At 47.7% G+C, this 70139-nt stretch overlaps 3 protein-coding genes across 9 annotated transcripts in view; 1 reads left to right on the top strand and 2 right to left on the bottom strand.

The window, feature by feature from the left end:
* Window positions 1-12388: 12388 nt before the first annotated feature.
* atp11a (ATPase phospholipid transporting 11A) lies at window positions 12389-39677 on the bottom strand. Of its 6 annotated transcripts, XM_030086248.1 has the most exons (31): window positions 39510-39674; window positions 25158-25280; window positions 24700-24789; window positions 24532-24612; window positions 24331-24438; window positions 24056-24184; window positions 23836-23939; window positions 23685-23732; window positions 23514-23578; window positions 23319-23400; window positions 22633-22783; window positions 22344-22541; window positions 22151-22264; window positions 21973-22032; window positions 21712-21878; window positions 21524-21595; window positions 21348-21421; window positions 21144-21247; window positions 20723-20904; window positions 20346-20597; window positions 20087-20264; window positions 19896-19998; window positions 19668-19813; window positions 19515-19574; window positions 19279-19406; window positions 19034-19169; window positions 18370-18393; window positions 17437-17502; window positions 17248-17351; window positions 16952-17117; window positions 12389-15009 (listed from the first exon to the last, which is right to left on the bottom strand). In XM_030086248.1, exons 1-31 carry the CDS (start codon window positions 39552-39554, stop codon window positions 14734-14736), a joined length of 3636 nt encoding a protein of 1211 aa, XP_029942108.1. In that variant the 5' UTR covers window positions 39555-39674; the 3' UTR covers window positions 12389-14733. The 6 variants fall into 6 exon arrangements, with proteins under 6 accessions (XP_029942108.1, XP_029942111.1, XP_029942110.1 ...); XM_030086251.1 differs by lacking the exon at window positions 18370-18393 and having other exon boundaries at window positions 12389-14323; window positions 14897-15009; window positions 20087-20597; window positions 39510-39677; XM_030086250.1 differs by lacking the exon at window positions 18370-18393 and having other exon boundaries at window positions 39510-39673.
* A 2116-nt stretch (window positions 39678-41793) lies between these two features.
* Window positions 41794-51120, top strand: tubgcp3 (tubulin gamma complex component 3). Its single transcript, XM_030086114.1, has 23 exons — window positions 41794-41971; window positions 42822-42929; window positions 43582-43649; window positions 43787-43864; window positions 43961-44163; window positions 44529-44707; window positions 44796-44908; window positions 45542-45667; window positions 45768-45836; window positions 45928-46060; window positions 46149-46315; window positions 46783-46893; window positions 46985-47093; window positions 47451-47640; window positions 47735-47870; window positions 47961-48029; window positions 48113-48248; window positions 48364-48452; window positions 48559-48690; window positions 48775-48915; window positions 49004-49120; window positions 49212-49306; window positions 49393-51120. The coding sequence occupies exons 1-23, from the start codon at window positions 41896-41898 to the stop codon at window positions 49457-49459; spliced, it is 2712 nt and encodes a 903-aa protein (XP_029941974.1). The 5' UTR covers window positions 41794-41895; the 3' UTR covers window positions 49460-51120.
* A 14217-nt stretch (window positions 51121-65337) lies between these two features.
* LOC115383913 (fibroblast growth factor 14-like) overlaps window positions 65338-70139 on the bottom strand; it is a 35321-nt gene continuing 30519 nt past the window's right edge. The window contains exons 4-5 of one of the 2 annotated variants that reach the window (XM_030086116.1): window positions 65809-66007; window positions 65338-65693 (exon numbers count right to left, since the gene is read on the bottom strand). In XM_030086116.1, coding sequence (XP_029941976.1) covers window positions 65542-65693; window positions 65809-66007 — 351 coding nt within the window. In that variant the 3' untranslated portion in view covers window positions 65338-65541. The remainder of the gene's footprint in view (window positions 65694-65808; window positions 66008-70139) is intronic. The other variant, XM_030086115.1, reaches the window with a different exon arrangement.

Genomic DNA, 70139 nt, shown 5'->3' with positions numbered 1-70139 from the left:
AGAACTCGAAAACAGCGCCACAAAACAAAACAAAAAAAGCTGTGGTCTTCTTCTGTGGTGTCAAATGGCGCGTGTCATGCTGCATTACGGGGAAATTAGCGCCATCTTTTGGGTCTCGACCCACCGGTTGAGAAACACTGAGGTGCGCTTCCTATAAAACATTTATCAGCTTAATAAATGCCTAAAGGTTATGTTCTGTGTGTTTTATTTTAAAGATCATTGCCAGAGCTTTCTCTGACTGCACTCGTCACTTTTGCTCCCTCATCCTCCTCCTCCTCCTCCTCCTCATCATCATCATCATCATGATCACGCTGTTGTCGTCACTTTCCACTTCAGGGCCCTTGATTGTTCTGGACCTCTTGTATCTCTTTATCCCGTGTCTGCAGAGGGCCTTTAGCTTTTAGGCTGAGCAGCTGATGGTTGGAGAGAAAAGGGGAAAAGAAGAGAGAGAGAGAAAAAAAAAAAAAGAAGGGCGGAAGAAAGAGGGGAATCAGGATGGAGGCTGTAATGGGAGCCGCTCGGCAGGGGGGCTGTTTACTGTCACTGGAGGAGGAGGGAAGAGGAGTGGAGGGGCGAGACATGGCGAGACGGACAATGCGAGGAGAACGAGGGAAGATTAGAGGAAGGTGAACAGATGAGGGCAATGTTCAGGGAAGTGACGGCGAGCGCGGGTTCTATACGGCGAAGCCAGGCGTTTACGGTCAACCTGTAACTCCACACAATCCTACACACATCTCCCACTGTACGGCAACAAATCACCTCCACGCAACGTCTCCGAAAAGGTCTCCTTTTCTCAAGAGGAGTGTAAAATTCACCGACGACATCCTATGTACGGTACTTATCTGAACGATACACAGACATCAAATTCCACACAGTCATTTGAAGACACGTTGACAGAAAGAAAAAAAAACACAACAATTCCACCTGAGCAAGCAGAGAGGACGATGGAAAGGAAAAACAAGGAAGAGATCCGCTGTATTTTAACCTAACCTGTATGCTTCCCTTAACAAGCACTTTGAAACACACATCGCGAGAGAGACAATCCGTCCGATCACTTCTTTTATACGCAGCTGATTTTACGCGTCAGTGTGTCTTCTACACCCATAAAAAGTTGTATTTCTACCATATTCAAACTTCTTGTGTTGTAACTTCGGGATTAAATTCACACTTTTGTCCCGGCTCCTTCGCTCTTCTTCCTCCGTCAACGCCGGCAAGTAAACATCTATCAGCCAAAAAAAAAAAATTTTTAAAAAAGAGAGAGAAAAGCATTTCTTTCCTCTGCACGGTTGAGGATTTGGTGCATCAACCGGCACCTGGCTTGTTCAAAAACGGGATATCAGAGGACTCTCAGGGTTGCGTAAAGAGCCATGACTAACCACAATCAAAAGTCTTGCTTTTTGAGAGTCTCTGACTCCGACACACACTGTCAAAATTTCCATGACAGTACACCGAGGTGCACATGTGTACTTTGCACTCGGAGGAGCCGTGGCCGCGATCCATCTGGAGGGCACGGCGCCAGCGTGTTCCACATGAGAGGAAGGGGCACAAAGCCGAGCTTACTGTAATCATGTTTAGGTGTTTTCAGGTTCACCCAAAACCGGAGTGAATACCTGTCACCTGTACCTCTTTCCCTCAGCCTGCCTCCTGTTTTGCGCTCCTCTGATAGGTGAAGTTTGGAAAAGTTGACCGGTTTTCCCACCAGGAAACCGTCACCGGTCCGCCGAGTTCAACTTTCGCCAAGTTTCACTTTCTCGCTTTCAACAACAACAAAGTACTCGATGTTTCTGCTTCTACATCTGTTACGACGTCACTGGAGCGCCAGGAAACTGCCTTCACGCATCACACCAACAAACACACACACACACACACACCCCGTTTCATCCCGTCGTCGGGAACATTCGCTGCTGCTTTGAAGATAGCCGAGTCGGCGACTGCGCTGCGGAGCAGCCAATAACGACAAGCCGACCGACGGGTAACGGGACGTGCTTTACAGAGCCGCCACTGACTCGGAGGAAATTACCTCAGCCTGGAAATGCACTGAATCAGGCTGAATCCTGCTCAGTCAGGGTGTCAGATGCTGCATTTTGGACCTCAGATTCCAAACTGCTTTCCCACAGTTTCAAGAGTGAGGTTCATATTGAGTACACAAGCATATTTCATAAAAAAACAAACTTTTTACACATTTTCCGGGTTGGAGGTAACGCATTATAAACATTAAGTTTTGGACTTTGAAGAGTATTTAAGCAATTTTCATTGTATAATATCTAATAATCTGCAATTTGACTATTTGAATTTAAAATCAAACCCCTTGATCTGCGTCACTGAAGACAGTGTGTTTGTTCTATCAGAGAAATCTGCTTCAAATCTACATGTTTGCAAAAAGTGTTGATTTGAATGACCTCAAACATAAAAAAAAATTAATAAATAAAAGGGAATTAAATCTGACTACAATTTTAAATTACTTCCAAATAACTGCTTTCAGATTAAAGAAGAGCTTCCCACGCTTACAACACTCTTAACCTCTTGGATCTATCAGATAACGCAGCCCTGCACTGTACCTGGACCTTACTTGTCCCCACACACACACACACACTCAGGCTCTCACCTGTCGAGCCCTTCCAGCCTCCTTTACCTGCGGCTGGGACCAGCTCCAGCGGCCGTCAATTATCCGAAACGCAAAACCACGAGCGATTGACAAGCCAGTCGAGCCGGGGATCGAGTTTGGTCTCTCGGGGGACTTCTGTGTGTGTGTGTGTGTGTGTGTGTGTGTGGGGAATCAACCAGTGACACGGCTAAGCTCTGACTTCAAGCAGCTCAGGTTGGCAAGAAGTTGATGGGCTGATAAACCACTAAGTGTGTGTGTGTGTGTGTGTGTGTGTGTGTGTGTGTGTGTGTAGACAGAGACCATGGGAACACATGGACACCGCTAATCCTTCAACCACCATTGAGGGAAACCCACACAAACCCACACACAGACGCTGTTGCAGCACATTTAGCATCTGTCTGTCGGAGCTTCTGAGGCCGAGCCACTGAGCTGCTCAGCGAAAGCAGCAACTCCAGCTCCAGCTCGACTGCAGTCACTTCATAAACAACCATTTGAGATCAAGTGGATAGTGATTCACGATCATACACACCTGCATAGACTTCAAGTTCAATGATAAAGTTGTAGTCAGGGTCCCCAAAGACCCCTTTCAGTCCTTCAGCTTGACTGAACGTCGTCAATAAGAGGACATTATGATCATTTCAACCCTGTAGAAATACAGAAATCTGATCACACCCGTCTGAAAATAAACAGTAATTCACATCAATATTCTGCCTGAAACCCTCTTTCAGTATCTTCTAAATATTCACAGTGAATCCAAGTCAAACAATAAGAACCAGAACAAATGCCCAAGGACGAGCATATAAACTTCATCTTTAATCCAGTGTGTGTTTGTGTCTGTGTGTGTGTGTGTGGTATTATTGTCCCAAGTTCAACGCTGTAATTATTCCCCTTTATTGTCCTCATTATGACTCGGGGCCAAACGTCAGAGGCTGACGGCGCGTTCGAGTGTCTCCAACAGTGAAACTGACTGAAAAGCCGAATCAAAGGGGCAACTTTCAACTCCGATCAAGTATCTGCTGGAAGGAAAAGGAGGGAGTCAAGGTGGAGGGTTATTCCTTTGTTTCTTTTAACCTTTTAAATGCATTGTTTTTGCACTGGCAAAGGGAAGTGATTTTTTTTTTTCCCCCTCGCAATTGAAATAAGATGGGTGATAAAAGAGGAGAACCTGAGTTGAAAAAGGTTTCATTTGTAAAAGTGTAATTCTTTATGCATCTTACAGTGTCAAAGAAGAAGAAGAAAAAAACAAAACAAAACAATCTATTTGGCAAAAATTTCCCACAATCCTTCAAAGATTTAGATTACATTTGTCAAACCTCAAATGCTTTTTTTACCAAGTGGAGGATATTTTTAAAGATAATCATCCTTTTAAATAGATCTTGGACTGGGGCTTTCATTTAAATTCTTTATTTACAGGGAAAAAAAATTATGCAGAGTAGAATTAAGAACTATAAAGCCACAGTTTCTTGAAAAATGAAGAAACATTTACATGTCAGCCAACCAGAATCAGCTTGAACTGAAAAATGTTGCTTCTTGGATCGAAAACTGTCCGACCACGAACAATCAATCAATAACACGGTGTCGAGAAAGGTTTTCGTCAGAGTTTGTTGACATTTGACAACTCCACAAATCTGAGACCAGAGTCAGAGGCGGTCACCTCAGTCACCTCATGGTTTGGAGAACACTTTCTCCTGCTGTGGTCAGAGAAGACGAATAATGAAAAAGTGGATGACACCAATTGGCTGGAAGCACGGGTATAACCTGAGTTGATGTCGCATTCAGCTCGGCAATCCTTGAAAACTCCCTGAAGGTTAGAAAACTTCACCAAGTACCACAGCTTCCCATACATGCCCCCATTGTCAACAGCTCTGCCTTGAGAACAGCGGCTCTCGGAGGCATCCAAGGCTGGAGGCAGAAAAATAGAATAAAAAACAGAGCTGGAGAGGCAGAGAGTGGAGAAAGAGAAAGAGGTGAGGAAGAAAGAGCGGAATGAATGCTAACTAAACTGAATACGGTTTTCCAAGGCTGCTCAGATTGGATCAATTCAGCACTGACTGATGACTGTGGAAAGAGGTAAACATGTTCCTTGGTGCTTGTGCATGTGCGTGTGTGTGTGTGTGTGTGTGTGTGTGCGTGCGTGTAGTTCAGTTGTTAGTGTAGGAGTTTGAATTCAACCAGACGGCTCTTTGTCTTCAGGCAGAGCCAGTTAAACATAAGGACGAGGACGAAATGACAATCCAAACTAATGGGGGACTTGCAAGGTCCGCGACTGTATCAGGGAGATGTTTGGAAAGTTGGACGACAGCGGCGTCAACATCCTCTGTTCTCTGCATCCTTGATCAGCCCCATCCTCTCTGTATTGTATTTAAATTTTCTGCTCGGGGATTGTGAATGAGATTAAAGGAATATTCCGGCAGGATCGTCTTCATAAATCTGACTTTATTTGAAGATATTCTTGTTGAACCAGACTCTAAACTACAAATTTATCATTAATTAAAAAATATGAGGCTATAGACAAACTACATCATAGAAAACAGTTTCTGCTAAGTTTTGGTACGACAATAACGTCACAATTTGACTTTCACGATAACGCACACTGCTCCAACAAGTGTCTTTCTCAAGGCCGGACAAAGAAACATCCCCGCCTTTATTAGGAAGCAGAAAGTTTTTCAACACGCAGCGGCTCTCTTCAGCGGAAGTTTGGCTGCTCAGGAACCAGAAGTCAGTCGTTTCTCTAAAACCTTTCAGATTGCGCCGTCTAAGTCTTCAAATGTCCTTCAGCGAGAAGTCAAACCCCAAACTGTTGCTAATAGAGAATTTACAGCCGTCAGCGTTCGTGCGCGAGTTTGAGTCGATGAAGTTGAAGCAGTGAAAAAAAAAAAAAAAAAAACAAACACCGCATGAATGAAATTAATTCGGCATTTACAGAAAGCGATGAAAAAAAAAAGCACAAATATGAAATCACAGGTCAATCCCATCACCTTCTAATTGCCGAGAGTTTCTTTTTTATGATACAAGTGTAAACAGACAATTACACTACGATTTGCGTCCTTGACACGAACTCTTTGTTTGCTCGTTTTCTGTCAATTAAATCAGCTATTTTTTTTTCCTGACGCTGCACGATAAATAAAAACTACTTCAAGGTATTTAGGCAGAAATGTCCTCCTGTGTAGTTTTAAAGAATTTTATATTAAGTGAACCGACAATAAACTGACAACACAATCAGTTGACACAGTTACATTTGTATTTTGGAGACCGTGAAAAGAGTTATAGAGCTGCTGTCTCTTCATCCAGACCGCCGCTCTGGCCAAATCTGGTGTATTCAGTGAAGCGCAGCTGTTATTATTTCACTAAACTCCTGTTTACTCGAGGAGGAGAGCTTGACTGGTCTCTGCAGCATCAGGAATTTGCCTGTAACCACCGCAGCTAAAGAAATGTTAGCGACCCCTTCTGCAAATGCATGTATCCGGATTATAGAGCATCTTCATCCCGCTAACAATAACTGCAGACTTAAAAAAAAAAAAAATATATATATATATATATATATATATAAAAAGATTGTAATCACAGTTATCTTAAGTTGTGAAAATAGAGAGGCACAGAATATAATCCTAAACAGGACGAAAAGGAACATCCACACATTTTGTAGAGATATTGAAAGCCTGTATACTTCACACAGAGATCCTCGACAATATTCTGGAATTGCGGCCTTGCCCCGTTCTTTCTGTGGCTGACCTGGCCTAATTATCCGTGTAATGATATAACCCTGGGGGGAAAGAGGATCTGCCCCTGCTCTCCCACACACACACACACACACACACACACACAAATAAACTGCCCTCCTCCATATTCCCACAGAAGACCAGAGAGCCTCCTGCTGAAAGAAGCAGCGACAGGCAATGAATTTCCCCGGCTAATTAGACTCGACTCTGCCTCGCATTCACAGCAGCCCGCGAGAACAAAGCAGAGGAAGGCAGGGAAGAAAAGGCTCACTCCTACAACTGGAATTCAAGTCTAAATGACAGATTTCTAGATCTAACACACCGTTTCAAGAGCTGGCGCAGACTTATCAAACACATCACAGACGAACAGGGGTCAGGCACTGTTGAATCCCTGTGACACACACTGTTATCTGTTCAATCAATCAGAAAAGAAAGAGAGTGGCTCTTGTCTTGTTTCTAACTTTCTAAAAAGCAAAGGGCACTGAACATGATCACGGAGCACTGAGCATACTGTATGAACTTTTCTTTTTCTGACAGAGCTCACGATTAAAATGCTGCCACAAACAAAACACTGCTGTGACACACCAAGGCTGGCTCATCAAGGTCTCTGCCTTTTATTTCAGAAATCGCACAATTTCTCAGAAACTGTACAGTCTTCCATTTGAATAAAAGTGAACTGAGACAATCTAAACAATGACAGTAAAACCACAAAAATTGCCAGTTTATACCCACAGAACTGAAATGAGAAACACTCACGAGCTTTTCACTTCTGTTCAAAGTTCAAATTCAGTGGGCAAGGAAAAATATGGTTCCCTAGAAGGGTCAACAGCACAACACAAGTGTGAAAAGTCACAAAAAAAAAATCACAACGAAACACCAAAAATTCTACATAGCAACAGTAAAATGTCACAACGAAAGAGAAGTCTTTGTTTCTGAGGGACAACATTTTCCGACGCAACCAGAGTGGAATCAAATGACTGACAGCAGAGCACAAACAACAGCACGACAATTTCAACACAGTGAATAATAGTGCTTATCTCTGAAAACACATTCATCCCAATATTCAAGCAACAACGTTTTACTCACGTATTAATAAAATTCTCCCCTTGAATCAAAACAGTCCGTCAGAAAATATTGCCCCCTAGAAACAAAGCCTGCCTCCGACCACTACACATTTCCGTTCTGACTGTTGTTATTATTGTTGTGTTGTGCCATATAGGCCCTTCTGGACCACCTTAGAAAAAAAAAGCAAACCCCATAGAGAAAAAAAGGGCTGCAACAATATGCAAAGCAATGTAAACATGACAAACATGGCGGCAGACATGGAGACAGAGGCCTCTGTTGACTCACCCGCATGACAAAGTTCAGTCTTCTGGCTTTCCGTACGTCTTCTTTGTAGAAAGTTCTGTCGTCTCTCAACTCAAGTATGAAGTCAAATTTGATTTTCTGTTCCTTTTTGTGTTCGAAGCGTCGCGTCCATCATTGTCTGACGTGTTTAATCACGAAGTCCGACTTTCAGCTGAAGCGTTTTTTTTTCTCTAAGGCTGCAATACCCCGTTTGACCACTGCCGTTACATAAAACGAAGATCCCGTTGAAACCGAGGGCGGCGCTGTTGTAAGGGTCAGCAGCAGGATTCAGCAGAAAGTTGTTCTAATTTTTTTCAAATTTACGTGTTTGTTCATTTAACCACAGAAGAGGGGGTGCAGGCCCCCATCTCTGGCGTCTTATGTGCAATATGAAGCCAGATACGGGGATGTACACCCACTCTCTCCAACATAAGAAATAAGTCTTCAAAATAACAACAACAGAAAATGTCTCATGACTGCTCCGGATTTTAAAAAGTCTAGTTTTCTTTGCAAATATCATATAATTGACCTCTGCCCTCCACTTCAAGGGATTTCAAGATCCCTGATATCACCAGTGACCGTGACGTTTTAGTCCATTTTAAAGATTTTTTTTTTTAGTGCATTTTATGTCAAAATCTTGGTAAAATTGTAAATTACTGCACATATACTGTTTTCGTGTGCCTCACATCCAGTAAAAATCAAGCATTAAACAGATTTCCACTGAACATAGACTATGATGAGCAAAGAAACAGCGATCAGAATTAGATTTACTTCAAGCATTCATTTTCATAATATCCAGCCTATGAAATCATGTGCAGCTCAGACGAGAGAGGGATTCGACAGTGACCTTGAGAGAAAAATGTGTATTCATACACTTTATTGTTCAACTGTGCTCCAGCTGACGCCCACAGCCTCTCAGCCTTCAACTAACTAGAAGTCTTTAAGGCTCAGATTGTGCTGTGTTTTATTTGATCTGTATTGTGTGACAGAACATTGTCGAGAGTGACAAAGACCAGACGAGACGAGGGGACAGATGGAATAAAGTTTCTGCACAATTGCCTCGCTCAGACGAGACGCCGAGGCTGAAGATGATGGAAAGTGTGAGAGAAGGAGACGAAGAAGAGGTTGTGACAAAAAAAAAGAGGTAATCATGGTTGATATTGTCAGACAATACAGAAAATACCGTTAAAATACTTAAAACCTTCCTTTCTTCTTAGTGTGTGAGTGCATTCCCCCTTCGAACATGACTTTTTTCGAGGACAGGTCCTAATCATAAGAAAGGTCTTTGTGGGGGCAGGAGAAGAAGGAAAAAAAAAAAGTGGAGTGAGTCATAAACAATCAGTCCCAAATAACAGCAATTTCACAGCTAATTCGTAGATTTCACGTGTGGATGGCTGCCATCGCCTCCCTCCATTTAATGCTGTGAATAGAGACTGACATTACAGCCGCAGGACCGAGCTCTGCGCGCTGGGCGGGGAGCTGAGGCCGAACGATCGAGAGCCAGACCCACCGCTGGGTGCAGAGATGTGGAGCAACACACACATTTCTTGCTACAGGTCTCAGAATAAAAATGCCATCTCTTGTTTCAGTTGTGTTCTATTAGATTAATCCATTTCTGCAATTAGAGGGGATCATTTAAAGCACCGAAGAAAGGAAGTAAGTTCAAAGATACCAAGGTCTTTGAGGTTTGAGATGTGAATCTGAGACATTTTTAAGTGCAGCAGTGTCGCCCGCAAGGCCTCCTGAAGCCTCTCAGCTTCATCTGATTCTGTTCAAACCATACGCAGAAGAACATAATGATAATAATAAAAAAAATAAATAAATCTGCTCCACAATATCTCCACAAGTAAATAATTAGCATGGAATATCTCATTAAGTTAATGCCTGCAAAATCCGGAGTGTGAAAAGGACAATTCGGGAATGTACGGAAGGTGAGAGGGTTTCCTGACTGGGAGCAGTAACTTCCTCACCTGGCAGACGTGGGGGGGGGTTTTCAGGGATTAAGCAAATGAGATGAAACTTGTTCATTAATGAGCATTAAGCAGCAGCGGTGGGATTTGTTGGATGTTTGTTTCCACCCATTCCCACTTTTTTTTTTTCTTTTTTTTTTTTTTGTGCTCAGTCAAAGTTAACTCTGGGCCAGAGAATGCTTACATGTATTTCCAAACGCGTCAAACTTTCGCTTTAACCCTCATTTCAGAACCGAAGCGGGACTTTGTGCGCCGCACCTGACAGGATTACCGACTCCTGAAAAGCTTCCATTTTTAACAGTCACCTGTTGCTGCGGAGTTGCAGGTTCAGACTGATAAGCGTGGCTGTATACATGATGGAAAAATCAACCAATGCGGCTTCTTTTGATTGAAGTTGCAGGAGTTGCAGCCAGATGTCTGTGCCAGTCCCATTTCTGTCTCAATGCGCGAATCAACTCGACGTTACTTTCTCGTACATTTTTATCGCCCGGGGGTGTAAAAAAATCCATCCTCCCTTTGTGGCAGTCTGCGCAAGCTACACACCAATGTGCTCCAAGCCATCCAACCTCAAGCAGTTTAAAGGGGAGGGAGACCTAAACAGGTGATGGAGAGGTTTTAAAGGACTCGGTTACACCTGGAATTATGCCTCCCACCTGTTTGAGTATTTTCGAATGTGTTACTAAGTCACGCACTATGCAGGACGAATTTTAAAGGTAGACGCACTGAATATTTATAATTGAAGTTTTCAAGTGGGTTTAAACGTTGTTGAAATCAGTGGTGAAGTCTGCCGCTTCCCTCCTGCAATGACTGTGTGACTCATTTCAGTCTCAAACTTGGGATAAAAACGTCAAGAAGCACGCCAGTTCCTAGGAAACAATGGAACGGCACCCTCCACTTCCCGCCATGCACTTTGAGTTTCCCCCCCCCCTCCCCTCAAGTTCCCCCTTCCTAAGATTTCACCTCTGACAGTCTTGCCCTAGATATTTCTCCATCCTTGTCAGACACACTCGCAGGCCTCGGCGGCTGCCAGCTGTGGAGGAGAGGAACGTGGAGATCAGCGCAGATTTGAAGTGAAAAGGATGAAGGGAAACCAATCGATCCGAAACCTCCATCCTAATCTTGTTGACGTCTTCAGATGGTGCAGACAGCAGCCCTCAAGCAACTTTTAGGAACATATTAAATCTAAAAATTCTCATTCCCCCCCCCCCCCCCCCCCCCCCCCCCCAACCTTCCGGTTTTAACCATTTCTTAAGTGTCATCACAAACAGCTGGTAGCTTCGTCTGACTGGAAGCACAAACTCCGCTCATTAATGCTCCTTGGACTGAATTTCATCAGATTCACATCTTCAGGATCCTTTTGGTGTGTGCTGTTTGATTCATCGGCCCTGATCTTCGCAGGCTTCACACGGCTCCCCGTCACATCGCTCTACTGCGACCGTGTGGCTGACGCCACCAAGTGCATGCACGCAAACAGACCACACCACGCTGCTTTTTTTTTTTTTTTTTTTTCCTCCGTATTTCCGCGTCCGCCTTTTTATTTCAAAGCAAATGTACAGGTTTTTATTTCTGCCATCAGTTAGCTACATAAAGGTTGGCAAAAAATCCATCCACAGATATGATGACTCTGTTAAAAACTGTATACAAAAACCCCCAAAAACTGTACAATAATTAAAATAACTACATGTATATATATTTATATGGTGATCTTTTATATTGTCATCGGTTATGAGACGCATAGGTGTCTGTACAATAATACATTTTAAGGGGAAGGGATAACATTCGGCTGAAGGCTGTCAGTTCAGGTGAAAGGTCAGCTGTGAAGGACGGGAGCGAGCGGCACGGCGAGCGCCTCCGATCCACTTTGAATGGCTTTTACAGGTTCTACAGCAAGAGTGTCAGAAACAGGCAGGTCAGTGTGTGTGTGTGTGTGTGTGTGTGTGTGTGTGTGAGTGTGTGTGTGTGTGTGTGTGTGTTTTCCTCTTCGAGTTTGGGCCTCAAAATACATGCCTGTATTAAAAAAAGACATTAAATTTCGTCTCACGACAAAAAGAGAGAAGTGACTTTGTGATTGTGACGGAGAAAATAAAACATAAAAAGAGTGAAATTCTGGGGAAAGTGTTTCTCAGTTTTTCAGATATGGAGCCACTTTTTGGCTCTCTGGTTTTTGCACCGTTCCAGTTGACTTTATGTCGTGGCTCCTCAGAGGTTTTTTTAAAAACACCCGCTATCCCTTGGTTTGTTCTCGGAGGCCACATTCAGGGCAGTAAGTCCTTTAAACGCCAAGGCAATATATATCCCAGCTTGAGTTTGGCTGCGCTCACTGCTGATCCTCCAAGGCCCGTTGTGTCATTTCTTTTACTTCTTTCCTAATTATTAATTTGAGATTTGAAGAAGCCAACCATCGCAGTGCAAGAACCCCTGTGCTTTGCTCGAGAGATTAAACGACTGTTAAAGACGTGGAGGGGTCGAAGTAACAGAAAACAAGCGTACATTTTCAAAAAACATCAACATTTTGTAACATCGTGACCCCAGTTGATCGAGCTTCAAGTGTCTTAAAAAAAAAAAAAAAGAACAGTATGTAAACGGGAAACTCTATTCAGTGTAATGTAACCAAAAAACAGTAAAAAAAAAAAAAAAAGAAAAAAAAAGAAAAGACAATTCACAACATTTCCCTTGTAGGGAGATATAAAACATCTGAAATACAATCAAAAAGAAATCAAAACAAACAGAAATGGTTTCATGTTTCGGTGCAAATGCTTTACAATTAGTTTGTTGATTGTGTGTGTTTTTTTTTTCTTTTTACATTCATTTTTCCCCCCCCCTCGGTAACTTCTCCGTTCTCTCAGTCTCTCCTCAGCTGCAGGGACTTTGTACCTATATCGAACGAAAGCGAGCAGAGACGGACCGACGGGCGACTGCGGACTACAGCGGAAAGGCACCTAATAATGTAAAAGCAGCTAAAAGTTCCTCTACGGCGGCAAAAGGCTTTGGTTTTTCCTGGAAGGGTTAATAAGAGAGTACAAAAAAAACAAACAAAAAAAAAACAACCTCATTTCTATCGTTGCACACAACAGATGGAGCGACGGACGGATGGCCGAGAAGATGCAGTGAGGAGGACTGACGAGGAGGTGATGGTGATGAGACGACTGTCACAGAGGTAGGAAAACTTCCTTCAGCAGAGAGAGAGAGAGAGAGAGAGAGAGAGAGAAGAAAAAGAGAGAGAAAGAGCTACAAAGAAAGAGAAGAAAAGGGGTTGAATGCAGTATTCAACATCTCTCGTCTGAGGACTCTGCGCTGAGGAGAAGGTTGTGTGAAGTGAATACATTCAAACCCTTCAACAAAAAGTTGTTTTAAAAGACGTGAACGAGCTTTGTTAGAATCTCGGCTTCGCAGGTTCTCAGCACAAAAAACCGGAATGAATACGCCTGAAAATGATAAAAATGCTTCAACCTGAACTTATTTTTTTTTTCCATAAACGTGCAGGACTTCACACGGAATCCATTCTTCCTTCCTTCTCCTCGTCTTTGTTCCTTCCAGCAGTGAAGCTGCAAGCACCTGATCTGTGGTTACTCCTCTTTTTTTCTCTCCGCACAATAACCAAACCACAGTTTAAAACTACTTCACTTGTGCGTTCGCATTCCTTAAACTTTCCATCAATAGTTTCAAAGTTTTGGGTTTGTTTTTTTTTTTTTTTTCAGGCAGATTCAGTCTGATTAAAAAAAAAAAAAAAAGAAAACTCACACATTTTAAAACAAACTGTTGAAGGTTGTAGTAATATCTAAAAAAAAAAAAAAAAAAAGAAATATTTTCCACATTGTAAGGCTTTTGAACGATGATGAAGCAAATACGAGAAACTCTAAATATCTCATTTCATTTTCAAATTCTTACCAATTCCAAAAACTTACGTTCATGAATCTGGTTCTCATAAATCCTGCAGTACGTCTGGTTTGGATGTTTATGTATATTTAAGACAGAAATCGACCTTTAAAGTGTATCAGTGCTTTTTTTTCTTAACGTGAAAACGTGTGTGTGTGCGTTCTCATCTTGGGCATCTAAGGCATCGAGTATCAGTGGGCACTTCAATCAAGACCAGAGCCGGTTTTTTCCGGGGTTATTTTCGGGATGGTTCGTTCAGGATGGTCGTAGCTGCACAGTTTTAAAAACGAAAGCTTTTCAAGCTGTTTGCTTAAAACACTCGACGTCCTCTGTGCTGCTTCTCTTCTCATCGGATAAACCCCACAGTGAAGGTTTCGCTTATCTTTCTTTGGTACGAGGAAACGTTGTGGTATTTACAGAGTGGCATTAAGGCAATCAGAAAAACAGCCATTTTCTACTGGATTCTATGAAGCTTGGAGCCACATATCGATATACTGATTATATCTATATAGGACTGAGTTAGACGAGAGATTCTAGAGTTGATTACGCACACGCACGCACGCACATCTACAAAGCACTCTAAACAAACATTTGAAAGCTGAAGTGTTGCCTGCAAACCAGGAATTAGTCTTTTTTTTTGTTTTAATGTTACAAAAACAAAAAGTAAAAACTCCCGAGTCGCTTGGCGACACTCAGCTTTCCTGGTCTAACACACACGCCTCCCGACACCGATGTAGGATCTGACCTCAGAGTCCTACGGAGTGTTTCTGGACAACATGTTTGCACACAGGCAACACCAGTTAGTCCTATGGAGAGTGGAGAGTGGAGAGTGGGGGGGGGGGGGGGGGGGGGGCAGACGGAGAGAGGAGCGGGAGGAGAGATGGGAGGAGTTAAAAGACAAGAAACACCTTTAGGTCACAGAGAAGACTTAAAGCGGGTTACAGTCTTCTTCTTTCTTCTTCCTCATCATCATCACATTCACCGTTCTAGGTCATATGAGTAAAGCACACTTCATGTAAAGGGCCACAGCGCAGGTTTCAGGAGTGTCCCTTCCTCCTGGCGGCGGCGGTGGCAGCCTGCGGACGGCGTCCTGCCCGCCGCCGTCCACGCCACAGCGGCTACGAAGGCCACTTTCACTCTAAACTCCTCCGAGCGCCGTCTTCCACTCTCAGCAGATGCAAATCGGAGCGAAAGGAACAGGGCGGGAAGGGATGCGTTAGACCGAGGTCTCGGGGCCCGCCCCGCCGCGGGGGGCGTGGCCCCGCCTCGGAGGATGGCGAGAGCCATCTGCGAATCGGAGGAGCGGGGCGAAGGTGCAGTAGTCTGGCGGCGCTCTCTGCCAGCGCGTGAACATGATTTTCTTGGCGAGGCGTTCAGACCTTCGAGGGTTCCTTTGGTTGTCCGGGCCTCCGCGGCGGCGGCTGGGCGGGGCGTGGAGGGACGCCAGGGGGGTGAACTCCGACAGCTGGCCCTTGTAGAGCTTATCAGCGTTCTGCGCCGGCGTGGAGAGAGGGAGAAAGACAGTGAGCCAACCGGAAGGAGGGCCGACAGGACATCAGCACTGGAGGAGGACAGTGAGGAGCTGGTAGAGAGAGGTTGGAGGAAACACTGCTGCCCCATGTGGCCAAAACGAACCATATTCCCCCTTTTCTCATTAAAACTTGAAGCTTTACCATTTAATTTTTATCATCTGAATGTGAACCGTGGCCAAGATTTCACAGAAATAAATGGTGAAGTAATTCCAGAGTGAATGTTCTGGACGCTTCCTTGTGCTAAAAAAGCTGTTTAATTAAGTCTTATAACATATTAAATTGGTGATACGTTTTGGGCAACAGTGACAAAAAAAATGTCCCCTCCACATGAAAAAGCACCACGATACAAGCACAAGAAAAAAAAAAGAAAAACATAAATAAATAAAATCACCCTTGACACTCCACAAAATTCATGCAAATGCCAATAAAAATGAAAATGAATCATGCAAACGTCCAGTCCCCCCACTGAGTCGCAACGTTGTGTTTCTGCAGCAGTGAGATTCGCCACTAGATGGCGGCAGCGCCCCACGCGATGCAACCGCAACCTCCTGAGCTCTTCACACACATTATGCAACAAGCTGCAACCCATTTGTTAGTCTGGTAAAAAGAAGAAGAAGAAAAAAAAAAAAAATATATATATATATCCAAAAAGTCCAGTGGGGAAAACCGCGCACCAGAGGAAGGCCGTCAAGGCACACAGGAGCCGGCTTTACCGTGCTGAAGCCCTCTAGCCTTCTCTGACGGCTATGCCATCAAGTAAGGAGTCAGAGCTGTAGGAGGTCAGCTCCATGGCAAACCTGTCATCCCTAACACGCTGTGGACACACACACACACACACACACACACATTTTGAAGACAAACACGTTGCAGGTCTGGTCATCGCACAAAATCAGGCGTGAATGCAGAAGCGTGCGCTCAGACGGGAGAGCAAAGACGTGCAAAACAGAGAAAAAGGGGGAGTGGAAAAAGAGGCGAGGAGGAGGGGAGGAGGAAGGGCAGAGGGTCACCTCTGGGAGGGCTCAGCTAGAAACTCATTCTGCTGGAGGTCTGAGACAGCATAAAGATGGTGGAGGGCTCGGAGGCAAGGCACCGGCGCTTAGTCTGCCCCGGGAGGAGCAACAGGAGCGAAGAGGGAAGAGGAAGAGGAGGAGGAAGAGGAGAGGGGAAAAGTTACAGCTCTGGAAAGAAGACAGTTATGCAGCAAGTCTTTACAGGACAGGATTTTTTTTTCTCTCAGAGGAACAGAAGCATTTCATGAGGTTGATTATTATTGTTATTATTATTATTAATATTATTATTAGCACTCCACAATCGCAGCTGTTAGTTCAAACACAGAGGAGGAGGAAGAAGGGCTGTTTTGGGGCTGCAGAGATTTCCAACTTCACTGCAAACAGATAACACACACAGTCAAGCAAATCTTCTCAATCAATCCCCAAACTGGCGACGCCCTCATCCACTGCATTTGTATTATTAACAGCTTCGTCTCAACAACTCGGGCCTTTGTTTGTTTGTTTGTTTTTTCTTAGGAGGATGCAGTGTAATTTGTTCATCTTCTGATGCTAAATTTCAATCCGACTGTGATGATTTGTTCAGTTTTCTCCTGACTCAGATTGAGGAACGACAGGAAAAAAAAAAAAAAATGAACGCGTAAATCCGTTCTCGTTGGAAATGCAGAAGCACCGCACGCAGATGAGAAGGCTGGCCGACTTACATCCAGCAGGGCAGGAATGTAGCCGAACCCGGCGTACGCCTGCTGACCCACAGCTACCAGTTAGACGCCACATTTTTCTGGTTTCTTCCAATTCAATGCTATTTAATCATTGTTTCTTTTTTTTTCTTTTTTTTAGCAATATCCACAACATATTTGCAGAAAAGCCCGCCGTGACCGAGTACTGAACCCACCTGTATGCGCTCAGTGGTGGACGGCCACAGCGCCCTCCAGATGACCTTTTTGACCACGTCCGGCAGCAGGCTGGCCGTGACGAGGAGGATGATGCTGAGCCAGGCCGGGCCGCTGGACAGCATCTGCATGAACACGTAGTACATCCTCTGGTAGTTGAGGAAGGGCCTGGAGAGGGAAGAGAAGAACGGACCGGGTGGATGGAGAGGAGAGGAGAGGAGAGGAGAGGAAGCGGCTCCACGACTGTCTTGATTCAGCCTTTTTCATCTGCTTGATGGATTTGTGTTTTGAAGCGTACCAGATGATTCCTCCCCACAGCAGAGAGAAGACCACGAAGAAGATCAGCGAGCCCCAGATGACAAAGTGGTTGATCCACGTCCAGTAGTGAGTGTCCAGAGCCAGCTGGACAATCGCAAAGCTTGCTTTAGTGACATCAATTGGTATAAACTGTATGTATATGTGTGTGTGTGTGTGTGTGTGTGTTTACCTTGAATGTGACTGTGAAGACGAGCACGGTGAAGACCAGAGTCCCGAACGTCCAATTTCCAAACATCTGCAGGGCAAAAGTGGCAACAGCTGCAGTTAAGCTCAAGAAGTTGGACTTTTAATAAACACGTCATGTTTTTTTAATTTATCGTAGAAGACATCGCAAACCTGCAGTTTTTTTTATTATTTTTTTTTTTTATTTTATTTTCTAATGAAACAGAAAGATAAACTAAGGAATCAATCAATCAAACAGATGGCAGGGAGCTCGGGTGAAAACATTCAGGTGAGGCGTCGATGCTCAGCTGACTCATGGATGAGACGCGGCGACGGTGAGACGTTTTACAAAAAAGAAAAAGACAAACAACCTATTTCACTAAACACACACTAAACATCCTGAAAGCCAGCGCGAAACAAGTTTACCTCGTCTACTCAGAATTTGCACGGGGCTTGCTCGTGCGGTTTTACGGCGAGGAGGACGTTTACAGTCGTTGCAACAAGCCTCGTCTACCTGTCGTGGCGTTGCATTTCGATTTTACTGATCTGTTGGTAACCATACTTTCGCTGCGTGGTTTCAAAAGCACCCAATATCCAACATAAATAGGCCCGACGTTGTCAAAGAGTCGTCGGGCTGCAGAAGAATTAGATTACAAAGACAGAAATGGCTCAAATGTCCTGTAATGGAAGCGGGCAAAACAAAACGTTTTCTCTACGCTCATTCATCCGCCGCTTTTACACACACACACACACACACACACAAAGCGTGTTACTGAGGTGCGTGATCACCGGGAGCATGAATGCAGGACAGCGAGGTTCACTACAACAAAAAAAGGCTACAGGTGACGTTCCGACAGGCAGGCATTAAGAGATGTGTGATGGACGGTGGGAAAGTGGGGCGAGCGAGGCCGAGATGACAGAGAGAGAGGGACAGGCTTACCATCTGTGTGTTGGTTGTCATTAGCTGGGAGAAGGAGCGAGAAGCAACAAAAAAAAAAAAAAGAAACAGCAACACAAAGGTAAGAGGACAGTGAGACGGAGGAGAAAGATATGGCCGGAAGAAAATCATTAACAAAAATGAACAGTTTTTCGGAGCTGAGGAGGAAGAAAACGTGAAAAAAAAAAAAGAGAAAAAAATAAATCAAGGAAAACCAGGCAACTTAAAAAGGTCTGAAACTTTTAAGAGAGAGCAAAAATTAGAGAGGAGACTACAGTTGTGTATTGGAAGAATGGAGGGAACTTTATGAGCTTTTATATGTATTTGGATGTATTTATAGAGAATCCACAAAGACTGAAACAACATGTGGCAAGAGAAAAAAACACGTGAAAAAAAAGTCTTTTCATGGGGAAACTGCTTGAAAACCAGAACGATTTTCTGTGAACGACTGGACATTCGGTATGTGAGGCATGTGCGACGGTGGCAAATGGATTGCAATAAAAAGTCCGTTTCTTTGAAGAGAGGTTTGATGTGTTTTTATACGCTGGAGTCCGGATTCGTGACGGGCAGTCAGATGAAAAATTAACATTTAGATATGCGCTTCGTAATAAGTTGAGCTCCTGCAGAGAAACGAAAGAGAAAGAGAGAGAGGGGCTGCTGCTGTTACCTGTCCGTTGCTGGTGAAGGTGGTGTTGTCGAACAGGAAGTAAGCGCCGAAGAACATCACGACGGCGTCATACACGCCCAGCACTGTCCAGTATATGAAGGTGGACCACTGCAGCATGGAGTTCTTTGCAATATCTCTGCATGGGAGCGAGAATAACGACAGTTAGCGCCATAAAACTGATGGGAACATCTGCTGCTTGGATTTCCGTGGTGATCTCGGCGAAGAGCCGCTTTAAATTCGCGGACCTGTAGAGCGAGGGGTCCTTCTTCAGGATGTCCATGTTGATGTGCTGCTCGATGAGGCTGTAGAGCAGGATGGGCAGCGACGTGAAGCTGATGTTGTAGAGCGTCAGGTACGCCGTGTCGTACAGCGGCTGGGGATTTAAAAAAAGGGGCGGCGGCGTTGGATCGTATTTCACCTGCGGCTCACGGCTTAAATCGTGATTCGCTGTTTATTTGCGTGTGTGTGTGTGTGTGTCTACCTGTTGAGAGAAGCCACAGAAGAACTGGTAGAGGAACTGGGGGAAGATGAAACACACATTCTGGGGGGAAAAAAGAAAAAAAGGAATGAAAGTTGGTGAGAAAAAGGCAAGATGACTGGACGGGCTTCAACTGAACACTGAGGAAGAGACTACCTTGTAGAAGAAGTATTGCACCAGCTCGGAGATGCGGATGTAGTAGTAGTGTCCGTGAACCAGCAGCATCTTCTTCAGGTGTTTGAACTTCGGGATGGCGTAGTCGCTGTTCCTCACGGCTTGGCGCCCCTCCTTACCCATGATGCCTGTAGGTGTTCGACAACATCAACAGCGTGTTTCCCCATTTTTTAACCCCCCCGAACCCAATATGACCCCGCGGACACTCACCGATGCCGACATGAGCCTCCAGGATCATGCTGACGTCGTTGGCTCCGTCCCCGATGGCGAGCGTGATGGGATGCTCCTTGGAGGCTTTTATTAACTTGACGATCTGGAGGAGCGAAAAGAAGGGATGTAGCGCAACTCAGAGCAACCTCGGCATCCACGTGCTGTGTTTTTTTTTTGTTTTTCTTCATTACGTGAGCTTTCTGAAGCGGCGCCATTCGACAGCAGAGCACCGCGCTGCAGTTTCTACAGATTTCCAGGAAGATCTCTTTGTAATTCCCTGAGTTGGAATCCTCCTGGCCGGGCCTCATGACCGCGGACAGGGTGGCTCCGTCGATGATCAGGCCGTAGTCGGTGCAGTCGCCTGATAATCTGGACACACACACACACACACCAGGCCCGGTAAGTGCCGGGACGTCGACACGAGGCGTCGGCGGTTCGTGCGAGACGCACCCGGAGAAGGCGTCCCGCGTCATTCCGCCGTGCTGCCTCAGGACCGTCCTGCTCAGGTCGAACAGGACGTCGTGGAGGCTCTGCTCCTCCGTGCGCTTGGTGGTCAGCTCCAGGATCTGCGTGTTGCGTCGAAACAGCTTGCTGGCGTAGCACGTCGCGGCCGCCGTCTCCATCTTGTCCCCGGTGAGCACCCACACCTTCATGCCGGCTTTGTGGAGCGACTCGATGGTGTCTGCGGCTTTTTCTTGCAGCCTGCGGTTTCGGAAAGCGGAACGAACGCAAATAAAGTGCATTAATTTGCTGACGCTGCGTATTCAAGTCCTCACAAGTGCAATTAAAGAGTTGACGTGCACGATTTCAATCTATTTGTGAAGCACCTGTCCTCCACGGCGGTGGCTCCCAGCAGGATCAGGTCTTTCTCGATGAGGTCGTAGGCCTCGGCCAGCCGCTTGTCCCGGTCCTGCAGCGCCAGCTTGGCCGCGCTCAGCAGGTGGCAGACCTCCTGATACTGATCGGGGTTCAGGCGGCGATAGGCGACGCAGAGCGTCCTCAGGCCCTCCTGCAACGGAATTCCGAAGATTTCAAACAAAACCAACTGAAGCCCAGGCTCCAGATGTCAGTGTGTTAGAGCCTCAATAAAAATTACACTGACAAGGGGTCGTTCTGAATCGCTTCCTGTGGTCGCTATGGAAACCATGTGAGCGTAACTCTGGAAATGACAGAATTAAGGGTGTCTGTGTGTGTGTGTGTGTGTGTGTGTGTGTGTGTGTGTGTGTGTGTGTGTGCGCGCTCTCTCACCACAGCGTTTTGCTCCACCCGAGCTCTGATCTGATCCACCTTGCCCGAGACGACCCGGGGAAAGATGGAGGAGTCCGCTCCTTTGACAAACAGGTACACCTCGCCTGCTCGGGGATCAGAAAACCGCGTCAGAGGGACAAAAAAAAAAAAAAAAACCCACACACACGGAGGTCGACTAAAGCAACGCGCGGTGACGCGAGTTACCGGTGCTCGCCCGGACTATGACGCTCATCCGCCGCCTGACCGAGTCGAACGTCAAAACCTCCAGGAGCTCAAACCTAACGGAAGAAAAAGAGGGGACGAAGCGAAGGGACGATTGAGAACGCAAAAAGCTCAAATACAAACAGCGGCAGCAGAAATGTTTTGACAACGTGACTCACTTTTCAATTTCATCTTCCCTGTTCAAGATCTCCATCTGACCGTCTTTGAGCCTCAGGTAGGTGAAGCCGAGCCTGCAGGATAACACACATAAAAAAATATATATTTTTGAATAAAACCGCGTGATTATTTTTTTCTGCAGTCGCATCGAACGAAGCGCCGACGTCCGGCCCGGGAGCGCGCGCCTCACCTCTTCATTCCCTCCACCAGCGCCACCTCGTCCGGAGACGAGGAGATGTAGAAGGACGACGACTTGCCCTGGTGGAGGCCGTGTTTGATCCCGTCCACCGTCTCCTCCTCCTTCACCTGCACCGTGTGGCACAGGCACAGCGCCCGGAAGAACAGCTCCTCGCGCTCCTGCGACGGACGAGCAGGTCTGTCAGCCACGCAGACACACACACACACACACACACACACACACACACTGAAAAAAAAAAAAAAATCAGCTCACCCGCGCACCGGGGCCTGGAGACGTGTCAATCATGTCCATACCTGAGGCGCCGGGCATCACCTGGAAGGAAAAAGTGAGTTTTATCTTTCATTTTACCTTTAATTTACTTTTATCTCTTTATCCTGGAAGTGAACGTTTTATTACTTTGGCGGCTGGGGCTCATGGATCGGCCCGTTACCTGTCCGTTGCAGATGGCGTGCGGCACGTAGACGTGTCCGTCCACGCAGCACTCAATGAACTCCATGTTGTTCTCCGTCAGCGTCCCCGTCTTGTCCGTGAACACATACTCCACCTGGAGAGCGCAGCAGCGGAGCGTCAGTGCGGAAAACGCCCGCGGCGATCCTGCCGAGAGCGAGCCGCCGTCCCCTCACCTGCCCCAGCTCCTCGTTCAGGTCCGACGTGTTGACCACGGCTCGCTCGCCCAGCTCCTCGTCGAACATCTCGTCGTCCCACATGATGAAGTAGGAGCCGAGGAACTTCTGCATCTCCACGGTGACGTACATGGAGACGGGGATGATGTAGTTGAAAAGAACCATGAAGGCCAAGAAGTCTGTGAACGCCCTGATCAGCTGAGGAGGAGGAGGAGGAGGAGGAGGAAGAGCGTGAGGAATGCGGACGGCCGTGCGATGCGACGCAATGCGATGTAACTGAAGCACTCACGACGTGCCGCTGCCTCTCGGTTTCGGTGCGCTCGTTGTACCAGGGCTCGTCTCTGTTGGGGTCGGCCTGCCAGGCGTATTTCAGCACCGTGTTGATGACGGCCTTGCCGATGAGGATGCAGAGGTAAACCACCAGGTAGGCGTTCATCGACCTGCAGAGGGAGACGGCACGAGGCGAGACGCAGACACTTCCTTCAAGACCGTTTACTTTAAAAACGTAGAAAGAGCCACATTTGTCTGCATAGAGACCGAAACTCGAGGAACAAATCGGAGATCACCTCCGAGCCGCGTGAATTTTTGTCAAAGTAACTCCATTGAATTATTCCGGCGCGCACTGTGACCGAGTGTGAATGCAGTCCGCCTCCAGTCAGTCATCGCTACACGGCCATCTGGACGCAAGGCTCTCAGCGCCAGATGGAAAGAACATTGATCCAGTCAGAGGAGCGAGCCGCAGATCTCCAGTCAGTGAATAAACCAAGACGTGAAAAGTGAGCAGATGGACGGAGGGATGGGTAAAAAAAAAAAAAATATATATATATATATAAATGATTATCTAATCCGCTGTTGACAGACAAGAGGGACGCTGCCAAAGACTGCCGAGCTTGCATAAGGATGTCAATCGATGCTAACAGGTTTTTTTTTTTTTTTCTCTCTCTCAGACGGTTGACGAGGAGAGGCAGAGCTTACTTCTCCACTGCGGATCTTTTCTGGGACTTGGACTGGTAGTTGAGCGCCATCTTGGTTTCCATGCCAGTGTAGATAGCAACCGCTAACAGGAGGAAAACGGTTTAGAAAGCTTAGAATTCCACCAATTCTCCTTTGTTTTTTTGTTTTTTTAAGTAAATGATCAAGATAAACGTTTCAAAAAAAAAAAAAACATACCATAGATATATTCGGTGTTCTTGAGTGTGGCTCCACGGAGAAGCAGGTTTTCGGATCCTAACGGCCTGGAGACAAAATCATTAGAAATTAAGATCTAGAAACTTCTAAAACGTCTAATCCTGCATTTCTCTGCATCGAGACGTCAGGCTGTCTGCATGGGGGTGTGGCTACCTGGCCACCGGCTCGTTTCCCATGTAGATATTGATACGGCCCACGAATCTGTGGAGAGATTGACAAAAAAAAAAAAAAAAAAAAAAAAAAAAAAAGGTCTCAACCAATCATTTGTTACAGCTTTGTTCGAGCGTGCGTGAGTCTTACTGACTTGTAAAGGTCTGGCTGCGGCTGCTCGCACTCTATCGTGGCGTGAATGGAGTCCACCTCCTTCTCTGTGCTGTAGGCTTTTGTGTCCTGAACGGCGTAGTACGTCTTGCAAGAGAACGAGGGACGCGGACCAATCAGAGAAGGGAGCGATGAAAGGTGAAGAGAAACCGTGAATCACTGGTTGCACATGATGTATGATTAGACGGGTAAAGACGACGCACCTTGTGGCTGCTCTCTCCATCCAGGCTGGCCGTCGTCACGTAGCACGTCCCGTCGTCTCGAGACGTGGAGAGAAGGATCAGATCGCAGGGGAAACTCTCGTCTTCTTTCACAAAGACGACGTCTCCCACCTGACACGAGGACGGGGCGCCATGAGCGTGCGTCTCGGAAATGCGTTTGCGTTGTAAGTAAATGCACACCGATACGGACAAATCTCTGCAGCGAAGTTCTGTCCACGTTACGCGACGCACACACACACACACACACACACACACACCCTGAGCTTGCGACTTTGCTTGCGGACCACTTTCCCATGCTGCACCACGTGCACCGGACACCGGTTGACGGCGTTGTCCGCTTTGTGTCTCAGCCAGTCTTCATAGCCCTGGAAGAGAGAGAGAGACGCAGACACACGGAGGGTAGTGACAGTGGTCGTGCGCAGTGCACGGGCGGCGTGCACGGACCGGCTGACTCTCACCTGTTTGATGGCGGTGACCGTGATGACAAAGAAGAGAGGGAGTCCGCTGGTGATGGGACTGGTGGGCGTGTCGATGATCAGCTGAGGCGGCGAACAGAAGAGGACGCGAATAAGCTTAGAAATGCACGGTTGTAAATAATTCACAACCAACAGGACAAAAACTTGTACCTGAACCAGAAAGATGATGAGAAAGTAGAAGTTGGCCACTCTCCTGAACTGCTCAAACATGTTCTTCGGGATGAAATTCCAAAACGTGTACTGAAGACATGAGGAAAGCCACAAAGGAGGACGTTAAAAAGAATTACCGCCATCAAAACAAAGCAAGAAATCGATCAGTACATCACTGAGTAAACTGGGACGAATGACAGCATCTGTTAAATCACGCCATGTTTCCTGATTACTCTTTTATACGCAGAGTAGAAAAGTGAGACACCCACACAATAACAATAGCAAAAAAAACAAACAAAAAAAAAAACAGCCGAAATATACTGTAGTGTGAGCCGTGATTCTTCAATCAGCGCTTCTGTTTGATTATTTACACCCTGCTGGCCTGCATTTAGTGAAGTACAGTGCATGTAATGGATTCTGAATGGTGTGTGTGTGCGTGTGCGTGCGTCTTCGCCGACCTTGGAGGAGACTATTCTGTTGTCGGGAAATCGTTGCTGTATGAAGGCCTCGGTTCCTGGAGGAGGCTCCTTGTGTCCGATGTAAATCGTGCGGCTGTCGACCCAGTTCTCCTCGCCGACGCACTGCGGGAGGAAGGGGGAAAAAAGTGTTTTTTTTTTTTTGCCTTTTCATTTTCACCTGGACAGGTACGGCTGCGGCCGCCGGAGACCTCCGCGGCGGCGGGCCACAATGAAAGGGGAGCTTTCGTTGCCACGGTTACACAAACCTGCATGTGATTCAGACTGGAATGCAAACACACAAGCGCACACGCTCTCTCCCACGCACAGGCCGACGGGACGCGAGCGCGTCCTCATGTTGAGCTTCTACTATTCTACCGATCATTCCAGGAAAGCCGAGTCCTGGTCTCGATTTTTAGCTCACTGACCTTCAAATGCAAGCAGGCAAAGTTACTGGACAGACCATCAGAGCGGCTTCCCAGTAGCACTTGATTGGGTTATGGCAATTCCAATGTCTCCGGTTTTAAGTGCTAATGATTCATTTATTTATGTTAAATACTGCACGCGTCATCCATTACAAACTATCTATATAAATATATGCAGGAAGAAAAAAAAAAAAAAGACCTGAATTATTCAGCTCGTGCAGAACATTTTCGCACAGTCAGCCAAACTTTAAAATGCCCTGAAGTTGAACATTTCAAAAAAAAAAAAAATGTCCTGACAGCGACGTTTGATGCTCAGACGTATCTTCAATTACAATTTCTGCAAGCATTGCTACAACAACAACAACAACAACAACACGGCGTTCAGATACTCTCCGGCTCCGGTTACAGCTAAAAAAAAAATTGTGAGTCAGACGTATCGGGCCCCGGAGCGGCTCAGACAGGACCGGACCTGCAGACGCAGCACTAAATCCTTTTCTGATCGGCTGGATCTGAGGACCGCACAAAATGAATCTCGCTGAACTTTGAGTAACATTATATTCTCCGCGACGAGACTGCATTATCTGGAATCAGACGGGGGACGCACGCGCATTTACATTTTTTGGACTGTCTGGTAGGGTTTGGGGTCCGTTAACGTCGGCGCCTGAACGTGGCGCAGATCACACGCGCTCTTTATTGATGCGACGGCTGTCTGAAAGATCTTCGTGTCTCTGCAGGCAGCGGACGATTTTCAAGCGGCTGATCGCTTTTAGCGGAGCCGGAGACGCGTCTGGACAAGGCAGCCGAACTCTAATCCTCTTATTTTGACAGCCAAAAAACACCGACGCGTAACGTGGCTGTCAGCCGCAAGAATACCAGTCAGTGTATTGTAGAAATACTGAGCGTGCAGGAGGCTGCGTGGCCCACTTTCCTCGCTCTCCTGATTGTCTCTACCGTTACCTTGTTCAGGATGGAGATCTATTTATACGCCGTGACCTCCAACTATCTACTGAGAGTGAAGGAACGGCGGGAATTGATCTTTTTTCGAGAGTTTTTGAAGCTTTTCTTCTGTGTAATATCCCCATTACGCTGATTGATCTGATTCCCACTGTTTTCCGCCGGCGTTACTTGTTGGAACATCCCTGCGGCCTCACTTTGAATCTGACGACCGCGCGCGCACGCGTGTCGACCGTTTCTGTTGAGTTTAAACAGATGGCGCTCCACGAGGATCGGCGCTCTACTCTCTCTCTCTCCAGGCTCTCTGCTTGCCCGTAATGCAGCGTTTATTGCTTTTCCCACCTCTCCCTTCTCCATCTCTCACCGCAAACCTGGACGGCCTCTGAGCTCGACGGTCGCCCTCCTATCGATCGCGCCGAGCTTTCATCCGGATTCGAAGCTTTTCGCATGAAAGCCTGTCTGCGCGTAATCGAATAAAACGGCGTCTTTTACAAAATAAAAGCCCCGCTTATGAAATAAAACGGCGCTGTGTTCGCCGGGGCCTTTCGGCGTTCGCAGGTAACCGTAGACTTGGGCCTATTCTGGATCCCGATAATCACTTTTCGCCGCGTCTCACGTTTCGGAAGGCGGCCGGTTTCAGGGGGGTGTATTTATAGTTGGAAAGGGAAACATTTGTGGTCAGGAGAGGAGGGCGGAGAGAGCTCTCGGCCTTTGTTTCTGTCTCAGTCGCTCAGCATCCACATCCACTTTCCTTAAAGCCGCATTAGCGCAGAGCGAAGGGAACTCTTCGGGGAGCGCCGACGGACTCGTACATCTCTGCGGCATCAAACATGCATGAGGGCAGGTACACATGGACGGCGGCACACAAAGCGCCCTCTGTAGTCACTGACACGCGGGGTATATTTAGACGGGCGTCACATGTCGCCGCGTCAATTATGTGCGTGTTTTCCCTCGACTTCGGCCATCTGATTACTTGCGTCAGACAAACGTCAACGCGACTGATTTTGCACAGAAAATGGAACCTTATGACCACGGGCAGGCTGAAAATTTTGCTTTATGATTCAAGAAATATGGCAGTAGTTGAATCGATCGGTGTGGAGAAAAAAAAAAGTTTCTGACTGAAATTTCTATTTCTTATTCAAAATTCTTCAACAGGAGAAGAAATCCTCTCCGGACTGACACGACTGCACCAATGTCGCAGGTGTACAGATGTGAATCTGCGTATTAAAGAAGTGAATCTAACACTGTGCGCTATTTTGGGAAAAGAATAGAGGACGTGCAACATTTCAGGTTGTTGCATTTTCAGACAAAAAAAATATCCTCTTTTCACTTTTCAAAACATTTATGGATAACTTGGGAAAAAAAAAACCAGTTTTCGTTGAAAAGCATGATACATAAAATTTATTTTATCAGTTTTTTTTATATATATCTAAAGTTTACTTCATCATCAGATGAGAATTTCTCTCTTCACAGTCAATGAAACAACCCGACCGGTCAAGGTCATGCAATATTCCAACACCCTGTCCTGACCCCGTCGTGAGCGCAGGAGAGCGCTTTACAAATCACACACATACACGGTATACACACACACTTCTCCCACAGGCCCTGAACGCAGCGTGAGCGAGTGGAAGCGGCTCTGTGATCAGGAACACTGAGAGCATTTCATAAACAGGAAGCATCGGACCCACCCACCTTCACAGAGGACGCACCACTTCCTGAAATGAGCGCTCCCCCTTACACACACACACACACACACACACACACACACCAGGAGTCCCAAATCCTGTTTAAATGCAGGAGAGTCTGAGACTTTTTCTAAACTTTTGATTACACTGCATAATGTTTACGCTTTCGAGTAGAAATTAATCTTCACGGTGAGGAAAAAGATCCTCGCACAGCACATGACTTATGCATGACCCTCTTGATTGGTTTGACTCAGGCACACATGAAGGGCAAGACAAAACCAAACGGCAACTATTTCTGCGGAGCAACAACAGTCCTCTCATTTGTATCAGCCACCTTCAAAAAGAAGCAAATACCGAAACTGTTATTTAAGAGCGGATGCGTTTCCAAACACGGTCAGATTTTACTGTTCAGACTGCAGGAGGAAGAGAAACGCGAGTACCGGAGGTAGCCCTGTACGAGCCTGGCCAGTGGAGATAACATTTAGGGGAAAGTGTTGCGCAGCGGAGAGAGAAATCACCGCTCGCCACTCAAACTATTGTTGGCGTGAAGCTTCAGAGCCCTCGCCGGCTGTTTCCGCTGATGACCAATCCCACGGTGTTTTATCTCCCGCTGAAACAGGCGGCTGTTTGACGAACGGCCTCGGCAACAGCGAAGGACGGAGACCTGCTCCCGTCGATATCGAGGACTGACACACACACACACACACACACACACACACACACGCACATTGAGATTCTGTGTCATATATCAGGTCTGCATGTACGAACACGACGCTCACACGCGGCGTGAGCGCTTGTTATCCCTGAGCTTGCAGAGATAAGTGAAATCCCGCTCGCCGCCCCTCAATCATCCGGCATTAAAGACGGACGCGGCGTGGGCGTGCGCGAGCGCTTGTGCACTCTGGCCTCGGAATAAACGCGCGAGCGTACAAAGCTCCACACTTAGAGCTGCTCAGTCCGGAAGCTGCAAAAAGATCGACGGCAGCAACGTGCACACGCACTCCTGAGAGAGACAGCAGCACGCCGTCAAAGATAGCGAGGACAGGATTCACGGCGCGGACTCTCGGCCGCTTTGACAGTTATTATCTTTATCTGAGCGATTCTGATGATATCAGTGTGTGTGTGTGTGTGTGTGTGTGCATCTGCCTGTGAGTGTGTGTTACCTGAGTCACAGATTAAAGACCAGCTGTGCCTCCCATCTGTCACCACGCCGCTCAAGCCTCGCTCGGGCCATCAGGCCGGCGCAAATAAGATCACGACAAATCTGCGTCGTCGCATCTCAACGCCGCTCCTCAACCTTTAGCCGCGACGGCGTGTCTCCGGCACAGGCGAGAGCAATCTGCCGAGAGATTGTTAGAAGGCTGCCGGGCTTACAGGAGCTCCTCATAAACATCATCAGCCAAGCTGTGAAGAGGCTAAAATATCCAGTCAGACTGATAACAATCAGTAGGAAGGAATTTAAAGAGAAGGGTCGCATAACATTAATCAGAGTCAGACTTTATGATTCAGCATTCCTTCTGCAAGCCTGTGTCTACCTGCGCGCGCGCGTGTGTGTGTAGGAGTGTAACACAAGCTGATTTTATCACAGCTGTGCACCTGCATGTCCCTAAGTGTCCTCTCTTTTCAGGTAAACGCTCAAACAAAGCAAACAAATCTGCTAAAGAAAAAAAAAAAAAGGAATCATTGTGCAGGTAATCATGATGAATATGGACCCAGAGGAAGGATTTCTTATCCTGTGAAGACATGATTTGTAATGGAAAAAATCAAAGAACAGCGGGACTGAAAACGCTCTGGAGATCGTCACCTTCGCACAGAGGAGACGGTCTTGAAATAGAAAAGTCGCCTGTTCTCAACATTTATGTGGGCCGGCTGATCGCACAGCTGAGAGGAGAGGAGAGGAGCCTCTATCCAGAGAAATTCATTAGCCTGGTTTTCACAGGGCGGATCTCGGCGGAGAACTGGAATCGAACACCTGCCTGAGCACAAAAACATGTTTCCCTCGCGAGCTCCGCGCGAAACCCCTCGGAGGACCCGACGGTTCGATTACTGGATCGCCCCGGATCCCAGCTGAAGCGTTAATGTCTGCTGCTGCTGCTGCTTCAGGCGGTCGCCGCGCCGCTAACGCAGGACAGATCAGTCGGGAGGCAGACGGGCCGACAGGCACACCGAGAGACACGCCTCCCCTCAGAGCCGCACAGGAGACTATTGTTGTGGGTTTCCTGTGGATAAGGGCCGTCATTCTTCGGATATCTGGGGAATAAACTTACACACTATTCACACTTGTTCCACTGTGTCTGCTGGGAGTGTTTGTGAGTGTGTGTGAGTGTGTGTGTTGGACGGATGCAGCGGAGGAGAGAGCCGCCGCTGTCACATGACCGACCCATGACTGGGCCTAATGCAATCAGGTCACACGGGCATGAATGCTGGGAGTGTTTCCGCGGCTAAAAAGAGAGAACTTGGAGCATTTGGGGACTGCAGTGACGGAGATCACACGAGCGCAGCCGAGCGGAGGACGTCAGCGGGGGAACCGGCCGTGTTTTCTCAAGCAGCGACCGGCGGAGTGGGGGGGGGGTTAATTTGCACACTGCTGCTCTTTCAGCAAACACAAAGTATTTCTTTTGGAGATGACGGAAACAAACTCATCTCGATACAGAACGCAGGATTCTCAACCTTTACATAACTCCTGCTCTTTCACTCAAAGCCGCACAATAGAAAAGTATTAAAAAAAAAAAAAATTCCCTGGAGAACAATCGTCCAGGGAAATCATGCGGTTTTTGTTTTTTCTTTCTTTTTAAACTTCACTTGATGTCATGTCCGTCTGATGAATGTGAGGCCGCAGCACGCCGGCGATTAACTTGGCCCAAAGCCTGGAAGCTGGTGAAGCCGCTGGTTTGGCTCATACAGCATCAGCAGCTGGTTTTATATATTTATATACATATATATATAAAAAGATACACCGCACAGGCAATCATCCGCTGCTCACTTTCTGCGTTTCCGCCGAGGATCTTTTGTTTCAGTGGAATCCGACCTGACTCATCCACCGACAGAGGATTTACAGTGGCAGTCAGATAACGGTAACAACCTGCGATCCGCCGGGGTTTCTGTTAGTCTTTACCTTCCCGAGCGTGACGGCACCATTAGCCGTCAGTCCTACAGACACACACACACACACACACACACACACACACACACACACACACACACCTCACGTTACCTCACTGGTGCTTTCACTTCCTGCTCTCATCTCCGAGGACTTCGGAGCAAAGTGCCAAAATACTTTAACTTCTTTCCGAGTGTTTATTTTCCAACTTTTGCCGTAATGGGGGCACTCCTCGGGCTTCCCGAATGTCTGCCCTCAGGACAGCTTCTAAATGGAGTTTATTACAACGTTGTGTTGCCAGTAATGGTTCTCTAACACACACAAACACACACAAAATTCTCTTTGCGTTTTGCGGCACTTTGACAACCCATCAACAAATTTTTAAGCTCTATTGAGAAAAGTGAAGCTGAAGCCGCAAATGATTCGACATTTTAGCATTTTAAAATGATCACTACGTTGAAATAAATCACATCAAATGTAAAAATGTACATAACAAAGAACAAACAATCCCTTTAATCCATTCGAAGAGAAATGAACTCAACATCTCTGAACCCCCATAAATGGCGGTTCCGGTAAAAAGACGTCGGCATCGCGCCGTGTGTGTGTGTGTGTCGCTCGCACGCTTCAGCGTCTTTGTGAGCTTTTTTTTTTCCAGAATGCCGGTTTGAGAGGAGCTGTCTCCGCAGTCCGTCACCGGCTCTCCGGGTTACTGCTTTCCCAGGAAAACTATGCCAGAGTGAGGCGAGGCCAAAAGAAGAGCGAAACAACGCAGCGGGTGGGGTGGGTGGGGGGGGGGGGCATGGAGCCCGAAGCGAGGAGACAGACAAATATTTGTGGAAATGAAAGCCGTACCTGAATCACCCTCCTCATGCTGACAAGCCGCGGTGCTTCACTTCACTCCCCGTCAGCGAGAAGCCGATTCCCTGTCGTCTTCATCAAAGCCCGACCGCTCATGTCCGCCTCGGCCCTCTCTCGATCTCTGTCCCTTCCACCGCACGTTTGCCGGTGCCAGACGGACTTCTCGCTGGCTTCTTACTCACGCTTGGTCTCTCTGGTTCAAGCTCCGGGAACTTTCAATTGATCACATGATGATCAACTGATAAAATAGCTGCGGTCAAATCCAACTTTCTCCCTCTCTTTCTCTGTCTGAAGCCTTTTTTTTTTTTTTTTCCTGTTTCTTTGCATGGAGAAACTTTCAAAATGATGCAACAGACTGCCCAAAAACACACATCAAAGAAAAATTTCAGATATAATTTGACTGATGTGACAAAACCAAAACATAAGGAGTGTATTTCATGTATATATTTCAATAGTTTTCTGCTGTTTGCTACCTTTTTTAAATTGCATTTCCATGTTACAATCCCACAACAGGCTCCAATCTGGCAAAACCAACCAACCAAACTGTAAAGATTCCATCCATTCAGTCATTTTCTGTGGTAATTTGTTTGTTTTTTGCAAAAATATAGACATGTTTACCGCGTATACTGTGCGCCACAACAAAGATAAAAATTTACATTTGAAAAAGAAAGGTTAATATGTTACTGCTTAATAGTTAATAGTCGACAGTCCTGGTTCGGATAATGATTAAACGGAGGTCAGGAAACAGTCTGACGGCGCTCTGCAGGCAGCGGCTGCTCCTCAGACGTTCATACAGGCGTCTGCTGTCTGATTTGCACTCGCTGTTTGTGGTCCTGCTCGGGCTGCTTTATGGCTCTGTCTCCTGCTCTGTCCTGCTAAACTCAGGAGACACACTCTCTCCCTCCTGACGCCTCACACACACTTTATGCGAGTGTGTGTGTGTGTGTGTGTGTGTGTGTGTGTGTGTGTGTGTGTGTGACTGCATGGTATTTCCCCAATTCCCCCGGATCACAGTGAGATTACTGGAGTTTCTCTCGTTTCACAAAACATCCTCATCTCTCCTCGGCAATGTTAACCTTTCCATTTCACATGTAAGAAGAAACTGCTCAGTTGGGGTTTTTATCGCATCTCACTGGGAGGGGGGAGAAAAAAAGAAGAGAATAAAGAAAGAGGGGAACCTAAATGCATCATGTGGTCCTCATGAGACTGATCACCTGACCGGGGCATACAGTAGCCCTATGGATTCCTGCAAGTTATAACAACTCAGTCAATTCATGATGAAGCAAAAAAAAAAAAAAAAGGCTGCCATTCGATTTACAGGTATTACAAATGTGTCTCTTCACACATCTGCAGGAAATAAAGTGGAATTACTCATTAAACAGAAAGCAGTCAACATTATGCAATGCACCCCTGGTGTTGGCAGAGCAAGGCGCTTCCTGGATGCACAAATCCTCCTGGACGAGCTCCAGTCCTCCGAAGCACCAGCGTGCCTGGAGCTATTTTTAAGGCGCTGCCGCAGTTGATTTGTATTTACTGTGTGTGGATTTTTACGACCACTTAAAAACTGCAGCGGGAGCCGACTTTTTGCGGAAACAAGGCTTCTTCCACCTTGAGCATCCGTCAAGGAGCGCGGCCGCCACCCGAACGGACCGCTTAAGCAGCCGAGGGTCGTCCTGGTTTTAGGAATAAAAGTAATGTGCGGACGGCTGACTTCGTGGAAACGCTGCTCACAAAAACGAAAGCACTTCAAACCTTGACGGTGGCACCTGATGTAAAGAAGACTGAAAATTTACCGGTGGATCCCGCTTTGTTTGTGGCAATTGCGCTCAAATATTAATGTGGTGATTATTTATTCATGTTAAAATGCCGCTCCTGGCACCTTCAGGGGTTTTTAGTTTGGGTACACTCCGACGAATGCTGCGATAAGAAAAAATACATCGAAATGTTTTGAACCTCACTGGTGCCGTGTTTGTTTCCGCCATCAAATTCCTCAAACGGTCCTCCTTCCGTTGAGTGATCCAGTGAGCTCACATGCAGCATCTGTGCTTCCAGAGGCAGCAGTTATAATCCGGGTTCGTGCTGAGTGGCTCAGCAACAAACACACCTCCAGGAAGAGCAGATTGGATTCTTTCTAAGTTGTTGTGATTCATCTCTTCGCAGGGCTTTGAACGGTAAAAGTGGCCTCTCAAGTGGTCCAGCTAAAGATCGCGGAAAAGCTTTTTGCCGTCCCCGAGGAGGCGCTGCCGGAGCTCAATATTCTGTTGGCATCACAAGCACGAAAATCAAAGACAATCGGATGGAAACAAGGACAGATCTAAAACCTGATTCCCGAGTTTGATCGCCTGCAGGTGCAAAATCGGACGTGTGGCACAATGGAGGCTGAAGAGGGCGTCCGAATATAACCAGCCGCCTCGCCTGCGTCTGAACTTAGAGCTTAAAATAAGTCTGGATACGAACAAGAAGGTAAACGAGGGCTCAACTTTCTTTAGACATGACAACAAGCACGACACTGCGCTTGTTACTCGAGGTTATTCCCTTAGAATGAACTGAGAGGAGGAGTGCAAATATACACAAATGAAGTGTTTGCCGAATGTCACGGAGACGACAGCAGCAGAGACGACGCATTGGAAAAGTAAACTTCTGCTTCGTTTCCTCTGTCAACACCAAAAAAAAAAAAAAAAAAAACCTCTCAAAAGTGCTAGAAGCCGATTAATCCCGACACTTGATAATCCTTCAACGACTGCCTGCTACTGCAAAGACAGGGGGTGAAAAGGGGAGACATTATAGCTAAATAGAAGATGGGGGGGGGGGGGGCGGGAGGGGGGTGAGAGGCACAGTGCAACATCAGCATTTGGTAAGGGGGGGACGGCAGGGAGGCAGACGCTCTTCACTTTACTTTTCTGCCTCCGACTCGGGGGCCGTGGGGAATGGTGTGTTCCGGCCCAGAGTCCGCCAGCTATCATTCCCCCAGACAGGGAGAACATTAAGGTGTACCTGCCCTCCTCAGCACTTTCGCTCGCAACCTGGAGCGGCGTCATTATGATGACCCGAGTTCAAACAGCGCTCGCTCGCTCGCTCGCTCCGTCCGTCTCTCTCTTTGGATAGAGGCCTCTATGCACCATTAATCCAGGGCAATCCATCATCTGTCTCCTTGTTCAATGGGCTGTAATACGCCGTTAATGTTACTGCAACGACGCCGATACAAGCCCCTAATGGAGCTCGCGCCGCCCAGCAGGTACGGCTTGGGCGGCGCGATGAGGAGCCAGACTATTTTAGAAAGTAATGATACAGGAATTCTCGATCGGCTTTTTGTATCATCAGCTAAAAAAAAAAAAAAAAAAAAAAAAAAGAAAAGAAAAGAGAACATTAAGGAAATGCTTCAGACTTTTTAATGCAACAAATCAATTTTGTCTGCCTGTTTTTTGTCTTCTGAGTCTAGGAAATCTGTTGATGCGAGATCAGACAAGCAGGTGCGTCTTCAGAAGGGAAGATGGAGACATTTTTATCTTGTATACTCCGCACCGCAACAAGAGAAACTTGATGAGTGACAGAAATGAGCTTGACACCCCTGATTCAGCCACCAACTGCCCCGAACACGCGTCTTTTTAAAAGGGAAACCCCTTAAAGAGCAAAAATCGAGAATAAAAATCTTCCAAATTTCCTTCCATTTGATTCACTTTTCGCCGTGTTTTCCTGGTAAAGCTCAGCATGGCCGCGAGTGATAAGTGTTGAGACATGTCCTGAGACCGAATGGCTTAGCGAGAGCCTGTAAATCCTTTACAGTAAGGAGGTTAACCCCCTCTCCTCCCGCACCTCGTGGATTGCGGCCAGTATGGAGGAGCAGGTGTTTATGAGGCTATCCGCCGATGCGCACGAGCCCGCTCCTATCACCACGCAGACTTTAACAACATTTTTCCGTTGTTTTCATTTAGTCCCCCGAACCCTGCGGTGAGCAGGAACACACAGCGGAACGCTCCATCGCAGACCTTCTTCCACGCCGTCACCTGGTCTGCTTATGAATTATTGACAACTCGTCGGAGCCGGGCGGTTAACGTGAGCCGCTGCCCTCTGCGTCACCTGGCTACTGCCGTATTCCACCTCCCCTGCTGCTGGATGGGCGGCCGGCTCCGCGACAGAGGGAGAAATACGAGCGGCGGCCACCGCTCGCCAACTCCACACATCAAATTCCTGCCTCGTGTGCACAGATCAGCCGACATGGTTAAAGTACGGCGTGCCGAACGGACGGAAAACAACATGTACCAATTAGAAAAGCAAACCGGCGGCCGCACAAGCAAGCAAGTGTCCGGCGATTGGCTCGGATTTGGAAGTATTGCTCGTAAAATGGATTAGGTGGGTGAAGGTATAGTGACCACCAGTAACCCTGTAATCCACCGTCTGAGGGCAGGAAGCCGAGGAGATAGGAGCGGCGCTTCCTGTCCAGGGTGGCGGATTAGTCAGCGGCAGAGGAATGCCGTCCGGCCGCCTCACCTCACCTCCGCACACACACATGCATGACATTACACACACATCGTGCCTTTTTGCTCACTCGGCCACGAAGCAGAATCAACAGTTGCTCGCTGTCTGATCTCACATTCATCCAAAGTCCAAGAGCTCAACACGAGTTGCTCAAGTAATGCAAATCAGTTGAACTCCTGTTTTTTTCCAGGCCGGCTTCACACACACGTGCTTCCACTGCCGTCGGGTTTCTTGATGTAGGAATAATTTGTTTTACTTATATGTAGCTGACGATGAACGCGCAACTCGGTGAATCAATAAAGAAAATCAGAAAATAAACGGGCACGTCTGAGACGGAAACTACTTTTCTTGAGGACCGACTAATCAAATGATCACCGCAGCACTAATCCAATGTATTGCTTTAACGCTGAACACGAGGTACGCCAGCATGCGAGGTTACTCCCCGTTTGTGCCTTTACGTCTCTGAGCTCGGCATCTGTTGAAGAAAAATAAGACACTCGCCTTATTTGCGGCCAACGACGACAGCTGCATTTACTCTGTTTGTATAAATAAAATTTGGTCATCTCTGCACCTTTTGATTCAACCGTCACATTTTGATAGAATCTCGCGATACTGGAAAATACACCAGAGATTTAAAAGTCCTCACTCCATTCGAAAGAGCAACTAGGACTGAAACTCCACAGATAAAGCCAGAGGGCAGACCAGGTTGAAATATAGCCCCAAAGCAAGGTGACATGCAGGTCCTGCCCAGAAAAATCCCAGACCCTCATACATAAGATTGATCACATTAAAACAGCTTACAAAAAAGCAATTTTCCTTATTCGGTGAGATTTATCACTACTGACAAACTTCACTGCAAAAAACGAGGGCACGAGGAACAAAGCGTCTCCATTGATAAAGCAACTTATACTGCTGATATAACACAGTTTTCAGGTTCCAACACGGGAATATTGAGCCACGGGTTTACATAACATTCTAATCAGAGATGGCAGCTTCATTCACGCCCATGCAATAAACAGGTCCAGAACGATCCAGAGAACAGACCTTTGAATTACATTGAAAAGACACTGAAAACAACCCGACTGAGCTGTTTTATAGCTCCATGAACTGGATTGAATGTTAAAAAAAAAAAAAAAGAGTGAAATAAAGGAGCATTTCTGCTCATTTTTTCCAGGAAACTTTCAAACTTTAATATCGGGCAGTTCTTCAAAATGACTGTGGTGCATTTGTTGCCACTGAACAGAATATTAAAATCAATTAAAAGCAGTGAATATTTTTGTCAATCTGTCTTTTTCTGGTTTGTGCTTCATGATCTAAATGCTTTCAATTTGATTTATGAACTTAATAAAAAAAGAAAGCTTTTCTAACACTGTTTTGTTTCGCAAAATACGGTTAAAAGGAGAGTCCTCCATCACAATATTGACTGATATTTGATAAAAGCCCCGTATTGACAAACAGATAAAACGCTCCTAATGTTCATCTTAAGAATTCAGCAGTGTTTTTCGCTGCATCCGGATTTTTTTTTTTTTTTCTTTACAACAGCAACGCAATCAATTTACCCCAAACCCATTTGAGTGAAGCAGTTATCCAGACCATCTACAGCGGCCGGACTCATCAGCATCCCACATCCTACCAGTTTGCAGGCTTCGCTCTGCACGTTCCTTCCCATATGGCACCATTTAACCCACCCCCCCCCCCCCCCCCCCACACAACAGAGAGGGGGGGGTTATTTAATCAGCTATCTGCAACAGTTGGGAGGCTACGTCTAAGCCTCAGCTGAGCATGAACTCTCATGTGAGCAGGGCTCGCTCCGTCTGGATTATTGTCAAACACATTACCGTGGAGCCTAATGCAACCCACATCCATCCACACAGACCGGCTGCTCCTCTCCCGAGCATCGATTCGACTGGCAGGGAGAAAACAACTGGATTACATAATTCATGCTCCATTTGCAGTCTACAGAGAGAGAGAGAGAGAGAGAGAGAGAGAGAGAGAGAGAGAGAGAGAGAGAGAGAGAGAGCAGCAGCACTGAGTGCAAACAGTGAGATGAGTGGTAATTGCTGTTCTCCCACATTTCTCTGCGTGCTGGGTCATGAGCAGATATGAAGCCAACGCTTCTTCAGTGGTAATCCTGTGCAGCGACTCCACCTTTCACTTATTTGCCTGCTTTGCTGATTTAAAAGGTGAAAGCGTGTGAGTTGGGACAGCGAGTGCCTTCACTCACACCTTAAGCTCAACTCAAACACACAGGTATACATTACCACTTTTACTGTTTTTGATAAAAATGTGAACTCCAAGATGACTTCGGTCTGTTTGAATAATGCATTTCCCTTCTTTAAAAGTACCAAATTAAGATATGAAAATGAAACACAGTTGGAGTCTGTGTAGTTACAAATCTATATTCTTAGAATTGTTTTTTTTGTTTTTTTTTTTGAAGGCGTGAAAGACAAAGATGTATTCAAGTAAATAAAACCCATGTGAATATTTCTGTACAGGATTTACTGTACTAAATTACTGTTTTGATTTCTACATACATTTTGTGTGTACAGCTTTTTACAAGAATGCATTTTTCCCTATTGGATTTGTATTCTTTGCTATATTTTCCTTCTATTATCAACATAAAAACTCACAGAGAGTTTTGGTTCATTTGAAAGGGAGTTGTTCATATACAACAATACTAAATGATAGGCTTGCAAACTTGCAATAAACGCAAATAAAGCGCGTGTTCTTCAGCGAAACTTCATCCGGATGACGGGATCACAAACGGGATAAAAGTTCGTGTCCTGTTCTGTTTCTGCTTCATCAGATTAGAAGCAGAAGAGGGAGAAGGGGATTTGTGTGGTTTTGTTGAACTTACATATCGGCTGATGAGGGTCCGCAGGGTGCTGAAATCCATCCCCATGGTGTCCCTCCGTCCTTCCTCTTGGTTTTGAAGTCTTCTTTCAGATGTTATTTCACTGTTAACTCTCCTCTGTCCATGACTTCCTCTCCTCTCTTCTTCCTGAATGTTAAAAAAAAAAAAAAAAAAAAAAAAAAAAAGGCGCTCGGTCCCAGAAAAAGCTGCGGACCTGAACTCACCTCCGGAGCCCGGCAGAGGCTGCTCCCAGCGGGGGAGTGTCCGTGTGAGCGGCTCCTGCCTGCCTGCCTGCCGCACTTTGGAAAGAAACAGGCACGGACAAGTGCGTCGCTCCTTCTCCTCCTCCTTCCTTCCTTCCTTCCCTCACACGGACTCCCTCAGTCTCTGCGCGACGTGCGCGCGGACCGGTAATCTTCTTGTCTCGCGGCCGCGGGAGCTTTTCTCCCCGTGACGTCACGCGCAGCCAGGTGGTGTGTGTGTGTGTGTGTCTGGAGGTCTGCGCATGCGCGCTCCGCCGCGCTCAGCGTGTAATTGATTGGATGCTTTGGTTAATTATAGGATTATTGATTAGTTTGCTCTGATGGCGCGACTGATACAACGTTAATGTGTGGTGGAACTGCGCAAGGTGTGAATCCTCAGCTTCAGCACGAGAGTTTTTCTGCAATTGATCACCAATATTCCTGATTTTTAATCAATTGATTACTTCTTCCCCGATATTTAGTGTATTTAATCTGCACAGACGTGCCAATGTATGAGTCATTTTATAACATTTAATCTACACTGATGGTAAATGTAGATGTCAGCATAGTTCATCAATCTATCTATCTATCTATCTATCTATGTATCTGTCAATAATTCAGTATATTACATGTGAAATACACTTTATAAGACTTTTTTTGAAGAGTTGTTATCCAACTATAAGTTTTATAGCAAAAGTTAATTGCAGTCCAAAAGTTCTATTTAGATTTATTGAGCTTCTATTGTAATATCGAGTTATTACAATCATAAGTTAAATGCATGAAAATGCAAAATACAAAATCAAAATACAGTGAATATGTATGGAATATTAAACGCAGTATATATGAGGCTGGAACATTGGAATTTGAGTAAATATCAGGGGTAATTTGAAATTATGATTGAGAAAAAAATCTGATAGTCTTTTTATATTTCCAGAAGAATTAATGTAGAATTGTTTTGCTCCCTAATGTCAATTTTTCATGTGTGCCATCTTCTGTGCAGTGGGTGAGGAGGATACTGTCCAGGGTGTCCAGGAAACAACCTGGACAGGTCACCAGCCCACCGTAGAGCCACACACAATAACAAACAACCTCACACAATCACATTCACACCTAGGACCAATTTAGGGTCACAAATTAACCTCACATGCACACACGGGCAAAATGTGCAAACTCCACACAGAAAAGCCCAGCCACTGTTTGGACTCAGACTTCCTCACACTGAGAGAGCACTAAGCACTGCTCCACTGTCCTATGATAACATTTTATGTATTTTTTTTTTAATTCTGGGGCACTTTTACAAATGTGATCACAACTTGATTAGACAGACTAATCATGACAAACAACAAACAGAAGCCAGAAACAAAAAGGTTAAAAGGACAAGGACATGAATGTAAAGCACGAAACTATGTTAAATGCTTCAATAAAGAATAAGAATACAGGTACAATAAGAAAAAATGCTACTTTACATGAAAGCAAGTTTGTAGAAATGTTTTTTTTTTCTATTACAGTTTTTATCTTTTTGTTTCTTGATTTTTATTTTTGCCATAATTTTACTCCAAAAGAACACATTTTATGTGAAATAATTAATTCTGGAGCCTGTGGGAATAATCAATACTGATTATTTGTTGAGGTCAGAAGGGTCAGAACCGAAATTGGAGGCGACAGGTTTCAGGGGGGAAATATTTTCATTCACTGGTCCTTTCCTTGTTTCCTGGAGACGCTTTTCGGCGGGTTTTATTGAAACACAATAATAAAGTTATTATAATAAGAATTATAACTTCCTGTTATCATATTCAAAATAAAATGTGAAGTATTATTTGTGAAGCCAGGTTAGGAAATCATGTCTTATTCTTTATATACAGCTGTATATTCTTTTCTGTTTGTGGAATACATACAATAAAGGCAGATGAGTGTTGACTTTAGAATGTATTGGTGATGAATTTTGTACAATCTGAGTCCCGTTTCATTTGAGGTGAGCGACTCTGTCTTACTTTGAAGGGCCAGACCGGATGTTCGTCTCCGCGCTCTTGTCCATTTGACTCCGCTTGTCAAAATGGCGCTGCTAGCGGTGGGAGGCTGGAGTTAGTCCGTCTTCTTCATCTCTCCACTCCTCGGGAAAACCCCCGGACATTTATCCGCGGGCAAGCATGGCAACCCTGGACCAGAAGTCCCCCAACGTGCTCCTCCAGAGCCTGTGCTGCAGGATCACGGGGAAAAGCGAAGGTAACATCAGTCGGCGTTAGCATGCTGCGCGCGACTGCATCACTCCAGCGAACCTCGTTCAAAAATGCCACCTTTTCACATTCATACCTCTTTTGGCGAGCACATGTAGTCCGTACATAATCTTAAATTACAGATCCATTATTTGGAGTTTCTTGAGGAATTCGGCTTACACATTTTCCTTTAATAACTCACCGAAACGTGAATAATTAAACGTTTTAGCCGGTTTACCCCGATTCAACCCGGGTATGTTTTTATGACGGAATCATGTCGGAAACGTTTTAAACTAAACTGAAGCGTCCGCACAACTTGAACCTGCGTTTATTCTTCGTTTGCCGGCTGCTTTTTATCACCTTTTTTTAAAAGCACCGAGTTGATCAGACACTGAGAGCCACTGGATTCGTTAGCTACTTCTGTAGCTGAGCGAGCGGGCTCCAAGCGGGGGCTCGGTCCGCGGCTGGCTCGGCTGGATGCTGCAGCTCCGACTCCAGCATCCGTCCGTGTCGAACGCACCGATGTCTCATTTAGGCGGATCAGCTCCGATGTCTCTGCGCCACGCGCCTCCACGTAGCTGGGTCCGCTGTGCAGCGTCTGCATGGCGATGGGATGCACCAGTGTGCAGCTAGCTGCAGGCCCCTGCAGGATGCAGGTTTAGCGTGTGTGATGATGGGAGAGACAGACGTCAGTCTCATCATCTGATGGTCAGTTCCTGCAGGCACATCACTATCTTCAAAGTAACATACTTTGCACCATCTTCGGACTACATGAGACAATTACATGCACCCCCTCAAAGTGTTTTTTTTTTTCCACAACCACCAGTCATTAATTTGTATTTGATGTTTTTTCCCCCCAGTTGACGTTGCCCACCAGTTCCAGTATGCAGTGCGAGTCATTGGCAGCAACTATGCCCCAACCATTGAAAGAGACGAGTTCCTGGTGTCGGAGAAGATCAAGAAAGAGTGTAAGTGGTGTTTGGATCCATCCATTCGTCCATGCTTTGTTGATGTAGGGGTGAGATCACGCACCAGGAAGCATAAAATTAATAGCAGGATATAGAATAGATCGGTTCATAATCACCCGTCAAACATGTCTGTTTTGAGGGAAGGTTGTAGAAGAAGGAAATTGCATTCCTATGTCACATCTAATTTTTGGGCTAAATCTGTTCATATCTATCTCCCTGGTGTTTTATTTATATATCTTTGTATGTGTATATATATATATATATATATATATATATATATATATATATATATATATATATATATACAGTATTCCCCGTGTGCACTTAAATTTTTTATGCTGGAGTCTTTTTCAGAGTAACGTGAAAGTCTTTATTGCACCATTGTAGCAAATCCCGGCGGACATTTCTAGTAAGCAAGGTAGCACCATTAGTGGAGAAACATTGATCCGAGCTTTGATGGAGACAATAAAGCAAAAATAGCACAACATTTACAGCGGTTTGCTCATTTCAGCATGTCGCAGGGACTCGTTAAGTATTTTCGTGAGCTTGTTTTGATTCTTACTGGGATTTTTTTTTTAAGTTAATTGTAGAAATGTTCTATAGAATTGAGATATGTCAGGTTCATGAGCTAACCCAGCTGCTCCCGTTGCAGTGCTGAAGCAGAGAAGGGAGGCGGACGCCGCTCTCTTCTCAGAGCTGCACAGAAAACTTCAGACACAGGTTGGTAATTCTTGTTTCTTCCTGGGCAGTTTTTAATTGTTTAAGCTGCGCAGAAACGGGTAAAGAATGTTGAAATATTGGTTTGTTTGTTTTTTTCATTTGCTGAACTCATTAATGGGCCTTTTCCTTCTGAATAGGGAGTTTTGAAGCATCGGTGGTCGGTCCTCTACCTGCTGCTCAGTCTTTGCGATGATCCCCGCAAGCCTTCCACCAGGGTGAGGGGGACACACACACACACACACACAGACACGCAAGCGTGGTGAAAGTTTGACGGCTTGTGACCAGAGATGTGCACCCGTTCGTTCAATCAGATGGGAAACTACGGCGCGCTGTTCGCCCAGGCCCTCCCGAGAGACTCCCACTCCACCCCGTTCTACTGCACCCGCCCCCAGAGCCTGGCCCTCAGCTACGGCGAGCGGGGCCTCTCCGCCAGCGTGGGCACCAGCGGGATTTCCAGCCTGGGCGTGTACACGCTGAACGGGCCCACGCCGACGCCGCAGTCCCTGCTGGCCGGGTGAGCCTCCTCAGATTTTTTTTTTAAATGTCACAGCGGTTGGTTTACGCTCAGATTTTAATGGATCCTTCATGGTGGTGGTGGGGGGGGGGGGGGGGGGGGGGGGGGGGGAACTCGATTAAGCTCCAAGTGCACTTCAACAAAACCCAAACCAAATACATGAATCAACCCTCTTGACCTGAAGCGCTCTGACGAGGACGCGGTTATTAATCCGAAGCGTCAGAAGGCCTTTTAATCCCATTAATCCCTATTAATAATGCAGGAGTGGGAACTCCTCGCTTCCACACATAAGAAAGAGCCTTTTAGCGTCGAGTTGTAATTCACGCCGTCGGATGATCGCAGCAACAGTTAAGTTTGTGTTTCAGTCAACCTCCCCAGGCCGCGGCCGCCGGCGCCCAGGCCCTGGGTTCACGGTTAGCCTGGGCTCTTCCCGTGAACTCTTCCCCTTCCTCGGCCATGGCGCCGCCCGCCTCCCGCCCGCCGCTCGGACCTCCAGCCCTCTCGTCCCGAGCGAGCCGACCGCACCGCGACGGCGACGCCACTGGTGAGTGACCCACCGACGTGGAGCACCGTGGAATGAACTGGATTCATATATATTTAATCCGGTGTCGCCTCGTTCTCTCCTGGTGCAGGCGAGGTCACCGAGGCCGCTCTGGTGCGAGACATCCTCTACGTCTTCCAGGGCATCGACGGCAAGTTCATCAAGATGAACGCCCAGGACAACTGCTACAAAATAGACGGCAAGGTACCGAGCTTCACGACGCTTTTTCCGCCGCGCTGATCCGTTCAGGAGATGCCAAGCGCGGTAACGCAGGGCGAGATCTGATGTCAAGGTTGTTGTTGTTGATCACGCCTCAACAGAACGCTCCCAACAGATCGATGTGAAGCTCTTTGGACGTTAGAAAGCAGTGACCTCTGCTTTCTTTCTCGTTTCGTCGAGCCCGTCGGTTCGTGTTACTCCCCCTTCTCGTCCCCGTTTGTTACATCGTCAATACAAGAGCCCGATATGGAGGTTGTCCCATACTGGCACTAAACATAGACTCCAGAAATAAACCCAGTGGAGGGATGGAGGTATTTCTGACTCTTGTCGGGCCACTTAACCTCTCCGCAAGGCTCCCTGCATAAAAGCTTTTTTTTTTTTTTTTTTTTTTTTTTTTTTTTGTTAAGCGGATGAAAATTTAATGCGTCGTTAAACGTGGCCTGCAGCAGGAAAAGGTCGAGCCGGGCACGGCGGGCGGATTATGTAAACGATGGTCTTACCTGCGTCGCAGTTTGTGTCTTCATCAGAACGTCGCTGTAAAAAGTGATTTTCAGTCTTCGTTCGCTCGTGTGTGTGTGTGTGTGTGTGTGTGTGTGTGTATGTGCGCTCCCTCGCCAGGCGGTGCTGTGCAAGTCCCTGAGGGACACCAGCGGCCGACTGGCCGAACTCGGCTGGCTCCACAACAAAGTCAGGAAGTACACAGACGCCAGGAGCCTGGACCGGGCCTTCGGATTGGTCGGACAGGTGCGTCTGAGTAAAGAACAATCGCAGCAGCGAGAGGAATTTATCCGTTACAACGCGACAAATGCAGTGACGCTCCTTTGTGCGTTTTCTCTCACGGCAGGGTTTCTGTGCGGCGCTCCACCAGGAGCTGAAGGAGTACTACAGGCTCCTCTCCGTCCTCCACTCTCAGGTAGACACGGCGGGCGGACTTTGGGGTTCTGTTCTGGGATCGGGTTGCTCGTTCCCGCCTGATTCCCCCCCCCCTCCGATTGCGTGTGCAGCTGCAGGTGGAGGACGACCAGGGCGTGACCGTTTGCACGGAGAGCAGCCTGACTCTCAGGAGGCTGCTGGTGTGGATGTACGACCCCAAAGTGCGACTCAAAACGCTGGCGGCCCTCGTCGACTTCTGCCAAGGTGGGCTGGACGCACGCTCGCGCACGCGGCCTTGTAGATTCGGACTTTTGTGCTGGAGTGTGAATTGCTTCTTCCCCCACCCCCCCAGGTCGAAAGGGAGGCGAGCTGGCCTCGGCCGTTCACGCTTACGGGAAAACGGGAGACCCTCAGATGCGAGCGCTGGTTCAGCACATCCTCAGCCTGGTGTCGCACCCCATCCTCAACTTCCTGTACAGGTGGATCTACGACGGGGAGCTGGAAGACACCTACCATGAGGTACGTCAAGCGGCGGCGCCGCGGAACGCACGAAGGGGAATTTACCGCTCCGACGTTTGACCCCCCCAATGAGAAAGAACATTAGCGACGGGAGGAAGAGGAGGAGGAATAAAAGAATGAGGAGCGGTGGGACAGCCTCTTAAATGAGAACTGATGAGAGGAGTGTAATGGCGAGCGCGCTGATGGATGCGTCTCCTTTACTTCTCCCCCGGCCTTTTCTCTCAAACGGGAGTATTTATCGCTTAGGAGTGGCCCGTGGCTTTAAGTGCCGCGTTTGAGAACACGGCGATAAAGTTACCAGAGCTTTCAGGAGTCTGTTGAAACACACCTGATGAACCGCAGCTGTAAATCGGACCTGAAAAGGGCAGAAGAACTAAAGAAGTGACTCGGCGTTTTCTGAAATGGAGCTTTAATATCCCCTCGTTCCTGATTTCCGTCTTTCTTTGTGATCTTTGCGTCTGCCGCAGTTTTTCGTGGCGTCGGATCCGAACGTGAAGACGGACCGCCTGTGGCACGACAAGTACTCCCTCAGGAAGTCCATGATCCCCTCCTTCATCACCATGGACCAGGCCCGCAAGGTCAGCGCTCCCTCTGCCCGTCACGACCTGCCCGGCCTGCGCACCGGGCGGAGTACGAGAGCGGCAGACAATTTTCTCTTTCCCCTTCCAGGTGCTGCTCATCGGGAAATCCATTAACTTCCTGCATCAGGTTTGCCACGACCGCACGCCGCCGGGGAAAATCACGCCAGCTTCCAAATCCACAGACACGCCTAAAGACGGTAAGCATTTCACCTGTAGCCTCGTCCTCTGACTCCCCTTGTCAGTTTCTTTATTTTTAAGTTCTACCTTCACCATATTGATACGATATTGACGTATGCTCGCGGACGGGCGGTGATCAATGCTCTTACCGCTTGCCGGCCCTGTCCTCCGCTTTTTTTTTTTGCGCGCGGAGAGGAACGAGGTTATACTTAGCGCTATTCTATTGATTCGGTTTGATCTGCAGCTTTTTGCAGGATGAGTCGAAGGGCGACGTGCTTCCTTCTCTCTTCCGGCGGCATATTTACGTAGCTGGAATCGGATTCGGTCAGATTTTTTTACGAGAAACTTTTTTTTGTTTGTTTGTTTGTTTCTCGTAGCCGCGGAGCTGCTGTCGGACCTGGAGGGGGCGTTCCAGGAGAAGATCGACGCGGCGTACTTCGACACCAGCAAGTACCTGCTGGACGTCCTCAACCACAACTACCTGCTGCTGGAGCACCTGCAGGCCATGAGGCGGTACCTGCTGCTGGGCCAGGGAGACTTCATCAGGCACCTCATGGACCTGCTCAAGTGAGACGCTTCTCAGTCGCCGGTATTCACAAGAACGGAAAGTTTTTTTGTTTTTTGTTTTTTTTTCGCTTTAACTCTCTCCGAACGCGTTCAGACCCGAGCTGGCCCGCGCCGCCACCACGCTCTACCAGCACAACCTGACCGGCATCCTGGAGACGGCGGTCAGAGCCACCAACGCCCAGTTCGATCACGCGGAGATCCTCAAGAGGCTGGACGTCCGCCTGCTGGAGGTGCGGACGAGCCTCGCTCTCTTTCGTTTCTTTTTAAGAGCGGCGCCTTAAAGCACTTTGACAGTTCCTGCGATCTTGTGTTGCGTTCAGGTGTCTCCTGGAGACACGGGCTGGGATGTGTTCAGTCTGGACTACCACGTCGACGGGCCGATTGCCACGGTAACACACACACACACACACACACACTCTGCAAAAACCTCCCAGTGTCATCGTTTTAATCGAACGTTGCTTTCGCTTCTCAGGTGTTCACGAGGGAGTGCATGAGCCACTACCTGCGCGTGTTCAACTTCCTGTGGCGGGCCAAAAGGATGGAGTACACGCTGACGGACATCTGGAAGGGACAGATGTGCAACGCCAAGCTGCTCAAAACCATGCCTGGTGGGGTGGGGGGGGAAATGCCAAAAGATCAACTTTGACTTTTCCGGAATCGTAAAACTTCCAGTCTGTCGTTAACGCCCCCCCCCCCCCCCCCCCCCTCCCCTTTTCCTTCCAGAGCTGTCTGGCGTGCTGCATCAGTGCCACATCCTGGCCTCCGAGATGGTCCACTTCATCCACCAGATGCAGTACTACATCACGTTCGAGGTCTGAACTATATCTGATCTTTAATGAAAGCGCGGTCACGTTCCCATGTAACACCTGTTTGTTTGTGTGTGTGTGTGTGTGTGTGTGTGTGTGCGCGTGTGTGTAGGTGCTGGAATGCTCCTGGGACGAGCTGTGGAACAAAGTGCAGCAGGCTCAGGACCTGGACCACATCATCGCCGCCCACGAAGTCTTCCTGGACACAATCATTTCAAGATGCCTGCTGGACAATAACAGCAGGGTAATAAAAAAAAATAAAAAAAACACACACACACACACTTTCTGTCCTACCCTGTCTCTCACGTTGCCGTCCCGTTCTCCCCAGTCTCTCCTGAACCAGCTGAGGGCCATATTCGAGCAGATCATCGAGTTCCAGAGCGCCCAGGACTCGCTGTACCGCTCGGCGCTGGAGGAGCTCGCCCTGCGTCTGCAGTACGAGGAGAAGAAGCAGCAGCGCGAGGAGGAGGTGAGGGAGGCTTCGTCTTTCTTCTTTTTACATTCTTGCAGGTGAACAAACGGGAGAGAAATGACGTCCGCCGACTGTGCCGATTCAGGGCGAGTGGGGAGTGACGGCCGAGCAGGAAGCCGAGGAGAAGCGGAGGATCCAGGAGTTCCAGGAGACCGTACCAAAGATGCGCTCGCAGCTCCGCATCCTCACCCACTTCTACCAGGTACCAGCGCCGCTCCCGCCGCCGCCATTCGCCTTCATTTGACGGATCTCCCCGTGAAAATGTGTCGTCTCCCCCCCCGACCTGCTTTCAGAGCATCGTCCAGCAGTTCCTGGTGCTGCTGATGACCAGCTCGGACGAGAGCCTGCGCTTCCTCAGCTTCCGGCTGGACTTCAACGAGCACTACAGGTTTTGTTTCCGTCTCCCCGCATCACGTTCGTCTCTCGCCGTTCCTCGCTAACCAGCAGGATCTCCCCCTCCCCCCCCCCCTGCAGGGCCAGAGAGCCGAGGCTGCGGGCCTCGCTGGGCGCCGCGCGCGGCCGGCGACCGTCCAACATCTGACGCGGCCGCGGCGCCGTGCCGACCAGCTCCGCCTGGCGCCGTGGGGAAACGCACGAGGCGCCGCATCGCACCAGGCCCCGCGGCGGACTTTAAAACGCTTCCCGGCAGGACGACGCTTTTTTTTTTTTTTTTTTTTTTTTTGGGGAGGCGAGCGAGCGATCCGGCCGTGTGAAAGCGGCAGACTCTCAAGCGCTCAAGCGAGATCCGCCAAAACACCATGGGAGACGCCGGGCGGAAACGCTTGCATCCGAGAGCGAGGAAGGGGCGGGTGGGTGACGAACGAATGCCGCCGTCCGACCGAGCTCCCCCCGAGTCACGCCGGGCCACCGCTCATGGCATGCCTTATTCACGAGGAGAAGCAAGACCTTTCTTCCTTCTTTTTTTTCCTTTCTTCCTTTCTTTCTTTCCTCAGTCCCAACACACAATATCTGTACATACGGTTTATGCAAACATGTACGTGTGTGTGTAATACGTCAGCAGCTCCCCGTCGCCGCCGCCGGAGCTCCGCTGATGCGAGTCCGAGTTTTCTTTTTTTTTTTTTTTTTTAAGAATTGAAATCAGAAAACGTGACTTTTCTCGCACGGACATAATGAGGCGCCGGGAGATATTGATCATTAATGATCAGCGTCGGCAGATCGGTACATCAGTGGAACTCCCAGTTCTTAAAAATCCAGGGTATTTTTGGTGGGAATCCAGTCATACAGACACAACTCTGCTGTGTTTTCCTCCCAGTATTAACCCCCTCCCTCCCAGTTTGTAGTTAGTTTGAAGTCTGGCACTTTTTATTTCTGTAAGAGACAGATTAATTTTTTTTTTTTTTACATGAATCTATTGGAACGTGATAAAGAAGAGAGTATAGCTGCGTATTTAAGTGAGGATTTTTTGACTATCATTAACTTGATATTGACTGATGGGATATTTCATCCTGACATGAACCTCAGAGCGTCGATCTATTTAAAAAAAATAAAAATAAAAATGATCCCCTTTTAGCCCAGTTCTGCCTGTAAAGTTCCGATAATCACCAGAATCAGAACTGCTGAGTCTCACAACTCTTTTGCTGGATTCCTTTGCGGGTTCCGGAAGCAATCTCAGTTCGCCATACAATCATTTCCACTTGAAATCAGATTGATTAAAACTTGTGCGTTTGTAAAAATCGATCTACTAATACAGACAAAACTTGAGACTCCTCATAAATCCGCCCACAGTTTGTCTCTAAAATGATGCTTTTCCCCTGGAAGTGACGTGACGGCGAATACGTTTTTTGTTTACGTGTGCAGATACACAGAATATTTCAGGGTTTTGTGTGTTTTTGTTTTTGTTTTTTTGTTTTTTTGCAGCATGCACCCTTGAGTTTAATCCCGGAGTGTGTGTGCGTGCGTGCTGTGATATTTTGACTTTTAATTTGTGTTGTCGGTGAAACAAACTGGTGCTGCATCTGGTCTCCAGACCGCGTTACTGCTTTCCGGCAAGGACGTTCCTCACACACACACACACACACACACACACACACACACGAGCATAAACAGGTGAATCCGACAGTTTGAACTCGTCTCTTTCTGTCTGTATATCCTCAACCTTGTATAGCACATAATGTATAGAGAATAGGGATACAAACCGTCCCGCGTCTTCTTTAATAAAGTGTTCTTTTCTAATCGAGTGTGTGTGTCTGTGTGTGTGTGTGTTGTGCTTTGCTGCTGAAGTGGACACTCCGGGCATCTCGGTGTGGAGCTGAATTAGTTTGAACTTGCTGCCACCTCCTGGAAAGATGACCGTCGTCACGAGAATCTCCGCTGAAGGTTTGGTTCAGTCATGAGAAAACATCCGAAAAGCCACTGATTTTTAGGCTGAATTGCAGAAAAGAAGTTGTCTTTCTGAGTCAAATTCCAAAGATTTAATTGAGTATGTTAATAACTTTAATGGCGTGCATGGTAGAGAAGGAAAATCTGTCGTTTTGAGCAGTTTTCGTGCAAAATGCATGAAATTAAAGTGAAATTACTGAAGTAGTTTCAGAAAAGCTGAAATTATGTCGATTTAGACTTTTAAATCCTCACTCACCGAATCTCTCACAACCAACACTGCAGAGAAAACAAATGTCTCTTCATTATCAGATTTTATTCACAGACTCCAATTAAACAAAAAGTGCAATTTAAAAGAATTAAAGCCTCCCAATTAACATTTCATTTGTTTGCCTGATCAGCAGTTAAATGAAGAAACACTCACTGCATTTGATTTAGCACTGAGTTTGGAGGAATGAAAATGGAAGAACTGGACACGGCTCGAATATAATCATTTAAGTTCATAATGATGGTTTGTATCATTTGATTCAAAAGAATTGTTGTGTGTCATCTGCATAAGTGTGGTCCCTATAATGTCAACTTATGTTTATGACGTGAGAAGAGAAGGTTCAGTTACACTCCCAAAGGCACCGTTTGTGTATTTTTCACACTGAACGGTGTAAAAAGGTGAGCCACTAGAGGGAGGAACAGCTTCTCTTTTCCTCCATCAGACCTTCTCCATCCTCCTCTTCGGATCGGGCTGATGGGTGGTTTTGTCGTCGGGGTGCGGTCGTGGGTGAGAAGTGTTCCTCGCGGTCGGTCTGTGTTTACCGCTGTCTGCTTCCATTTTATCCTCAAAGAAAACAAAAAAACAAAAACACACAATTCTTTCACTGAGTGGCTCTGACAGATGTCGAGCTCTGCGCTGTTTGTGCAGACACACACACACACACACTTTACTTTTTCCGGTGAGTCGTTTCTTGGGGCCTTTATGAAGCGGCCTCTCATCTCTGCGGATAACGCTTTGAGAAAATTGTCAATTTGCGAAGTGGGAGTGTTGAGAGGCTGCCCCTTCATTCCTCTGCCGAAATGGCTTCTGACCAAGAAAGACATTTCTCCCACAATTCCCAGCGCCCCTCGTGTCATTTCTTTTTCCCCCCACCCTGCAGAAATAGCCTTTGCACCGCTGACCTTTTGAGCGAGTTGCTTCTCACCGTTTCCAGCGTCGCGTGTTTGCGTTGCGTCGTGTTAACGCAACACGAAAGTGATCAAATCAGAGCAAAGGCGGCTGCGTTAATCCACGGTCTTCACTCTCCGCCGTTTGACCCGCTGAAACAGAGCGACGAGGCCAACGGTCACGTCCCCATAATGCATCGGCCCCGGCTGCGTGAATATGAGCCCGGGAAGCGCGGCGTGCCGCCGATTCCTCGAGTTCGACCTTCCCGCGTCGACTTGAGGTGAGGCGGGGGGGGGGGGGGGGGGGGGGGGGGGGGAGAGAAAAGATTGATGACATTTAACGGCATTTCTTTCAGCAGGTGTATCGGAGAGAATCTTATCAAACAGTGGAATTCTCGCCGTTTCTTTTCACGGCCGCCGTCTCCGGCAGTTCCGCGGTTTTTCTGTGCGGCGAGCCACGCGACGGCTTCCCGCTTCTCGAAGGCCGCGGCTCCTCTGAGCCCGCGCATTGTGTCCGAGACCTCCTTTGTTGGTAGTTTTGCTTTAACAAGAGTCTCGAGAATAGACTCGCGGAGAATTAATTGGACATTTGCATTTGTTGGATTTTAATGAGGCTAATTACCCGTTTCGGTCTGATCGAGGGGAAGGTGCCAGCGCCGCTTTCAGCTGCGGCTGCAGAAACCGTCCTCATACTTTCCACCTTTTGAAGTGTTTTATCTCTCTCTCTCTCTCCCAGGTTAGAATTTCACCAACTGCCTGCGCGGTCTAATTAACCGAGGTGATGAACTTCCCAAACCAAATGAAATGAATGCATCATTTTTCAGACTTTGAAGCCATCTGCACTGTACAAATCAAATGATGATTGGTTAGAAACGAAACAACAGAGGGCACCACAGTGAGACTCAAAAAAACAGGACGGGAACAGCTGAGTTCATCTAATCTCCGGCACATCCGCCGTCTCCCGGCTTTCTGCAGGTGAGCTTACTTCAGCTTTTCTTCGCGTTGCAGCAAGGTGACACTTTCTTTCCTGGCTTTCTTCCTCCCCCTGCCGTCGCCCGACTCCTCCGCACATCTCCCTCTTGACAGCCGCGCTCTGTAGTTTCCCCCCCCCGGTCTGAATTTTAAGCAGCTCGACAACCCGAACCATCCACCAGCAGCGTCTCCGTCACCTCTCTGTCACCCGCCATACGCGCCTGGTTCGTTTAACGCGAGAAAAGCCAGATTTTTAAATCACGGGAGGGGACGAAACAAACAAATCACAGAGTCATTTATTCAAGTTTTCCCTTCTGATCTCCTCAGATCGTGCTTTATGTTGGGGAAAAGTTGGCGTTCCGGGAGCGGATCAGGCCTCCTCTGTGGGTGGTTGACCGGCGCGGACACGCCGTGCGGGACGGGCATGTCTCCACCTCCAGCTGAGCTGCTGATCAAATGATTTTCAGCTGCGGACGGTTCTTGAGCCGCCCGTCATCACGCCGCAGGGAGAGGGGAGGCGACCGTGAAGCCGTCGAGCTGCTCTCACACGGAAAGAGTCGCAATTTACGGCAGATTCTGATATTTCTCTCTGCCAAGTATCATCAACCAAGTCATAAATTCAGAGACGTTTGTCGAATTTGAAGGATTTTATCTTCCTCCTGTTAGCGGAGGGAAAAAAAACGAGCCGCAGGATTGAAAACGATTTGTTTTGCGGCGACAGATCCCCCCCTCACTGCCCCTCTGATGTCGGCCTCCTTTTAAGCTGCTCTCAGATGAGCCTCGCGTCTCTTTCATAAAGTGAAAACCTTGTTTAAACCACCGCCTGGATTCAGGTTTGGAGATTTGCTTTGAGATTTTTGCCCACGGTTGGGATGGGAGTGTTGAAGATTTAAAGACATCATTAGATTAATTAAGAAATAAAACACACCACAAACACGACTCCAGCTGCATGGGATGAAAAATTCCACTTTTCCCAGCTGCAGTCCAACTTGATCTGCCTTTAAAATTCACACAAAGAAAATCTTCATCAGGACATATTATAATATATTTATTATCACACTGAATATAAAGTCGCCGTTTGTGAAGGCGCCGCACTCTGGATGCAGTTCACGCTGCAACACCTCCGCCGGCGGGGGAAACTCTTTTCACATGATAATCTCTCCTCGGATTCGTACTACCGGCCTGCAGAGGAGGCGCCGTGGGACATTTCCTCTGCCGTTTCCCCACCTGCGGTTTATCAACACTGTGCGCGCGCTCCCGCGGGAGCGACGCCGTTCCGCTGGTTAAATCTTCTCCGGTAAAGTGTCAACTCCCCGAGTGCGATTCCCACGGAAAGGTCACGAAGACCCCAGAGGTCAGCGTGCTTGTGGGTACACGGGCGACGTTCCGCGTTGTTGAAATTCACTGCGGCCGGCGACGGAGCCGGTGCCGTTCCGGTTATTGAGTGTGACATTTGCTGAAGCTGCTTTAAAGCTTTTTTATTCAGCTTAGACGGTCAAACGGATTGACAGACGCAGTCGAAGGACGAGCGGCGAATCGTTGATTAGCGCACTAGTATTCAGACGCACGCACGAGAGTTCCTGCGTCAGTCATGGGGCCTGATGGGAGAAGCTGTCTGCGTCCCGCCGCCGCCGCCGCCGTCTTCATCTATTGACAGCCAGCGAAAACAGGAGGAGAGCCAGTCACCCAGGCAGACGGAGTTGCATTCACGTTTGATGGAAATCCTGCTTCAGATCCATTATTTAGGTGACGAAAAACATGACGGCGAGTTGTCGTCGCTCCTCTTCCGTCGGGCCCAACGGACTCGTCGTGGCGCGTTTACCGCGCTGCACATACTGAAGCCACCACAACATCACCTTTTGCTTCTAATTTCAACAATTTGAGCAGATTTCCAAAGTTCCCTCAACGCATCTGCACTCCTTTCCCTGGCACCGCCGCGTGAACCGGCCGAAGGATCCAGCGCTGCGCCCGACTTGACAAAACTCTCTGACTCATCGGACTAAAGAGCGTTTCTCTGAAAGGCTGCCGTGCGAGTAAACACGCTCCTCACACAAAGACGGGAAAGCTTCCTCCGCGGCGACAGACCTGGCTTTTTTGTTTGACGCGCGCGCGTAATTGACGTATGGATTCTCCACTTGAGCATCTTGACCTCCACCTGAATACGACACACACACACACATACACGCGCAGTTTCCAAGGTCACCGAGCTCGCACACCGACTGCTGCCAAACGGCAGAGAAAAACACTTTATTTTTCCTCTGCTGTTTGCGCGGCAGTCTGGCATTGATCCCTCGTCAGCCCGACTCTCTTCTAGCTCGGCTCCGGTCCATTTTTTTCCCCCCTTCCACACCCGCGAAGAAGAGCACTGAAATAAAGCGTCCTCTTCTCAGACATCTCCAAAGGAGATTCTCTCTCTCTCGCTCTCTCAAACCGCCGAGCTGTGACTTCAAAGCGACTCTCTAAAGACGGAGGGGCAAGAAGCGCTCGATATATGGCTCCCGCCTGGCACAACGGAGCCGTTTTGTGAATGAACCGGCGTGCTGAGTTACCTGTTGGTGCCGCTCATTGCTCCCCTTTTTTTGTTTTCTATCTATTGTGGGAATAAAACAAAAGTTGAGCCATTGCATGTTTCTTCGGAGCTATTTGCTGACCAACCCCCCCCCCCCACCCCCCACCCCACCCCACCCTGGCTACAATCACAGCCACGTCTGAACAAACCAACAGACGCCGGAGCCGACCTTCTGGAAAACCAGTGACATTTAACCAGCAACGGGCTTCAGCCTGTGTGGAAATGATGGCCGCTAAATGAGAGAAATTTAAGCAGGGACGTTGGATTTGCTTATCTGAACGCTCTGTATTTTGGTCATTTTCAATATTATAGAAATTAATGAGGTTTCCTCACGTAAAAATCTCACAAAAATACTAAAGACATCGGAAAAGTGTGTTTATTTCCATTTGAAGTGGTGCCATATCTTTGAGAATATGAATTCGTGGGATGAGCAACAAAAAGAAATGTCCCAGTTTTGTGAGTATTTGGAATGATAAGCATAAGCTTCAGACAGAAAATGTAAATGAAAGCGGCGGATAAGCCACAGGACGGTGGAATACATCGTACATATGTTGGGATGTTTTGAATTCAGAAATTAAGCAGGCTGCAAACAAGAGTTTGCCCTAAAGAGTTTACAAACCCCAGAACTCCGACTCCCGAGTTGTTTGAGCTTCATATTAAGCGAGTTCGGAGCTGATGAGGCAGCTCAATAATGGAAGATTTGAATTTCCCAAATTCTAATAAGATTTTATGTGTTTGTCAGACGAGAGTCAGCCGGAGAAATCACATTTCAAACGGAATGCAATATTTATGAATTCGCTTATTGAAGGCTTCTCTTTGCTCGCTTCAATATTAAACCCTGCCGAGGTGCCCTTCAAAATCCGTGTAATAATCCACTCCTCCTTCCCTCTGTTCTCCCCGTTCATCTGTCTAATAATATTACTTACACAAAGGCCTCCGCACACAAAGCCCGAGACACGGAGGAGTCGTCTAAAGGAGAAATCCCCCCCGCTTTCCCTTCGCTTTCTGCGCCATGCGAACACTTGTCACTGCGATGACCGCCGAATCGGCGCCTCGCACCGCCGCCTGTTGCGTCGACGCTCCACCGCAGCCCGAAATGATGGGTTTAGGTTGTTTGCGGAGATGCTTCCGGTTGATTGACCGAATGACGACGGTTGCGAGACGGCGACTTGCCGCGTACCGTCGGCTTCTCGGTACGACGGTTTGAGTCTGCCACGGCGGTTTGTGAGCCTCTCGGTCTGCACGGCGGCCGAGCTCCGAGTGGACGTGATCGCTGAGAAAACCAGCAGGTTTTAAGTTCTTAAATCTTATATTTCTTGTGCGGAAGGAGAGGGAGAAAGTAAGGCCCGGCCTGCTCAACCGTGTCCATATGGAATAATGCATTTCTGCCGGCCTCTCTGTGTTTTCCTCAGTCCGCTGCTCCTCATTTGCATGACAGTTGAGAACAATATTGCCAAGGCGGCGAGACAAAAAGGCTCTCTCTGTCTTTAATTTGGTTCTCTTTTCCCTCCTCTCTCGCTTTCAAGTGTCTTAAAGCGCACGGCAACAGTCAACGTGAAAGATAGTCACTTCAATCTACCTGCTGTTTGGAGCTGAGCGGGTGGCGCACAGAGGCTTTTTTGGAGCGTTTTAATAGAAAACAGCCGCCCGCTGTGCTAAAAAAAAAAAAAAAAAAAAAATGATGCCCGAGCATGAAAGTTGCAGACCGGAGATCCAAAACACTGATTGGCTGAATAGCTGGAGCTGAGTGGACTTGTGTTGTGTTTGGGGCGATTATAATCTGTGTGCGTCTGTGTGTGCCACCGCAGGTATAACGGCGTTCGCACAACGCGCGGCGGTACGGTCTTAAAAAAGATTTCTGCGTGGCTTAATTTCAAGGTTTCTGGCACATCATTGTGCTCCACACAGCGGTGAAGAAACACAGCGAAAGGTAAACACATTTTAAAGAATCTCCATGGCAACCGGCGTAGGACTGATCAGTTTAACACTCATGACAGTCTTGTCATTTTCCTCTTAAATTTTGTTTCGAGTACAGAGGCACTTCCTCCGTCTCTCCTCTCAGCTAGGATGCTTTCTTGGTTGCCATGGCAGCCAACGAGGATCTGTGGTGCCGGGCAGAAATGGGCTCTGATTGGTTAATCAGTATTCAGGCTGCGTATTTGCTTCTGCTCGATGCTACTCTGTCCTCGTCTGTGTGTGTGTGTGTGTGTGTGTGTGTGTGTGTGTGTGTGTGTGTGTGTGTGTGTGTGGGTGGGTGTGTGTGTCCATCAAGTGTCACTTATCACCTGAGATTTAAATTATTCCCCCTGCCGTCACATTCCTCCCTCTTCCTTCAACTGCAGCCTTTTCTCCTTCCTTCCTTCTCCCTGCTGTGGTGGGGAAAAGACAGGAACAATGAAAGAAGGTAACATGACAGAGAGAGAGAGAGAGAGAGAGAGAGGGAATGAGCGACAGCAACATGACCCCTGAACTGTATTTCCTTTATCCGAGACGTGGAAAGTCAATGTATACAATTCCAGGCAAAATACACAAAATGTTGTGTGAAAACAATGCGATGTTGTCAGTTTGCACAAAGCCGTCGCACGTTATTCTAGTTTAAAGAAATTCCTCCCTCATCAAATCAAGAATGGGGAGAGGAAGGCGGGGGTCTTCTTTCTCACTTTCACAGTTGCCGACAGTTTGGAGATGCCAGGTTTCCAGAGAAAGGGGACATCGCGGCTTGAAGTGGCCGCGGCCACGAGGAAAACCATGCATGAGTCATGCCTCTGTGAGGGCGTGCACGTATGCGGGTGTGCGTGTGTGCGCGCGTGCGTGCACGTGGCGGAGCGCCTGTTGTCTTTGATGATAATGAGGCCGACAGAAACAGGCTCTCAAGTGGAGCTCTCACTGCCACCCCAAACACATCGCCTCAGCCTCGGCATACTATCTATGAGTCTGTGCACGACTGAGTGAGTGTGTGTGTGTGTGTGTGCATTTGAAGTAGATAAGGGACCAAAAAAATCCCAACTCGATACCGTTTTTAATGAAATTAATCAAACAGAAGGGAAATCGAAACATTTTTTTTTTTTTGCGCGATGTGATAACAGAATGTCATTTTGCTTTCTGGCTTTTAATTGGCTGCTTTTTAATAAGAGATTACCGACTCAGTCATAACGGAGTTCTAGTTTAGCTGATGGCCAAATGGATCTCGTGGACTTCGAGTCAAAACTTCACACGTTGGAGCCTTCATCTGTTTGGTGCAGTGCAGAAACACTCAAGTAGCTTCCTGTGGACTCCAAGTTTGTTTGTTTTGGTTTTTTTTAATAAGTGGTACATGAGAAGCAAGGTATTGGAGAAAACAATCAGTCATTCTGACTGCTGTGCATGCCGGCCATTTGTACATAAAGCCGTTAATTCGAGTCTCTCGTGTCTGAAGCGACACACGCACTGATCACATGAAGAGACGGGGTTCTTGGGAGTAACTCAAGTGAGCAAGCTGAATCTATTCTCAACGTCGCTTTCGCTCATTTTGCACTCGCCCAGTTGAATCGATTAGCGGAGCGATGAGTCACTGCTTGCGGTGACAAAGTGGGAAAGTTGAAATCTAAAAATTACGCGTGAGGCTTGCGATCACGCCACGAGCCAAAACTACAATCAGTCTGCAACATGACAAATGGGAAGAACAAAAAAAAAAGAAAAAAGAGCCTGAAATCACAAAGAAAGACGGGCGAACCTCACTTCACGAACCTCCTTCTGGGTAATTAAACCCTGCGACGCTCTTCAGAGTGCATTTCATTTACATTAAATTGACATATGCAAATTTTAAATTGCATCCACCTAATTACAGTATTTGCTGGTTCGTCTGTCGCCGAGAAGAGGCCGTGCTCTGTGCGTGTGTGTGTGTGTGTGAAAGTGTGTGTGTGTGTGAGGTGGGTGTTTTCTCCCGCCTGTCAACCTGCCGAGTTGTCTTTCCAGCTGTCTGCCCGACAGCGGAGCAGTTTAATGACACCTCCACCGCGCTTTCCCCTCCCCGGAAGCTGATCTTTCTCTCTGCACGCCTCTCCCAGGTTGGGATCTGCACAGATCTCTGCTATCTCGAACACCAAAGCTGTAGTTGTTTCTCTTTTCTTGTGAGGTTTGCTTGAGCGTAATGAAACGTGGAGACCAAAGAGGTGAAGGCAGAAAATCGGAGGCAGCAGCAGCAGCAGCAGCAGCAGCAGGTGCTTGGCGTCGTTTCTCGGCTCGGGTCGTCCACATACTGACTTCTGCGAGCCTCTGAGTCATCATCGCACAGACTGACGTCGAGACTGGATCCACATGTCTGAATCACAGCCCACCGCTCAAAAAAAAAACTGAAACAAGAAAAGTGGTAATGTCAGTTTGTAGGGTTAAATTACAAGGTAATACTGTTCCCATAAGCCAACACAAAGATTAGTAGACTTTCTTTCACTGTCTGGCTGTACGAGTGTGAACTTCAAAGTGAGCGTGAACAGATGGGGCAGATCTGAAGAAAAAAAACAACAGCCCTCCAGCCGCATTTCCTTTTTATAAATCCTTTATTCAATATCCTTGTTTTCTCTGTGTATACAATGGATTGGACACAAACTGTACAGTGCAGACAAACTCTGTTTGCATAATATGTATGTAAAGGTAACTGTACATTGACTGACAGACAGAGTAATCTCCTTTAAGGTTAGCGCCAGTCTCGTCGGGCTTCCAGCTCACCGCTGCCACGGTTTGCAGGCGAGGAGACGACAGGCTGACGTCCTTCGTCTTTATATTCATCCTAATTTTAACTTCTTCTTTTTTTTTTTTTTTTGCAATAAATGAAGCTAGAAATGACACAATAGACTCTACATGAAATCTCATTCAACAAAAGGTAAGTCGGCTGGCGGATTTTCTGTAAAATATCAAATGTATTAGAGAAAATCGACAAAGAAATCTGAATAATTACTCTTCCGATGGAGATTGTTTCATTGCTCTGATGTTTTTTGCAGCCAACCGAGCTTGAATGTAACGACAGTGACGTCGAGAAGTAACAGGGACGGTGTATCTTTGCAAATTGTTCCAGATTTAAGACGAAAATCAGGCCGTCGCACCTGTGTGCCCGCAAAACCGATGGCAGAAACGAGCCGGCGGCCGCGCTCCACTGGCGCTATGCTGTAATTGTTTGCTTTGTTTTGAAAACACATTTCCTACATTACCACATGCATTAGTCCCCCCCCCCCCGCCATCTTTCTGCTTTTTAAAAACCATGCAACAAGTGGTAAACAGTCCAAAGAGAGAGAAGGAAGAGGAGGAGGAGGAGGAGGAGGGCTGTGGAGAAGAAAAGAGGAGGTGGGAATAAGTTCTCTGGCTGCATGATTACACAACGAGCAGAGAGCAGAAGCGAGCATAGTTACAGTGAACACAAGATTGGGGATCAAAGGATAATTGAAAAGTAAAATGGGATGGAGAGTGTGTGTGTGTGTGTGTGTGTGTGTGTGTGTGTGTGGGATGAGAGTGCCGGAGAAAGTTACGGCTGGGAGGAGAGAGCGTTTACCGTCTCGTCTCTGATTCAGACGTAATAAGGCAGTCTTTTGTAAGAGGAATAAAGTGGCGAAGAAGAGACAGGATAAAAAAAAAAAGAATAAAGAAAGAAACAGCAAAGAAAACCTGAGGGGAGACGAGCTACATCAGGAGGACAGTGCGAACCCTTACATGTTCCCGTGTCTCTAAAGTGGGCCTGCACGGCCAGGGTCAGCTCACACAAGCCTTTTTCTTCTTCTTTTCTTTTTTTTTGTTCCGTTACGTCTTGCCGGGTGTCCAGCGTGCGGGTTCAGAGCTACGGGATGAAACGGGACGGCTACATGTGTACCTGCCACCAGGACACGAGTGGCGCTTGGATGTGGAAATTAAAAAAATGACCCAGGTTGTCACGATTGCTCATTTCTAATTAAATCAAGCCGCTCCCTTCTTCCTGTGCCGCGGCTCGCCGTTGGGATTTTTCATAATTGTGGTCCTGGTACCTGGCCGAGCCACCGGTTGGAGGGAGATCTCCGGGGAGATGATGACAGTAATTGCGCCGCCTTTTGTTTGAACCGGGAGCTGGAAACACTGATGGAGCCGGCGTCTCTGGTCGGTAGCCAGGAAACGGGGCCGCTTCTCCCTGGCCCTCGGCCGTCATTAAATCTCGAGCGCGTCCCACAGATCTTTAATGGCGGCTCTCGCGGGAGGGGAACCCCGCCGCTGCCCTAACAAGCCGAACGGAGAGCGAGTCGCCTTCCTCTGCTCAGAGGAACTCTTCCCTCTTGCCGGCGGCGAAGGACAAATTAGCCGCCTGATAATATTTCTGTGACTAGCGGCTGTTGTCCCGGAGTCTTGTTTGCAGTCGTAGCTCCGAATGGTTAAGTACAAAAACATTGCTCTCCACGGCATCATTTAAAGTGTTTTCTGTTTTTTTTTTCTTTCCTTGGGAAAATAATTCTACTTGGACACAAGCAGCCGAGACAAGACAGGATACAAGAAAATAAAAAGGGAGGTTTACAGACCTGATTGTCAGGGTTCAGCGTACACTTTTTTTTTTCTTTTTTGCTAGTAACCCCTACAGTGTGACACAACGAAGTAGTCTAGAGACGTTACACTTGGATCGACGTCAGACAAGCACAACACCAGACTTCTTCCTCGTCGACATTACAGAACAGAGCCGACGTCAAAACCGCGCTTGGATAAAACCCCGCCGCCGGAGAGTTCGGCACGAGATCCACGGCCACCCTGGAGCCACGTTCTCCAACCTGGCAGGGTAAAACTCCACAGTCTTTTGAGAGTAAAAAACTTTTTTTAATACCCCTCTTCTCCACCTTTTTTTCCCATTGTTTTTTTTTTCTTATTTTCTTTTTCAGAACAGCATATAAGGGCCAAAGACTTCCACCTGCAGGATGAGTTAGCGTGAATTGCTGGGTTTGGTCAGCCACACATGCCGGATCGAGCTAATGAGATCAGAGGAGGAGAGAAAAAAATGTGGCGTATGTGAGGAAAAAAAATCTGAGAAATGTCAATTAGAAACACTGTGAGCTGTCTTCGTCTTCTTCTTCCTCTTCTTCACATTTCGCCCGCTACACAAAACGCGTACTTGTTACAAAGGCCGGGAATGCCGCGGATTCGGTCCCCGGCGCTCGTTAGCCGCCTGAACCAGAGCGGGGAATAAACCACGCGGCCTTGATTTCTGTGGCGCCGCCGCGCTGCCTGCTTGTTTCCTTTGTAGCCGCGGCGGCTCCTTCATCTCCGGGTGACGCGACGGCGTTTCAATCGGGGGGGGGGGGGGGTTTTGTAGATGCAAAGCGGCGGGAAGCGGAAGGGAATGCACAGTGTTAAAAAGCAGACGCGACCGTGATCCTGAGCCTCACAGAACATTTTAATTTGCACGAGTCCGTCTCGTTGTCGCTGACACTAATTTGAAGTGTGGGGGGGATCACAGTATTAGAACCTCCTCAGCGGCGCGAGCGGCGGCTGGAGTGACTTCCTCCAGGAGTTAATTGGCATCTCGTCTCGCCGCCGCAGGAACAGGAGTAAACAGAAAGCCCGGGCGCCGAACACGATTCAAGTCCAGAACAGATCGGTGCCATGTTGACTGTCACAGTGAGAGGGCGAAGCGCTGGAAACCGCTCGCTTGAATTTCTTTGATTTTTCCACCTTGTACTGTACTTTCTCGTGGCTCGCGTTCTCCCTCTGACAGGTCTATTCAGCGCCGCCGACGATGAGCGGCCCTATTGTTTTTGGTGGCTCTCGGCGTCGTCTTACTGAAACTAACAATTGTCAGGCTTTGATTTCTCCTTTTTTTTAACGGATTGAACGATCCATTGTGCAGGTAAATGTAAAGCCACTATGTGCAGCTGCGACTGAGATTTGTGAAGGCTCTTCCAACGATCTGACTCCCAACAACGAACTCCCGTCTGCGTTATTGCAGGGAGTTTCAATTTTTACTCTAAATGGAGAGTTTATTCCAAAAAGGACAATCAAATCAGTTTTCTCATGTCTCAATTTATATATTTTCCATAAAATCTGCCCTGGAAAGTCATTTTTTTATAGATATATACATGCTGTGAATAAAAGGCTGTAATTTTATTTTCGCTGCTTTAAGGGTGTTTCGATCGAATTAAAGTCACCCAGACGTGCTGGGTTTTGTACACATAGTGGCTTTAACGTCTTCTACCCTGTCGGCTATGACCCTCATACCTACCTTGGATTTCAAGTACTTGAAAAAGGCAACAGAAGGAAGTAGTTTCCAGCCCGGATCCTCGGGACCGAGGACGCCGTCGATCCATTCTACGACATCTGCTGCTACTCTATGTAAACACTGACTGCTACCACGCTGGCTCGGGCGCCAGCATGCCTCCTATAGTCTCTTGTGTCGCTACAAAACAGGGAGCTTTGTGGGGAAAACGCTTCTTTTGGTGCTCAGCTACGCGCCGATTTTCAGCAAACCTGGGGAGAGGGGGGGGGGGGGGGGGGGGGGCAGAAACTCGTCCTCGGCTCTGTCGACTTACCGTCTTCTCCTCTCCTGAGCTACACTTGTGTCAGCCGTTTTTTGGAAAAACAGAGCATTTAAAGGGACACACACACACACACCACACACACACATACAAAAAACCCCCCAAAAAAACTATATAAGACAAACAGGTAGAAACTAAAATACGGTTAATGTCTGTACAAAAACGCAGCTGGATAATCACAAGTGCTTCGTGTGTGCAGAGTAATCAGTAACAGATCATAAAATGAACACTGAAAAGTCGAACATGCTCAAATAAGAACTCTTTCTAACGGATATATAATCTGCAATCGGACCCGGGGACGGGTCAGGGGGCGTGTTTGGCTTCTTCGTAATACGCGCGGCCCTTTTTTTTCAAATGCGATTCGTTACAAGCCGAGTGCAGAATTCCCCGCGCCGAATCGTAATTGACGGATGACCGAGCGTCTTCTGAATCGTCGGCGTTCGCCACCTGAAGCGTTCCCCCTCGCCAGAGGTGTTTGCCGATGCGTTCAATCTGCTCTTCGCTTGCTCTGAGGTCAATTTCCGAGCGGACTGCGTGTGCGGATGCATGTCTGCGGCCACCGGCGAGCGAGCGCACCTTGCTAAACAGGAAACAGAAACCTCGTTCTGTCAGATTGTCACAGGAAATAAAACAAAAAAACAAACCAAAAAAAAAAAAAAAAAAAAGACAGTGAGGACAACTTTTCTCCATTTCTCTGATTATTATTATTTTTTTTTTAAAAGTCCTTTTTGTTTCCCGCACGAGGGCTCGTGGCCACCGTCCCCGCTTCTGAGCCCCCCGCCCCCCGCCGTCGGCCCTGCCCCACAACGCCGGACCGGTCCGGCGACGCGGCGAGGAGAGGCGGGGCCCCACTGCTGACCAGTCAGAACCGGCGCCGTCCGTCCGTCCGTTCGTTCGTTCGTTACCTGTTGTTGCGGTTTAGCTTTTTGAGAGCGCAGCAGTGGGGCGAGTCTCTGGGCGTGTTTTTTTCTTTTTTCTTCCCCCCCCCTCCCCAGCCCCCGCCGCCCCCGGCCTCGGCTGAACCGGGGGGCTGGGGGAGGGTCACCGAGGGTGCGCGGAGGGAGGGGGGAGGGGGTCGGGTTATGTCGCCTCCTTGTCGGGTTTGCTGACCGGCTTGCCGCCGTTCATGACGACCGGTTCGCTGGTTGTGCTTTTGGAGGGCGGCCCCACGGCGAGGAGCTTGGGCGCCGCCTCTCCGACGTCGTGCAACGAAGGCTCGCGGTACATCGCAACTGGAGGGAGGAGAGCGAGAGAGAAAAAAAAGAAAAAAAAAAAAAAAGAACACGTGGACACAGTGAGGTCGAAAAGTCGCAGCTCGCATTAAACGCAAAGACGGAAATACTTTACCTTCTATAGGTTTAGGCAGGAAGTGTGCAGCTGGTTTGGTCTTTTTGACCCTGTTGCCCTTCATGGCCTGTCCCTCCTTATTGAGGCCCAGGAACCAGGCCCGGCCCGACTCCTTCTGCCTGTACAGCATCGAGCTGTAGATCACGTAGTAGTTCTCAAACACCGACTCCTTGAACTTACACTCCGCCGTAAACAGTTCCTGAGGAGAGGCAGACACGAAGGAAAGAAAGATTCGCCCTGTTATTTATCCGCTTTTACAAAAAAGAAAAGAAAAAAAAAACACCTGTTCTTTCGGAGCAGCAAAACTCATCCAGGATTCAGTTTCTGACGAAATAAATATTGAACCACACAGCAGAGCCGACTGATTCCACCGACTTAAAGAACCAACAGATCCCACCTTGCTCTGATTCTGATGCTTGCCAGCGCCTATTTCATATTTCAGCACGGAGACGAGGTGTTTTTCTAACTGGGAGGGAAAACCTGTCGCTCCCCTGCGTCCCGCTCACACACACACACACCACACAGTCACAACAGCAGCCTGAGATGAAAAAAAAATTATTGTTTTGGCAGGAATTTTAAACGTTGCAGAAGAAAAAGTGTCGATTTTCGACCAAATCCAAACAATCCACGACAGCTTTTCAGCTGCATGCCCGTTTTCCTATGATGTGAAAACAACATAATACTTTTCCAAGCGACAAATCAAAAGATCACCTCAACATTTGCTTTGGAATTCGGTCTGTTCCAGCAGCTGCACCGTTTTCTTCTGATTATTTGCGACTAAGTCTCTCGTGGACTTAAAGTCAGACACGATTTCTTCTGGTCAAAATAATAATAACAGCTAAAACGAAACACGTTTTAATTCCTTGCGTCTTTGCGGCTTTCCTCCCTGTGGCTTTGTGTCTGCGTTAATCTAAAAAAATAATAATAATAACAACGACGAACAAATACGTTTATCGGAAGATATTGAAATATAACTACTCTCTATTTGAATAAAATCTAAATCTCCGTTTGTCGAACAATGACGTGACATAATTTCCATCATTGTCAGATTTCACGAAGAAACTCCCGCGATCACTCAGCACACAATGAGACACACGACGGGGCGCCTGCTGGAATTAAATAAACAACAGAGCTAATACACTGCTCCTCACACGGCGACGGGGCCCCTGCCAACCCAAACAGTCGCCCCCCCAGGACCCCAGATCGGGAAGTGTTTGTCTAGACTGCCCGTTTCTGGCCGTCGAGGGCCTTTTTGCCGGAGCCACAGACGCATTGTCATTCAGCTCAGGTCTGTCGGTCCGAGTCTCATAGCAACATGGGGAAGAGAGAGGCGACACTGTAGCCGTGGCAACCAACCAGTGCCGAGAGGGAGGGGTCAGCGGGCGGGCGGGTGGGTGTGTGTGTGGAAAGAGGGAGGGCTGCGAGCGAGCGAGCGAGAGAGAGAGAGAGAGAGAGAGAGAGCGACATAAACACATGCATTGGAACTCTAACACAATAATAACGTGCTACATCCACTCGCACCACGCCTGGAGTCACACGCTCATTAACCCTTCAGCGCATGCCGTTCCGGCTGCTGACTCACTCACTCCCTGCAGTTTATTGATCCGATCAGCGACGGAAAACCTCTGAACACGCGATGAGTCAAGTGCAAAAAAAATGGGATGTTCATTCAGAAACATGCATGTCATCTTTATTTTACAATTTTTTCCAATCATACTTTGTAATAATATATCTTTTTTTTTTCAAATCACACATCACATTGCAGAAATTTAAGACAGAACTGAACACTTGAAGCCATTTTCTCTAAAATACGTTATTTTGATCGCTTTCAAATCACATTCACTGCATTGTAATTACATCCAATACTGCTTATTTGCACTGATGTTTTTTTTTTTTAAAGAACAAGAAAACTAACAAAATCTGTATGTTTTGATGAGCGTCCATAAAGGGTTAAAGGGAGAGCCGGATGGCAGCGAGGAATCAGACACACACACACACACACACTTGTGGCTCCAGGGGGATGAATGGAGGGAGGCGCAGAAGGCTGAAATGTGACTAAATGATTGGCTGGCAGCAGAACCAGACAGGTGATAATGAATGAATGCTCCGCTTATTGGCAGTGTCAGCGACACCCACACACAAACACGCCGTGGCAATTCAGACGTCCCCCTTTTTCCCCCGAAACCATGGTTCTGATGTGGATTAACAGCGCGGTCGCTGTCAGTGAGGTCCAATGTTTTTCATTTTTTTAACTTGAATCACCGAAATATATATTTAGTCTTGACCCTGGATTCCTTTTTTTTTTCTTTTTAAGTTTGTTAAGTAGGCTGATCTGTGGTGGCGGCGCCAGGCACGTATTAATGCCGGTCAGTGGGGGTCATTCATCATTTAGCGCTGCTTTTTAAAATAATCTCCGACGTCTCCTTCTCAAGCAGCGACGTTTGTTCCGCACTGAACCGGCGGGGGGAAATAAGTGAACTGTGAGAATGGATGAAAAGCTCCCAACCTCACCTCACAGGTGAGTCACTCTGACAACGCGGCCGGCCTCGGCGCCGCTCTGCCGTCGTTTCTAAATAGCTGCATTCGCAGGCTGCCCACTGAAAGAATAATCAGAAATGAATGAAAGAAACGCAGGGCGGGGCGGGCTGGAAATTGGGACATGAAGAAGAAGGGAGAGAGAATAAATCACCGAGCGAGGAGGACGACGCCTCCTGATTGGAAAAACAGCAGGGGGATTCACCCCCTTCTCTCTCTCTCTCTCTCTCTCTCTCACGCCCTCCTTCCTCTCATCTTTGTATTTCTCTCATGCCTCCTCTTCTTTCTTTTTTTTCTCCCATCATTTCTCCGCGCTCCGCCTAGATTTAGCGGCCGCGGCGCGCCGCACACGCGCCATGATCTTCTGAATTACGCAAACATACACGCCGCACACGTGCGGCCGAGCAGGTGCCGCTTTTATCTTCCATTTTTGTTTTTTTTGTTTTTTTTGTGTTTGTTTTCGTTGCCAGCCCCGCAATCGGAGGCAGAAGAGAGCCATCAACCTTCAGAAACGCACAAGATTGATACAGGCGGCACTTTGTCTCTCGGCCATTAAAGGCTTAAAAATAAAGAATTAAAAAAAACAAAAAACAAAAACAGGCCATCTCAAGGCTTGGCGCAGCTCCAGGCTGTGCTCATAAGAAATGTGTGTGTGTGTGTGTGTGTGTGTGTGTGTGTTTTCTGCTCGGGGGAGATGAATGAGTGGCAGCAGAGGCGAGGAGAGTGACCCCCGCTGACCGGGGCAGCTGCCCAATGACCGCAAGGCAACGAGTTCAGCGTTTGATTGGCCGGACGGGGGGGTGGGGGGGGGGGGGGGGGGGGGGGGGGGGGGTGGATTCAGAGGAACTGTTCGTACCTGCTGACACATCCTCAAAAAGTGTCACAGGTTACGCCGCGCGGACGCCACGAGGCCGAGCCGGGCCGGGCGGGCTTTCCCCGCAGACGCTTGTTGACGTCCACTTAAATCTAAATACAACTGTATTTAATTCCAAACCAGAATTTACCGTCGAATTCCAATTCCTGCCAGGCTTCACGGTTCAGCGATCAGGTTTGTTTCCGATCGACGCCTGCGTGGCTGCCGCCGTTTTTTTAAATCTGCCTCGAGTCAAACCGACGGCGGCGACAAATCGAATCAAATCAGCGCCGCGCATCCAAGTCGTCGTCTGATGAGGTCTGAAAAACGACGCGGCGAATGCACAGTTGCTCTCAAGACGCGGCTTCTCTCCTCGGATCACGACTTTAATGCGGCGGAGCTTAAGGAAGTTGTTCGCCGTCCCACTGCGCATGTATAGGCGTGTGCGTGCATGTGTGTGTGTGTGTGTGTGTGTGTGTGTGTCTGTTTGTGTGCGCTCTTTTTAGCGAGTGGGTGTGTTTGTTTCCAACACCAGTTATTATCACAGCGCTAATTACCCAGGGGGATTGTGGGTAAACAAATCATTCTAAAGAAAAGGAGCCCACGGAGAAGAAGGAGAGAGGAGGAGTGGAAAAGGAAAGTGTTGGCGAAGGAAAACAAAAGAGCGGAGGAGAGCGCCGAGACTGGAGCGGATGTCCCGGGATGAACGTGGCGCCGCCGCCTGCGATCCGCAGCGCGGCGGCCCAGCACGCCGGGAAACGCGCCGCCGCGCTCCTCCGCCGCTCCAGCCCCGCACACCTGATCCAATTACCGCGTGATGAAAACGCGCCGGCGCCTAATTGGATCAGGTGTGCTCCGGCGGCAGCGGCGCCTCTCAGAGGGCCTGTTGTGGGAAAAAAAAAAAAAACCCCGCAGAGATCAGCGGCGAAATACGACATCTGAC

The sequence above is a fragment of the Salarias fasciatus genome (assembly GCF_902148845.1).
Source record: "Salarias fasciatus chromosome 23 unlocalized genomic scaffold, fSalaFa1.1 super_scaffold_20, whole genome shotgun sequence".
Classification (NCBI taxonomy): domain Eukaryota; kingdom Metazoa; phylum Chordata; class Actinopteri; order Blenniiformes; family Blenniidae; genus Salarias; species Salarias fasciatus.
Note: the sequence above shows the minus strand (reverse complement) of the source record. Positions and strands in the feature narration are given on the sequence as shown.

Bases quoted from the DNA above. Each gene is read 5' to 3' on its own strand.
- atp11a (XM_030086247.1), bottom strand. From the start codon at position 39,554: ATGGGGATGGATTTCAGCACCCTGCGGACCCTCATCAGCCGATAT. The intron at 22,542-22,632 runs GTGAGTGCTTCA...CCTCCTCCTCAG, and splicing joins CCGAGAGGCAGCGGCACGTC to CTGATCAGGGCGTTCACAGA. The intron at 20,598-20,722 runs GTGCTTCACAAA...CCGAAACCGCAG, and splicing joins GCCACCGCCGTGGAGGACAG to GCTGCAAGAAAAAGCCGCAG.
- tubgcp3 (XM_030086114.1), top strand. From the start codon at position 41,896: ATGGCAACCCTGGACCAGAAGTCCCCCAACGTGCTCCTCCAGAGCCTG. The intron at 44,164-44,528 runs GTGAGCCTCCTC...TTTGTGTTTCAG, and splicing joins CCGCAGTCCCTGCTGGCCGG to TCAACCTCCCCAGGCCGCGG. The intron at 47,871-47,960 runs GTGCGGACGAGC...TGTTGCGTTCAG, and splicing joins TGGACGTCCGCCTGCTGGAG to GTGTCTCCTGGAGACACGGG.